Source organism: Coloeus monedula, assembly GCF_965178545.1.
Source record: "Coloeus monedula genome assembly, contig: HAP1_SCAFFOLD_555, whole genome shotgun sequence".
Taxonomy (NCBI): Eukaryota; Metazoa; Chordata; class Aves; order Passeriformes; family Corvidae; genus Coloeus; species Coloeus monedula.
The window spans coordinates 1-58,131 of record NW_028120408.1 but is presented as its reverse complement, the minus strand read 5'-3'; the positions used below and the strand labels follow the sequence as shown (position 1 = coordinate 58,131).

General features: G+C 48.8%; 1 pseudogene across 1 annotated transcript; it reads left to right on the top strand.

Annotated features, from left to right (window-relative positions):
• Positions 1-19,974: 19,974 nt before the first annotated feature.
• Positions 19,975-35,425, top strand: LOC309585839 (epidermal growth factor receptor kinase substrate 8-like protein 2; annotated as a pseudogene). Its single transcript has 10 exons — positions 19,975-20,049; positions 20,711-20,859; positions 21,005-21,131; positions 21,486-21,601; positions 31,222-31,333; positions 32,100-32,219; positions 33,070-33,217; positions 34,305-34,488; positions 34,895-35,027; positions 35,354-35,425. The product of its transcript is annotated as an epidermal growth factor receptor kinase substrate 8-like protein 2 (transcript).
• The last annotated feature ends 22,706 nt before the right edge of the window (positions 35,426-58,131 follow it).

Below are 58,131 nucleotides of genomic sequence, written 5' to 3'. Positions count from 1 at the left end.
CCCAAAATTTTCCTTAACTGTCCACAACTTATTACCTCATTTTTACCAAAAAAGATTCATTCTCAACCTTTAGATCATTTCAAGTTTGACCCCCCAAAATTCCCCTACCTGTCCACTACTGATTCCCTCATTCTTCCTTCAATATTTATTTCCTTTCTACCATGTAGCTTCTATCAAGATTTACCCCCAAAGTTTTCCATCTGTCTACTACTGCTTACCTCATTTTTACCTCAAAATGTTCTTTCTACAGCTTATTTAATATTATTTTTACACAAGTTTCCCTATCTGCCCACAACTGATTCCCTCATGTTACCTCAGTGTGTTCATGCTCTCCCCTAGAGATTAGCTCAGATTTAGCCCCCAAATTTTCCCCACATGCTCAGTACTCATCACCTCCTTTTTCCCTCCAAGTGTTCATTCTCTGCTCTTGAGACTTTGTCAAGTTTGGCCTCCAAAATGTTCCTTCTTTGTCTACTACTGAGTACCTCATTTTTGCTCCAAAATATTCATTCTGTCCCCTACAGATTACATCAAGTTTTACCCCCCAGTTTTTCCTTCCTGTACAATATTAACTCTTTTCTGCCCCAAAAATGTGCATTCTTTCCCCTAAACATCACCTCAGCTTTTCCCTCAAAAATGCCACCTTGCTCTGCTTGACATCACCTCCCATTTTCCTACACAAACAATTCTTGTGTCCCCTCTCAGTCACCCCAGGTTTTCAGCTGAAAATGTCTCCTCTGTCCCCTCAAAGTCATCCCAGGTTTTCCCAGTGAGGAGCTGCAAGGAATTCAGGCAGGGCCAATGACACCAGGGAACAGCTGTAAATTCAGAGGCAGAGAGAGATGATCTACCAGGAAAGGGGAAAGGTTCAGAAAACATTTCTGCAATTAATTAATAATTATTTCCAGTTCCCCACTGAGAAGAACACAACCTCACAGCTGTTAAGGCCTGACAGTTCCCTGCAGGGAGAGCTCAGCCCATGTGCCCAGAGGCAATCGCAGCATCTGCAAGAAAGAAAGAAGCAGCAAAAGGTGATTGCTTCTCTTTCAAAGTTATTTCAAGTGCTCACACCCAAACCCACCTTTGCTCTTGATTCTGGCCGGGTGCATGGTGAGCGCTGGGCACAGGTCATGTCATCCATGCTGGTGTGAGTGATGCTTTCTGGGGGAAAGCAGCTGATCTCCAAAGTTCCCTTCCTGCCCTGTGCCTGATCTGCACAGGAGAAAACCTCTTCCAGGAAGGGATTGTGCTCCCTCTAATGCCATTTGCCCAGTCTGTTCCATGGGGATATTGCCAGCCTGGGGCAGCAGAGGCACACGCAGCTCTCAGCACTCCCTGCTCCAAGCACAGCTCTGGGCTCCTTTGCAGACTGCCTCTGCCATGGGGTTTTCTCCAGGAGAAGCCAAGGAATTGCTCCTGGAAGGGTGCAGATTAAGTTATCCCAAAGGGAAGCAAAGAGTAAGTACTCCAGGAAGAGCCCTTGGGATCTGCTGGGCTGAGGTGGGAAGGGGACATTCATTCCCTGCAGGGCCAATACACAACAACCTCCAAGCCAAAGCACAGACTGGCAGGTGGGGTCTGACAGCAGCACTCTGACAAACCTCCTTGTCATTCTTCCCTGCAGTGACTTTTGCAAGCAAACTCTGAAGCTGACAAGCCCAGAAGCTCCATCCAGCCACTCTGGAAGGAAAGGATACTCCCAGGGATGAGGCACATTCCCAGCAAACTCTCCCAACACAGCCTGGAGGCAGCGCTGGAGCTCGGGTGTGGGGCTGGGAAGGGCTGCCAGGAGCATGCAGCCCCCAGGTGGGGTGGCAGCGGCAGCAGCAAATTCCCACAGGCTGATGGCACAGCAGAGAGACAAAGGCCAGCAGTGCCCACGGGAGGTGCAGGGTTAATTCTGCTCCCTGCCCTGCCCCATCCCTGCAGGAAATCTCCAAGGGGGAGAGAAACTCTCAGGGTGCCCAAAATGCAGCATCTGTCACCCTGATCCAGCTTCAACTCAGCGTGGGGGGCCAAACTCCCCCCACAGGTAAACACTGAGCTGACCTGGTCAGTCTCAAACACAGCCCCAGTTCTCACCTTCAGCCTGCTCCTGGGGCTGCTGCCACATTCCTGACAAGGAGCCCCTTTGGACAGGGCTCTCTCTGTGTCTCAGGTGCTGGGCACTGCAGGGACCAGGGCAGCCCCCTCTGGGGACAATTGGGGATTCATCCCACACCATGGGCAGGACCAGGGGCCCTCCAGTACAGGCTGGTGGGGCCAGAGCCCATTGGGTTTGGCTGCTCAAACACCAAAGCTTTTGGCAAAGATGGGACAAGTTAAGTGGGTTTTCCTGGCCTGAGAGAGAGAAGAAATTGTTGAAATTAAGCATGGCAATTAAGTCCACTGTGGAAGTCAAAGGCTCCTGGCTTTCCCATTCCTGTTCTGATTGCTCACTAGAGGGTTTTATCCATAAAAAAATGAGAGGTGGCACCAAATAAAAGAGCTCTTTTTCAACATTTTTCCCCTACTTACTTTCATACCTAAAAAGGATGTCCATTTTTTCTTAGTGCATTCTTTGCCTAATTTTAACAGAACTGTTTTCCTTCCAGGCCCCACTTGTGGGTTCTTCACTCCTTTGCCATTGGACTTTGGACAAAGGAAGAGAAGCATCTGCTCCAAACAGGTGTCATCCTATGGGGAACACCCCCTGTACCAGCCCCAGCCTGGGCCAAGCACGCTGCCTCACTCTCCCCATTCTGGATGCTGGCTCCAATCCAGTCTGAGTTTTCCCCTGTTTTCCATGTCTAAGGACAGGAACTTGTCCTGGTCAGGGTGTAAGGCCTTAAACTGCACCTTGATCTGGGGGGCTGGGACTGGGATTCCAGCAGGGAATTCATTGTTTTACAAATAAAAGTTATTCCAGGGAGCTGCTGCTTCACCACACAGTGTCAGCAAAAGAGAGAGAACACCAAAGGTGTATCCAAAAACAAGGATGGAATGATTCCTCCTGCTTTGAGTGGGATCAGGGCTTATGCTGCCCTGGAATGACAAAGAACTTCTCCCTCAGCCCCCTAGAGAGCCATCAAAAAGCCAAAGTGCAGCAGGGAAGGAAGGAAAGGCACCTGCTGGGGACAGCACAGCTCCAGCTGCTCATGGGGACTGGGACTGAGTCTGGAGCCAAAAGCCCCTTCCCAGGCTGGAGGGGCTTGCCTAAAGCACCACCTCTGGGAAGCAAAGGGCTATGGAAGAAATGGAGTGGGAATTTACAATAATAATCATAATGGATCGGGAAAGAGCAACAACAGAAGCAACAATCATTCCAAGGGAGCAGGAGGGATGCTGAGCTTTAAACAAGGTTTGAGTGAGGCAGCAGCTCCTGGCAGTTCTAACCCACAGCTCCAGCTCTGCGATTCCAGGAGCACTGCAAGCTCCTCCTGCCCAGTCCCTGGCTTTGCCTCCTGCCAGTACTCGGCACCTCGGGCATGGGTGGCTGCGAGTGCTCCAGTGCTGCTGCCCCGAGGGAGCGGGAAAATGGCCACTAAACCCCTTCCCACTGGGCTGGCTCTGAGCTCTGGCTGGGGAAAACATTTGGCACCCCTGGCATTTCAATGCAATCAGTTTCCATCACTTTGAAGATGCACTGAATAAACCCAGGGCACATAAGTAAACCTCTCCCCATAAGGAGAGCCCCAGGGAATACACAATTATTCCTATGCCTGGCCAAAGAAACCAGGAGCCAGGTTTTGGGGAAGAGACTCCAGACTCTTATCTCCTTCCCTGGCTGTAAACCACTTGCAGAGGCTTTGGAGTTCATACAAGCTTGTCAGGATTTGGCTACTTCATTTAAATTCTATTCAGATACTGGAATGGAAGTGTCCTAAAGGCACCTCACTCAGACTTTAAGCCCTCTACCACCAAAGAATTTAGATGCTCTTTTCTTAGGAACACCCCACCTCTGCTTCTTTAGGTGTCTCCATGTGGGACATCAATTAAATGCGGACAAATTTTAGAATGCAGCTTCCAAGTCAAGTTACCTGCTAGGAAATTACTCCAGCTCTCTGGCACCTTGGGCTGTTTTAAACACAGCCTGGCCCTTCATGGCTGAGGCTCTGAGCTACACAACTTGTGAGCTGGCAAGTAACAGCAGCTGAGGTCTCATCCCAGCTGTACACAAAAACAGGGAGTGGGGGCTGCACTTGGATACATGCAGGCAGGGTTGGGCCCCTTCTGAAAGGTTCAATCCCTGTTTTTCAGAGACTCAATCAGGGATAATGACATTTTCACAAAGCTCTCTTAAGGCACGTGAAAACCCGAGCAAGAAAATGGAATCAAAGCCTTTGTTCCACTGGCCTCACGCCCCAAATTCCAACGGGACAGACAAGTCCCTCTCCTCGCAAGGCAACGTCTCCTACCTGGATCTGTGCCTTCCCCAGCCTTTGGTGGCCGTTGTCTCCATCCTCCCACACCTCCTCATCTTCCTCCTCAGCAGGCCTGGCTTCCTCATCCTGCAGAGCAAGCACAGGGACACTCACCAGCCTGCTCATCCCAAACCTGGGCAGCAGGGATGGACTGCTGGGACCCCCTGGACAGTCACCCCTCTGCTGGCCACCATCCCTGCTCTGCAGTCCATTCCCGTTCCTGGCCTGGCATCTCCTTTGAACGGGATGTTAAACCACAACCACTTGCTCTGCTGGGTTTTGGGACATCAGAGACTCCTCCAAGGCAGTGGACAAAGCTCCTGTTCCCACAGCCTCTGCCTCCCAAAGCCCTGCTAGGGCCAGGCAGAGCAAGGGAAACCCCTCAGTTCCTGCTGGAAATTTCCTCTTGTGCCCGTAAACCCAGGGAAATCGTGGCTGCCCCATCCCTGGAAGTGTTCAAGGCCAGGCTGGCCGCAGCTTGGAGCACCCTGTGGATGGAATGAGGTGATCCTTAAGGTCCCTTCCCACCCAAATTATTCCGCCATTCCAGGATGATTCTGTGATCTCTCCCTGCATTTATTTTGCATCGTTTCCTCTCTAATCTGAATTCCCAAATCGAAATGATTTTTTAAAGAAATCATTTAAAATTATCCCAGGAATAAAAAGGGGTGCATCAAACATACAAGAATCATTCCTACCTCCATCAAATCATTGTTAATTGGAAGCCTATTTCCTCATCTCTGTCCTTAGTTTTCCTTTCCTAGGAAACCTTATGATCCCACAGTTTCTCCAAGAGATTTACTGGGATTGCAGAAAGGTTTGCTTTGTCAGGGAGGCAAGGGGGTTTACAACACTTGTTCCTCTGCATCTTTATCCTTTCACCAGCTTTCCCCTGGAACGGTGCTGCAAGAGAAGTTCAGAATTACTAGAAATGGATCAGGTTCACCTTTTTTCCTCATTCTTTTCCAACGACTTCCAAATTCTTGGAATTATCCTCAAATGAGGCCTAGCAAGCTACTGTGAAAATATCAATCAGAGGAACATCTTGAAAAGAGAAAACCACATCCAGCAGCAGCCAAAACAATGCCACTGCTATTCTTACCTGGTCTCCAGGTGCTCCAGCCAGAGCTCCCAACACCCACTGCCATTCCATGGGGGTGAGGAGGCAGTTTTGGACGTGTTCTTTGCCACGGGATGGGATAACAGAGCCCAGAGGGTCTTTGTGTCCCTTCCAAGCCACCCCATGATTCCATGATACCATCAGCACCTATACCAATTCCATTCTGGAAAGCCCAATTCCATTCCTCCCATCAACTCAGAATTTCTCCCTTCCTCTCTCTGCTCCACATCAGGCATGTGTTGCCACAGGCATGGGATGCCTCAGCACTGCCTGGGAATGCCACTCAAGGCTGCCCTGGTGGCCTCAGTGCTCCAAAATGCCCAGCTGGCTCCCGTTCCAGTCAGGAATGTCCCAAACAGCAGCGTGGGGTGTGCCCTCTGCCATCCCACCATTGGGGCAGCTCCCATAGAATGTGACCGACTTACTGGGTTTGGAATTCCTGGCTTAAAAGTCAGGTGGTGGAATATCCTCTCCTGGGAATATCCAGAAGACCAGAAGGCTCCCTGGAAGCCACAGGTCAGGGACAGAGTCAGATGAACGATCCTGAACTGGTTTTCAGGGGATGCATCCCCAGCCTGTGGCTGCAAAAACTCCAGAGCTGTTCCTTCCCCTTGGGACAGCCAGGGAAAACATCCCCAGCATGGATTTCTGACAGGAAAAACCTCACTGCTCCAGGCTACTTGGCTCCTCCCAAATCCAGGCCAGCACTCCAACAGGCTCTAAGGACAAAACAACAGCAAAGACCATCTCAGGGCACACGCCACGAGCTGGGCGTCACATTCCTCACTGGAACTGGGCTGTTCCCACATCCCTGGGACAGTCGGGAGCATCCCCCGTTCCTCACTCTTCCATTCAGGACAAAGAGACAACAGAGCTGTCAAACAGCCAGTGTCTTACCCCAACAATCCAGGGAAAACCACCTTGCTCTGGGGAGAAACATCATGCCCAGTTATGGAAAAAGCCAAAGAGCAGTACTGGAAACACTCCCGGGCATGGAGGCTCCCAGCTCCGGAAATGCAGCTCACAGGCTTCTTCCCATGGGAACCCCAATCTTGCCCGGGACTGGGCTCAGGGAGAAAGTGCTGCCCATTCCACCACTCTGGCACAGACACCCCAGGAAGGTGTCCCTGACCATGGCAAGGGGCTGAACAGGATGGTCTGTAAGGTTCTTGCCAGCACAGACCATTCCAGGAGTTTAAGGTGGATTTGAGCAGCTCCTGGGGACATGAACACCACCCACACCTCCCACCTGGCTCAGCCCAGAGTCCATCCAGCACTCACAGAGAGCTGCTGGGAGCTGAAATTCTCCCTGCTCCCCCTGCCTGGGAAACCCTGCCTCCAGCTCCTGGGAAAGAGGAGCTGCATCCTGCTGGGTGCCCCTGGCTCTGGGCAGCTGCCGCCTTCAGGCGGGGGGATGGCTCGGGCAGCTCTGGTGACTGTTCCACCTCAATGATTTTGTGTTTTCCTGCATTTCCCTGGGCTGGAGGGGAGCAGGGGGTGCGGTGGGAGTGCGGGAAGGCAGCGGCGGGGAGGGCAAGGAGTGGGGCCGGGCACCGCACGGCGCAGGGGGGGCTTCTGCTGGCAGTGGAGGGGCGCGACCGTACGGAGGCGTCCCCGCCGCTGCCGGCCACTGCCCACGGGGCTCCTGCCCGCCCCCGGCGCCACTGACCCCACACCCCGTGTCCCCACACTGGGAACCACCACGGAAAATCATGCTGGAACCTCTAATCCTGAGCCCAAGCCTTGACCTTTTATCCCCTGACCTTTGACCCCTTGACCCATTCCTTGACAACCCGAGCTTTGATCCCTTACCTTTGACCATCCAGCAAGTGGCCAAGATGCCCGCGGGTGGCTACGCCAGCGAGTAGGTGAAATGGAGACCGTGGCGATCGTGCCAGACCCGAAGGCGAGCTCCTCGGGCAAAAAGATCCACGATGATGTCGAGACTCAAAGGCCGATGACAGAGATGGGTGGGAACTGCCCTGCCCAGCAAAGGCTCGGGTGATGCTGAGGAGAAACCCTCTCCCTTTACTTCCAAGGGGCCCTCCCACAACAGCCCTCTCCTCTAAGCTAACTTCCAATTGCCTCCTGGAACTCCAAAGGCCTTTCCCTTCTCCCAACCACCGCTCCCAACACTTAGCTTTCTGAAGACAAATGGACAAAATCCATCCTTGGCAGAAAAAATGCATCAGCACCTCAGATGTCAACACGTTCCCCACGGTCCGCTTTGGCAGCTGCGAAAGATGGAGAACAAGGAGAAAATTCAGCCTCTGACAACACACGCCAAAAGAGACCCCTTCCGCAAGGCCCCCTCCCTCGAAACTGCCGAGGCTCAGCGCTTACCTGCTCTCTCCAAACTTCAGCTCCACACCTGCTCACGGTACCTAAGACAACAAAACAGAAAACGTCACTGTTGCCCTCCAGAAGAGCATCCCCGGGCTACTCCACACCACTGCCCCGGCTCACCTCAAATCCTGATCTGACTCTGGAGGTGGCCAGGACAAACCTGCACAATGAAAAGGGACACGCTCAGCACGCTGCCATAGACCACTGGCCTATCAGCCACCCCACCTAAATGCCAACTCACCTGCTCGCCTCTGGCCCTTGGCACGCCCAGGGCAGCAGCAGCACCTGCAGAGAAGCAAAGCAAAAACACACAAAACATGATGAGAGACTGTGAAACCACAGCCTCCCTGCTCCGACTGAAGTACACCACACCTATACCTTAGGCTTGCACGCTCCAGCATCCAGGGCCAGGACATCCTGCAAGTGGACCACCTAAAACACACAAACAACAACGGATGCTTAGAGCTGCTCCAAAAATTGAGACTGAGGCCGTAACAACTCATTCTGTCCACCGGTCACTGCTCACCTCGCTCCATCGCCCCTGACTGCCAATATCCGGCATTACTTCCAAAAAAAAAAAAAAGACATGGAACAATGCTGTAACATAGTAGCATGACATAGCCCAGCAGGACTGCAGAGAGGGGCAGAGAGGGAAAGCCGGCCAGGATCTCGTTCCCAGCCCTGAGCAGGGGCTTTACTGGCCTGACTGTCCTGTACTACCCGAGCTCTGGGGACAATGAACCAGGCTCAGTCCCTGCCTCACCACTGGCACCCTGAAATTCTGGCACTGCAAGAGTCAGGGGAGGCTTCAGCAGTGATTTCAGCAAGGTCAGAGCTGCTCCCAGCAAAAGCTGTTCTTAGACTACTCCTGGCAGAAGAACCCAGAGTACCTGCCACTGCAGGATGCTTGTGACTTCCAGGTGGAGGAGAAGGGTGGAAACAATCCAAGATGAAGACAGAATGATGAACACAGCAAAGAGGATTTCTGTATGCTCTGCACTGTTTTGTCACGTTTAGCCCTTCCTGGGCTGTTCTCTGCTTGTTGTTCTCAAGATCAACATCTCCGACTAAGGGCGGGTGATGTGAATTCCAAGGAAGTACAATTCAATTCTCCCCTAGATCTTTCCCTAAAGTACAAGATACTGATTCACCTCCCTTCCCACCAGAGTCAATCAAAGACTATCCAAAAACGTAAATGATGATAATGCGGAATCTGGTCTCCATTAGAAAAATTAATGTAGTATTTTTTATCAGAGCTTTGGTTAAATGTAACAACGCAGGAAGTGCCTGTGCTCAGGTTATTGGAGAGTGCGAGGTTTTCTCATCGCATCAGCCCTGTCAGCTGACAAATGTGGCTGTGCACTAAGGCACAAAGCACTGACGTTTGCACACTACAGCTGGAATCTGCTATCTCTGTGTGCAGACACAACCACTGCTCATCACAGATAAACCCACAAGGGCTGCTCCAGCACTGACTTACCTGGGGAAAAACCAGCACTAAGAGGAGCAAAATAAAAAGCATGGGAGTAGTAGTTTCACCCTGAGCAGCTCTGTGAGATGGGCAGGAATCAGAGAATCCCCTGAGTAACTCTGAACTTGCTTTTCCTGATCACCTTTCACAGAATCCATAGCAGCAACCCATGAACATCCCGTGTGTAGGTTTATTCCAAAACCCACTCACAGAAACATCAGGATATTGCACCTAAAGCTGCCTCTGCCAGAGGGAAGCAAGAGCTGGGGCTGGGAGAGGAAACAGGCAGGAACTTGCTCTCAGGAGAGGCAGCACGTGGGCTGCTGGCACTGCCAGCAGGAGGACGCAGGTGGGAGCAGGTAAAATTCCAATACAAAATGCAACTGGGGAATGTGACGGTGCAGAGGCTGTAGGTTGGCAGTCTAAGACTTTGGGGTTTATCACAGCTCTGCAAAAGCACCGAATTTTGCCAGCAGGTACCACTCATCCTCCTCAGGACAAGCTTCCAAGAGTTCATCTCTCAATTTGTGCCCCAGTGTGGGCCAAGTGCTGGTGGAGCCTGGGCTGGCACCCCGAGCTCTCACCCCAGCTGGCACCCCCAGGCCTTTCCAATGTGCCACTGCCACCCAAGCCACAATGGTGGGGCCTGAGGAAAGGAAGGAATGAGGAGGGACTTAGGACACAATCCTGCCCTTCAGACAGGCAGATTTACCTGTGCTCCAGTCTCAAGGGGGCTCTCAGTGGATAACTCAAGCATCCCGCGTGGGACACTGGGGCCAAGGAGCAGCTGGAGGCAGCTCTGTCACCTGGGCTACCTGTGTGTAGCCATATTTAGCAATAACTGAATTGATTGAAATAAAGGGTAAAAGCTTGACTCAGCCTGTAACTTTCACCTTTCTTTCAAGTGCAAAAAGAAGCAGAAAAATCCATTCATATTGATGCTTTCCAGCTATGTCTCTTTCAGATTCCCAGGTATTCATCCCCTCACAGAGTTTTAGCGGTGACACAGAAGAAAGTTCTTTGCGTGCTGCCAGAAAAACGAGACTTCTCCCATTTTTTATTTTCACACCTAAAGTATGAAAACATTATCATCACACAGAATAGTTCTGCACACTCTCCTCTGGGCAAGGGGAAGATTCCCTGATAGGCAGATTCCAACCCCTCCTGTCCATATTTACATCCCTAAGGCCTCAGACCCTCTGGAGGTAACCACGGGGTTCCCAGGTGAGAGGAGTCACTGTGAGAACAGAATTAAACCCCAAAGCACCTCTGAGGAGACAGCGCCTGACTCTGGGAGTGCCTCCCTCTCGCGTGGAAGGTGTGGCTTACTCAGGAGTTACTCCAGGAGTTCCTACTCTGCCCAGGCCAGGCCTGCTCCGGACACTCCCCATGCCCTCAGAGCCACAAACCCAGCTCAGGGCTGGGCTCAGAGCTCCAACACCACCAGGAATGAGCACTCCCTGAGCCCCCTGCCCTCCCAGCCCTGCTCTAGGCTGGGCAGGCACTGAGGGGCTCACTGACACCTCCAGGGTGGCTCTTTAAAGGTGGTGGCACAGGTGCTCCACAGCAGACCTGTGCCAGACCCAACTTCTCCACGGGCAAGGAAGAACCTCCCAAAGCAGGTGACACAAAAAGCTCTGGTGTGGCCCAGGGACTGCTCAAGGTCACAACCAAAATTAGTTCTGAGCTCAGGGTGGTGTCACTTCAGTTCCCTGCCACTGCTGCCACTTCCTGCCACCTTCAGCTTTTGCTCCAGGCACCAAAATATGATTTTTTCAAGGCCAGCCCATCTAAACTATCTGAAATTGCAGCCTGGCCGATCTCGGGAGCTCCCAGACTCACTCATGAGGATGAAGTGACAGACCAGCAGTGAGCACTTCTCCCTCTTCCAGCCAAGCTGTGAATTGCTCCTCCCTCAGCTTCAGCAACCACTTTTCGTGCCAGTTCCTGAAGAGAATCTCGTGCTGAACATCCATCACTTTTTCAGTGCAGAGCATTTGGCTTCATCCTCAAGCCCTAGAAACACTCAGCTAAACCAGCACTAAAACCTGATTAAACTTGCATCCTGCACAGCACAATGAACTTGGACTTGGGCAGGAATCAGAATATCTGGGAATGAAGAGAACCCAAGAGCTCGGAGAGGTTTGCTTTGCCCTTGTCCTGCCTTGGGCTCCTGGCTCTGCCACAGCAGTTACAAGAAGCAGAGCAGCGACCTCCCCTCCCCTCCTCATCAACACAAACCCCCAAAAGCAGAGTTTGTCTCTCTCAGACCCACCTTGAGCTGTGTCCGCAGCAACAACGAGGCTGTTGAAAGCAGCAACCCCACAGCTCGGCGTCTGCAGGGCTGCACCCTCTCCATCCTACAGCCTCTCCATCTCCCCACAGCTTGGAGTGATCTGTTCTCCCAGTTTAGAGAAGGTGACACCAACCTCACTTTGGTTTGGGTACAAACTCTGAGGCAGACACTGAAGGCAAAGGAAGACGAGGCCTTGGTGGGAAGGGACCTTAAAGCCCATCCAGTGCCACCCCTGCCAAGGGCAGGGACACCTTCCACTGTCCCAGGCTGCTCCAAGCCCCAGTGTCCAGCCTGGCCTTGGACACTGCCAGGGATCCAGGGGCAGCCACAGCTGCTCTGGGCACCCTGTGCCAGGGCCTGCCCACCCTCACACGGAAAGATTTCTTCCATGTATCTACTCTGAACTGAAGTTTAAGTATCTAAGCTCAAGTTTAGTTATTGCTGAGCCTCTGCTGAAGATAACTGAGACACCATAGTAGGAGAGAAAGGAAACAGGCCTGTAGAACAAACCACAGGCGAGTAACAAACCAAAATGATGTGGCCAAGAACAATTATTGCCACAGAAAAGAAACCTCAGTCACCAAAAACTCCAGTCTATTCCTACATCCTCACCCAGGGGGACTCCAAACACGACACTGCAACTCATGCTCCTCCCAGCTCCACACACACATTGCTGGGACCTCTTGCAAGCTGCTCGAGCTCTCTCCACATGCCAAATCTGCCCATGGCAGAGGTGCTGCTTTCCTGGCTCAGCTCCCAAGACTCAACTCTCAGTATTTCCGCCCTCAATACTGTAAATTTCTGGTGATCTGGAGCAAAGATTTCTGGCTTGCTGTGTGGCTTCTCACACAGAACCTGACCCCAGGGGCTCAGTCTCACTCTCTCCGTGTTTGACACAAGTCATAAAGCAAGAACTGCAAAGACATTTCGAGGCAGTATCAGGGGCCTGAGACAGCTTTTGAGATCAAAGTTGAAATCCACTGTTTTCTTTCATTGCTGTTAAACTGTACTGGAGTCCTGGGGGCACTTTTGGGCGCCACAGTATACAAAAGATACAAAGCTGACAGCATCCAAAGAAGGGACATGGGGATGGGGAAGGGTGTGGAAGGACCATGAAAGAGCTGCTGAGGGCACTGGGTTTGTTCTGGTAGAGAAGTGTGAGGTCAGAACACATCGGGGGCTACAGCTCTGATCTCCGCTCCCTGGGACACAGACAGGACCCAGGGAGCAGCTGGAGCTGGGCCAGGGCAGGCTCACGCTGAGATCAGGGAAAGGCTCTTCCCCCAGAGGCTGCTGGGCACTGCCCAGGCTCCCCAGGGAATGGGCACGGCCCCGAGGCTGCCAGAGCTCCAGGAGCGTTTGGACAGCGCTGCCAGGGATGCCCAGGCTGGGGCTGTTGGGGGGTCTGGGCAGGGACGGGGGTGGGACTGGGTGATCCCTGTGGGCCCCTTCCAGCTCAGGATATTCCAGGATTGTCTCACTCCCCAACAGGGGAGAGTCTGCTCTCACACAGAGCTGCACACACACTGTGCAGGAGGCAGCAAATGACAACAATTGACATTGATACATTAATAAAGCCAAGATATTAAGCAAGCCAAAAGATAAATTTTCCCTTTTGTTCCTGACCAACAAGACCTGTCCCAGTCCCAGTCCAGCCACTAAGCAACTCCAGTGTGACACAGGGACTGCCTCACACCTCGAGGCCGACACACAACAGCAGCACAGCACCGGGAGTTTAATCACGTTTCCCTCATTAGAGGAGACAATTAATGACCGCTCAGGTGCACAACCACTCCTGCAGAGCACTTCACTAGACCCCGTTTTGCAAGAACTCCCCCAGGCTGCAAAGCCCCATTTGCCAGGGACCTGAGAGAAGAATTCGGTAGTTTTAAAGGAATGTCAGGAACTAGGAATACACCTGAGTGTAGGAACCGAGAGTGCCGAGAATATTTCTCGGTTTCCATCTCGCCCGATCCATCTGTTACGGCGCAAGGCAGAGGCAGGTCCCTACCTCCCGAGCCTGGGGTCCTCCCATCAGATGAGCCATGCGCGCGGCCAGGGGCGGTCCCGGAGCTTCCATCGGGCCCTCCCGCTATCCCCATGCGGCCTGGGTTCGCGGCCGCTTCCGCGTTTGAACGGCGGCGCCTGCTGCTGACGTCATCACTCCCGCCGCTTCCATCCCGGCCTTACTTCCGCCTTCGGGAGCCCTCACTTCCACGCCTGCGCGGCGCGGCATCGGCCGCCCCTCCTCAGTGCCGGTTACCCCGGCAACGCCGCTCGCGGCTCGAGCCGCTCCTGGCCCGGCCCCGGCCCTGCCCGGGACGTCAGCCCCGGCCCCGCTGCCAGCCCAGCCCCGGCCCCGCTGCCAGCCCAGCCCCGCCCCCGCTTCCAGCCCAGCCCCGGCCCCGCTGCCAGCCCAGCCCCGGCCCCGCTGCCAGCCCAGCCCCGGCCCCGCTTCCAGCCCCGCCCCGGCCCCGCTTCCAGCCCCGCCCCCGCTGCCAGCCCAGCCCCGGCCCCGCTTCCAGCCCCGCCCCGGCCCCGCTTCCAGCCCAGCCCCGCCCCCGCTTCCAGCCCAGCCCCGGCCCCGCTTCCAGCCCAGCCCCGGCCCGCCCCCGCTTCCAGCCCAGCCCCGGCCCCGCTTCCAGCCCCGCCCCGCTCCCGCTGCCAGCCCAGCCCCGGCCCCGCTTCCAGCCCAGCCCCGCCCCGCCCCCGCTGCCAGCCCAGCCCCGGCCCCGCTGCCAGCCCCGCCCCCGCTGCCAGCCCAGCCCCGGCCCCGCTGCCAGCCCCGCCCCGGCCCCGCTGCCAGCCCAGCCCCGGCCCCGCTTCCAGCCCAGCCCCGGCCCCGCTGCCCGGCACCAGCGCTTCCCAGGCCAGCCCGGTCCCGCCCACGGTCCCGGCCGCCCGCCCGGCACCTCCAGCCGCACACGGACGCTTCAGCTGCCACGCCGATACGACCGATAAGCACAGCACCTCCAGCCAGCAGTGCAATTCTTTCGGCTACTGCAGTTCCATCCTAGGAGCTTTCGGCAGCTACACCTCCTACCAGCTCTGTGTCCACACAGCCCCCGTCTGCACCGCAGCCACAGCCGTGGACACACAGCAGAGACATTTCAACAGCTGCCGTGTCACCACGGCATGTACCCCCTATCATCACTCTGATAACACCACTCAGAGGATTATCACAACAATCACACGATGCTGAACCATGTTTCCCGTGCCATTTCAGCGAAACAAATACGATTTTATCTCCAGAACAGAAAGAGGACTTTCTCAACTATACGTGGACACCTCTTCCATCACAACAGGACCAAGCACGTGTTATTAATAGTGACGTCTCGCATCGAGACATTCCATTTCATGCACATTCTTCTCGAACTTCTCAGGGACATTCAGCTGATTTTATGGGACTTTTTCATCCTCAAATGCCTGCTCAACACTTCAGTGAGAAGGATATAGTGACCAGCACAGCTTCAGAAAGCATTCCTCTATCTTCCCAAGCTTCATCTCCTTTTTTTACAACAACCAATACAACTCCAACTTCTCATATGCCTTCTTCACAGCTTCGAAATCCACAACAGGCATCTGATCCCTCATTTTTCCACCGTCGCTTTCAGCTTTCGGATGACTTTGTTCGTCACCTTTATTTCCGACTCAGAGAACGTGCAGATTATCTGCCTCCAGAGGTTGCAGCACTGGGTCCCCACCCCTCACCCATCCCGCATGCTGGCAGTACCCTACCCAGATCCACTGCACCCTCTCCTCCAGTGTCCAGATCACAGCCACCTGCGATGGCAGGTTCAGCCACTCCTCGTTTATTTCCTTACAGTGCACAGCCGCAAATACCGACCCCTATTCCTCATCCAGGAGGGGGAGAAGAACATGGAATAATAATAAAATAAGAATTTTAAAGTTGTTTATTTTATATTAATTTTTTTTAATTTTATGAGAGAACTACATACCCCATGACATTTGAGTTTCAATTATTAATTCAGTTAAGGTTCTCTTTAAAGTTTGTTTCATCCTCTCTACCCGTCCTGAACTCTGTGGGTGCCATGGGATATGTAGTTCTCTCATAAAAAAAAAAAAAAAAAAAATAAATAAAATAAACAACTTTAAAATTCTTATCCCTTAGACCCTGTGTTTCCCACCCAGCATGAAGCATACTTGCTTTCTTCTGTGTTAATGAGTTCTTTTGAATTTATAAATACTTGTATTAGCGGTGATGGCGCCCGCCCGCGGAGTGATCCGCCGGAGGGACTATTTGTGATGCGCTCCTGCCCGCGGAGGGATCAGCGCTGATGCCGCCCCGCCCGCCCAGCTGCTCTCGCTGCCTTTTCCCGCTCTCCCCTCTGCTCCCAGCGCTTCTCCTGCAAAGGGCGCGGCTTTTCCTGGGCTCTTTTCCTGCCGGGCTGCAGCGAGCGCTCCCCTCAAGGAGCAGGGGCAGCTTTGCTCGCGGCGGCAGCGATTCAACAGAGCAGGCCCGGAACAATTCCTGCTTAGCCGGGCTTTGAGCACATTCCTGAGCCAGCACCAGCAGCAGCGAGTGAGGCAGCGGCACATGAAGGAGGCTGCGGCTCTGGCCAGGCTGGGGAGGGGTTCCTCTGTAAAAGAAGAACAGGGAGAGACAAACCAGAAAGGGCAGGAAAAAAAGAAAAAGCCAAGACAAACTAAACTTTTTTTAAAAAATAATCTGGATCCAGAGGGACTTTTGGCTGGAGAACTTCCTGGGGAGCAATCCTGCCCCTCTGGGAGGCAATGCCAGGGCAACTCCAGCTGAAACCTGCACACAAACACCACAAAGATTTCAGATATTTGCAGGAAGCATCCACTTAGCAACTGCTGCTTAATAATTTATTCCCTTTCCCATTAAATGGTACATTCAGTCCACAAGACTTCAACACCTTTCTGGTAGTTTTATTTACAGTCTGCAGCGTGTTCTGTAAAACACAGGAGTGCACACAGACACACACGCACAAACATTTAAAGAAGTACAGTTTATTCCAAAGGAAGTCTACGCACTACTTTTTCCATAAAAATTATTAAAAATACTTTAGTTACTGTATTCTACCTAAACCAAGATACTTGAGAATTCTTCCACAAGTGATGCCCCCTCCCCACAAAGGGCACTCCGACAAGAAGAAATTCAGGAGACTGCATCACCAAATAAAATCCTAATGGCAACTGCTTCAATGCACCAGAAGAACAACGAATTCCCACTCTGCATCCAGCAATCCCTGCTCTGCAGCCTGTCTGCATCTGCTTTTGTAGGGCTTGTGGGGCTTTTGCATTCACTTCCTTCTCCAGGGCAGTTCCCACAAACAAAGAATGACTGAATTTCTGCAGACTGTCACTCGGCAATCCTGCATTTCACACATGCAAAGGGAAACACTTTCCTTTGAGCCCTTTATTTCAAGGAGTCTCTTTTTTACTGAGCATCCAGTGAGAACAGTGCCCAGTTGTGGCTGTTATTATTTCTCTGCTTTTGCTGCGTGGCAATATTGTGCTGGAGCTCTGCAGAACACCCACTGCAGCCCTTGTCTCACTGGGGCACACCGAATTGACAAAAAAAAGGCACAAAGATGAAACTCCTAAAGCAGCAGCAGCCCCAAGTCACTGAGCTGCTGCTTCCCACCACCAACACTCTGTGTCTCAGCAAACACTTCCAACGCACGAGCCAAGGCCACAGGGGAGTGAAAAGCCCAGAGCCTGCGGGCAGGACAAGCACTCCATTGATCAGTAACAAACCAACACAGCTCAGCTGGATGGTGCACTTAAGACTGGACCTGGAAGCATCAGGAAAAGCCATTGGAACACAAGCTCAGCAGCACAGAATCCATTTGGCACCAGCTGATGAGATGGGAGGCTCTGTGTGGGACACGTTGTGCATTCAGCTTCAACAATGCCACAGCTCCACAGCAGCGCTGAAAAACTTCTGCTTTTAACAGTTGGAGAGGATTTTCTCAATGGAAGTGAAGCTGTCATTAACAGAGGAACAGCACACAATGCACAACATAACCTGCAATAAAAAGCTTCTGCTTTCCAGCATGTAAGCATCCAGGTTACTGGACTTCAGCTCATGGAAACGAATCTGATGATAGATTTTTTTTTTAATTTTTCTTGGAACTAAAAAAGTAAAATCTTCCATAAAAGGATAAAGCACAAAAATACTCTCTCAGTACATCTCAGGAAGCCATTTAATACCTTCCATGTCCTAGGAACAACTAGGCAAAACACTTGGAAAGTGTGAGCAGTAGAAATGTTGACCATTGAATGTTTGGCAGCCGTGTGCTCCAGCCCCTGGGAGGGGCTTGTCCCCCACTCCACACCAGTCCTGCAGCTCCCCAGCTATTTCTTCTTCTTCTTCTTTGGGGGCTCATCCTCAGAGCTGCTGCTGCTGCTGCTGCTGGAGGAGCTCGGATCCGAGTCGAAGTCGGAGGAGGAGGAAGAGCTGCTGGAGGAGGAGGAGGGGGAGGAGGAGGAGTGTTGGGTGGAGTCGCGGGAGACAAGCACTCAAGGCATCATGTTCAGCAAGTCTCGATTTATTTTTCAAAACTACACTTATAGTACCTTTAATTAGCTCATACATATTGCAAAAGTCGAGCTCCTCATTGGTGGGAGCTATTCCGTGGGATCTGTAAACACGGTGGTCTTATCTTCCTCTTCCATATGGTTTCTGTCTTCTTACTTATCTGAATGCACATTCTGTTATCTATGCAACCTCTTGCTCAAGGACTCAGTGTCTGCATCTTTACTAAGCCTGCTGTGTTATCATGACCTTTGCTTTTTAGCCATTCTTCAGAAAGACTCTCAACAGAGGAGGAGCTGTCCTCACTGTCACTGTCCTCGGAGGAGGTAGAGGAGTCCTGGCTGTCAGAGGAGTCGCTGGCTGAGCTGTCACTGCTGCTGCTGCTGCTGCTGCTGGAACTGGTCACACTTTTGGACCTGGGAGAGAACAAAGAGCTGAGCACAGCCCTGCCAGAGCCCATGGCACCGTGTTCTCTGCTCTGCTGTAATTATCCAAAGATCAATTTGTTGCCTTGAAAATTTCCAGGCCTCACCACCTAAGATGAATTCCTGTGCCCTCCCTCCCTTTCCCACTCCTGGATGAGTGGATTTTGGCCATTTGAGCAACGGCAGAGTGGCCCCAGGGCATGACATAGGCCAGCAGGACTGCAGAGAGGGGCAGAGAGGGAAAGCTGGCCAGGATCTCGTTCCCAGCCCTGAGCAGGGGCTTTACTGGCCTGACTGTCCTGTACTACCTGAGCTCTGGGGACAGTGAACCAGGCTCAGTCCCTGCCTCACCACTGCAGCAGGAATTCTGTCAGTTGTGACCAAACTTGTCCAGCGAACACATCCTACAAGCTCCTTCCTGGGCAGTTATTAATAAGGAAAACCAAGAGACTGTAAACAACCTTAAAGCAGGATACCAAGCTCCAGCCTTTTCTTTGAGAAGCAAATATGGCTAATTTGTGCCTGCTCAGAATCAGAAGGAGCAGCTGATCTCCTGGCAAGAGCCCAGGGTGGAGCACGCAGCAGAGCTGGGACACTGTGGTGGGGTCCTGCCACGTTCCTCACCATGGGGCTGCCGAGTCCCTGGGAAGTGCCCGTTCACTGGGTCACCCTGCTGCCAGCAGTTGTTTCGCACTTCCCACTCCACATTAATGTTTCATCTCCGGCATTTCAAATGCTTTGCATTTCGGTAGGAGCGGGGAGCCTGTCTCCCATGGCAACAGTGCCAGGAGTCCAGGACAGGAGAAGGAGCTGAATGGGAGCACAAACTGGAGAGGTTTCTCACCACAGCTCAGCTGATTGCTGTTACTGAAACCCAGTTCTTGCAGTAAATCAATCCCAAGTGTTTGCTCCTCCATTCTGCCACAGCTCATCTCAAATACCACTGGATTTGGAGCCTTTCAGTGGCCAGGGCAGCTCCGGGTGCCCCAGGCAAGACCTTGGTGGAGACTTTCCCTTGTCAGCAGTTTGCCAGGGGACCCTCAGAACACCTATCCTGTTGTTTTCATCCATGGAACTAGTGGGATTCTCAACCCTGCAAGAGGCAGAAGCACCAGCAATCCTGGTCCTTCCTCACTAGGACTTTCAAAATAAGCCAAGGTGTTCTGTGTCTGTTCAAATTAGCTTTAAAGGCACTGATTTAACAGAGAGGGTATTCCCCCCCGCCTGAAATTCACTGGGAATTAGAAATGGACACAAAATAAAAATGAATGATTCCTACTCCTCCATCCCTTACTCTTCTCATCAGTCCACAACACTCGCCCCATGTGACAGAAAAGAGAAGGCACACTCAGGTTAGGGTTAAACTGTGTTTACGTTCTCTTTTCAGGCCAAACTAAGGAAGCACATCCAAAACCCCCGTGCTTCAGAGTTGGTGCATTTCCTCTTCAGGCCGCTGGAACTGGTAAATCTTATTCCCAGGTCTCACTGGGAACTCCTTTTATTTCTAGTTCACACTTACAAGTAGATAGATTGTGCAACAGGGTTGGAAAACTGCTCATACCTGGCCACAGCTTTCTCAGGAACTTCCAGAAGTGATGCCGGTTGTTCCTGGCCTCTGATCCGGTTTGAAGCTTGAAGTAAATACAGGAATCCCAGCAAATATGAATCCTTCCACCGGGTCAATAAGGCATTACTGTGAACAAAAGGGGCAGCCAGCTGGAATCCCCACTGGGAATCTGTCTGGTCTCACCTTCAGGCAAATACGGCTCAGTATTTGCACTGAAAATGCTTGGAAGCAGAAATCCCAACTTGGAAAAGGAGCCACAAAGGAATAGCAAGATACTTTCCATTTTTTGAAGTGTCAGCTTCTGACACTTCACTCGTCTGTAACAACAGCTCATTTGTAGATCAGCTCTTCCTTTGACTCCAATCCAAAAAAATCTCATGTTCCCTTGAACTGTCCAGTCTCCTTCAAAGACTTAGGTTGATGTTTCTTGCAGTGACTGTGCTGATCCAAGGATCAGCTTTGTCTTCGCTTCCTGCTCATCTGTGTGTCCCTGGTTTGACATTTTGACCGTTTCCTGCAAGTTCTCTTCTCTTTGTGTGGTTTGTGTGTGACCCAGATCATCAACAGCTGCGGTGGCCCCGAGCTGGCCCCGTCTGTCCTCAGCCCACTGCTTTCTAAAGACACCACCGATTTCCTGAGAGGACACCTGACACCCAAAGAGATAAACCTCTGGGATTCCCTGGGGGAGACATGGACCAGATCCAGGTAAGGACAGAGCTGCCATCTCCCCAGGCTCCCCACGCAGACGGGATGCTTGGATTCCCTGATGCTCCTGCTTCTTCTTTCAGGGGATGCCCTGAAAGACACATTCTTCGTGAATGTCACCTCATATTCCCACTTTCTGTCCTAGAGCCGAGTGGCCCCGAGACACGAACATCCCCACCTACATCCCCAAATTCCACAACGGCTGGGAACCACCCACAGAAATCTTCCGTGGAGCTCCCTGGGAAATAGACATTGGACACTTGCAAGAGGAAGGTTAGTCCTGTGTCCCTGTCTCTTCACTCTCCCTCCCCCTTTTCCGGAGAAATGGAGCTGCAGGGGTAGTGGTGGCATGCAACAAGTAGTTGGCTCAAAACTCAGTTGGATCCGGTTGCCCCAGTTAAATACAGAAAGCAAATGAGGCTGGAAAAGGGCAGCAATAATGAGCCTCTCCCAATCCAAGGCAACAGCACCCTACAGCGTAACTGAGCTCCAGGGACACAGGCTTCCCTGGAGAACACCTTGACCAAAATCTGCCAGACCATGACTCATCTACCACTATCCCTCTCCTTTTCTCCGATCAGCTTTCCCCTTTCCTGGTAACACTGACTCCATGTCTGCCTTTCCAGCTCTCCTCAGCCAATGGATATCCTTACTGGAACTCCTCACTCAAGCGTGGCCAGACGGCTGAGCAGACACAGGTCGGGGATGCCTTCAAACAGAACATCACTCCACATGGAAATAGGTAATGGATCCGCACGCCCGGAGCTTTGGCTCCCGCCTCGGAACCTCATGAACGCACACGGACACGTACAGTGACACTGGGACGTTTGGGCATCCTGGAGACAACTCCCTGCCACTGTTAATAACCACCAAGGGAAGACAAAGATCAGCTGAGGGGTTATTCCCATAAGCACTGTCTGCTGTTTAACCCCCAGCAGCTCTGCAAGGAAAGGAATCGCAGGTGTTTTCCACCGCAGGAGGCAAAAATATTGACTGACTTCATCAGTCCATCCATAGGTCTTGTTTCCCAACATCAGCCCAGCAAAGTGACCTTAAGGATCAGGTGCCAAAGATGCTGCACTGCGCTTTGGCTCTCCATGTGTGTAGAGATGCTGGAATCATGGAATCACAGAAGGGATTGGGTGGGAAGGGACCTTAAAGATTATCCCGTTCCAACCCCCTGCCATGGCCAGAGACACCTTTCACTATCCCAGGTTGCTTCAAGCTCTGTCCAGCCTGGCCTTGGACACTGCCAGGGATCCAGGGGCAGCCACAGCTTCTCTGGGCAACCTGTGCCAGGGCCTCAGCACCTTCACAGGGAAGGATTTCTTCCCAATATCCCATCTAAACCCACCCTCTGGCAGCGGGAAGCCATTCCTCCTTGTCCTTTCACTCCAGGCTCTTCAAGTCCCTCTCCAGCTCTCTTGGGGCGCCTTTAGGCACTGGAAAAGGCTCTAAGGGCTCTCCAGAGCCTCCTCTTCTCCAGGCTGAACATTCCCAGCCCTCCCAGCCCATCTGTGTAATGCTCTAGCTCTTGGAGCACTTCCTGGCCCTTCCTGTCTGATATTGCGCTGGTTTATTAAAGGAAATTCTGACTCTTTCTGCTATCTCTGTGTATTTATCTCCAAAGGACTGTGAGTACGGAAGAGTCATCCCCTATGTTCCTCAGCTCTTCTTTGGGGAACTCACCTATAAATGGAACTGCAGAAATGGGGAGGGAGGAAAAGGAAACAGGATGTGAATCGAGCACCTGCATAGTGACCACAGATGTCCACTGCTAGACAGACACTGATGTCAGGCAGATCATGCCCTCCAAATAGTGCTCAGAAAGAGAACAAGTTTGGGATTTCTGAAACTGCTCTGAATTGGATTTGCTTAAACAGATGTCATTAGTAAAAGCAATCAAAGAAAGAGTTTTGATCCCTCTTCCAAGCTGATGCCACTTATCATGTATCTTCCCTGCATTCTTCTAGGGAAGCTGTTTTTGATGTTGTCCTGTCCTTCTTTTTATAAGGGAGCAAAAATACTTTATTAAGTATTACTCTTTCAGTTTTGTTTCCTCTCCTCTTCTGAGATACAGTAAAGTGAACATTCAGCAGAATAGTTTTGTATTTTTTGAACACAATTCTTCTTTTATCCAACTGAGGCCCTTCTGTGATCATGAAAAAACAGAAACTGTTGTGAACTACAGTTTACACTCATAAGAGGTTGACATGGGTCAGTTCTCCAAGGTTATTCTTAGTTCAACTGCTGTGTAAACTGTTGATGTCACTGACTGGAGGCTGCTCTTCAGGACATTATAGATATGATAATTATATGACAGAAAATGCAACATATAGTTGAATCTGACCTTCAAGTTCACTAGCTTAAAAAAGGAAAAAAATGTCTGTAAGAAATTTGCTGCTTTTCCCATTACTAAGATGTAATAAATGCCTTCAAGTTTATACTCAGTCGACAGCATATACACATGGACAGCAGTGCCCATCCATCCAAATGTACCCCAAGCTAGGGTACATTTTAAGTCTCAATGATCACTGCCTCCAGAAAGCATTTTTGAGACAAAACAGGCAAAGTCTTTTGCATATCTAGACAATCATCCAATACTAGGATCTTCACTCTCACATAAACACTTCATGTTTTTCCACAGAGGAATCTGAGATAGATTTTTCTGAGAAATAACAAACCACCAAAAATTAATAAATGACAAACAAGGGAAAAGCACCACTTCCTCACTCAGCACATTTTCCTTGATTTTCATTAAGCATTCAGATTTACAGATGCTGATATTGCCACAAGAGCAGTTTTTTTCTGGTTTAACTTCCTCTTCCAGTAGAGCAAGCACAGCTGCAAAATGCAAGCTCACTTCTAGGCTCTCTTACACATCACCAGTTTACCACATTCCAACCAGTCACAGCTGTGCAACACCCCGTCAGGGTACTGGGATTACTGCAGTGCCACAGACAGTTTAAGTGAGGCTCATGGAGCTGTACAATTTTAACTATGTTTTATATGTATAATTAAATGATGCATGACATGGAAATAAGCCAGCTGTACTGAAACTGAACAAACTAACTGCTCTGATGCAACAGTTAAGCATCTCATCAGTTCTAAAATGAAACAGGTTTAAAGCAAAAACAATATAGAGAACAGAATGCTTGACACTGTTAAATAGCATGGTCAAAGGATAATTTTTGAACATTAAGGAAATGCATTCACCCAGTCAAATTTTCAAAAGAATTCCTGGCACCAAAATGTTCTCTGTTTGCTTTTTCACCATGTTTTAAGAATGGATCACTCTGGGGGAAGAAAATCCTGTGCGCAAAACACTGCGTGAAACTAAGCAATCCTTAAACATGGCTAATTTCCATGTGGAGCTGATGATTTAGCACTGTCATCCTTCAGCAGAGGAGAAAGAACTACCTGTCTTTAGTTTATTTAGGTAAGATGAAAAAAGTGAGGAGCGTGAATTTGATCTTGCTTCAATTTACTTCAGTGGAAAAACTCTTGCCATGACTTCAGTGAGAATGAGACTGCATCTTAATTCATTCTATATGGAGAAAAACAAATCAGCTGAGAATAATGCTTTTGTTTATTAGATGTAAATTACTACCATAGTCGTTTTTAACAGTGCTAAGTAAATCCTGCTTTAAAAGCCAAATGTTGCCTTCAGTCCTGCTTATTCCTCTGTACTGTGTCACAATGCAGGATTCCTGGTCCTCTGACCAAGTCACCGCTGTCACAGTAAGCATGGCTTGCTCTGGGGAATGGCCACATTCCCAGTAAGCATGGCTTGCTCTGGGGAATGGCCACATTCCCACACGGGAATGATAGATGTTTGTGGATGTCACTGGTGACAATGTCCAAATCTGGGCTAGGGCATGCCCCCCAGCCAAGAAACTAGGGTGCACACTTTTGTAATATAAATGCATTCACTGAGAACACAGACTACACTTACTAAAATGTCCATGAAAAGCAGCCAAGTAAATCAAATCAATAGGGTTAAATTTGCAATTAGGATTCTCTCTTTCGGCAGAAAATTTTAGGATAGCCACAAATTGAGAAAAATTTGCTTTTTTTTCTTCTTTTTCTCAGAAGGCAATCAACCTTCTGGTCTGGCTATTCTTTACTTCTCCCTATGAAGTAAAATCTAAAAAGACACACACACGATATTTATGGAAGGACCTCCCAATGAATTAGGAAAAATTATTACTCAGAAGATCAAACAGAAACAAGACTGTCTACACTGTATGAATTAAACATACATGAATTAGGACACTGAGCCTTCCATTCTTTAGTAACAGAACTGATGCTGTCCTGAAAATGACATTAATGAATTAGACTGGTATATGAAAACCTTCTGCATCTGCTCTAGAGGTTGGAATGAGGATGTTAAATGAGGCAGCAGACAACAAGGACGTGCTGCTTAGGGAAGCTGAATATCACTTCTGTGCTTGTGGAGTTCTGCAGTTTGGATGAAGGTCACAGGTTATCTCCAGCTACATGAAAATGAGTGATAAATACACACTGTTGGTCTTAGACTGAAAGCAGTACTAGGCAAAGAGAGTCAAAATATGGAATATTACTCAAAATCATCCCCTGGTTTTCTAAAGATCATAATCTTCTATTAGAAGACAGTTTGTTACCTTCTCCTAATATTAAAGCTGTAATAGTAAAAGCACCTCAATCTTGTAGAAGTATCTAAGATACACTGAATAAGTAAGGTATATGCAGTGAGAGCACCCTAAAAACATCACAAGAGGAGTGACAATTTCTGGGATAGTAATGACATGAACGAGTATCTAAACGTTAAGTCTGAGTGAATAAGAGAATTTTTCAACTAATGGATCAGGGAAAATGTGAAAGGATGAGATATGTGATTAAAGATCATAGTGTATTCGGTTAACACAGGTGGAAAATATATGACTTTGATTCTGTACTACAACATATTTTAATTGATTTGTGTGTAGTTTTAGTTTTATACATGCACAATTTTTTAGAACACATCTTTAGACTGGGACAAACAATAAAGGAAATCCATTGTATGACTTTACATTGATCCCAACATCACTCACTGGAATATCTTAACATTTCCTGCACAGATTCCCATTCGTTAAGATGACAACCTTGAGAAGAAGGAAACCTATAACTGCCATTCAGAGAAGGTCTAAAATTTCAATTGCTGTTTGAACACAAAGGAGCTTTGACATGCTGTGGTTTATTGAAGCACTCCTGCAGTTATAGACACATCTTTAACCACCCTACCCTCTCCCTCTTCCTCCATCCAGCACTGATTGATGCAACTGGGAGATTCAGTAACTGCAGAGCAAAGTCCCGCTTACTTCCAGCTCTCCTGCCCCAGCAAATGCTCAGCTCTTCTGGGAAGATGGAGCTATGCCATAAGCACATTGCACCTGAAAGGAGATGAAACCTTCCCTTCAAAGACACATGTGACCAGGTTTTTGGAACTGCCTGATGTGGCCAGTTCTCATCTGTTTTCCATAAAGAAGGAAAAGAGCCCTGTATTCTCCTCTTCATGATAGTTCAAGTATGAATTCCAAAGAACAGAGATGCCAGGACTTGTCAGTGACATGACTAACAATTTTATGAGAACTGGCAAAACAGTTCATTTCTCCTACATCTTATTCTCAGAAACCTTGGAATTGTTTTGTCTGAAAGATTTGGGGGGAGGAAGGTGGGCTTAATTCTCACAACTATATGAAATATTCAGTACATCTGATATTCTGTTGTCAACATGCAAAATATAGTTTAATTATGATAAGCTATACTGGAATCATTTACAATACATAAATGTGAAAAAACAGCATTAAATTATTTCTTGTTCCATGTGGAAAAATATACACCTTCCAACCCCCCAAGAAAGTAAGACAAGGCACAATAAATTCTGGTAATTCTCTTTCTTCTGACTTTTCAGTTCCATCACAGCTCTCAAAACTAAGATTTACGTGCTGTTTTGCATCTGTATCTGTTGTTGATTTTCCCCCCCTACAGGGATATAGGTGAATAAGTTTGGACAGGAAACGGTATCCCTCAAGCCAAACTGAAAGGTTTATAAAGTTGCTAAGAAAAGTTTGGGTCAGGGCCTAAATATCAATCATCTGCTCACTGTCTTTTTAAACGAGCTCAGGCATTTTCCCAACTGTTCCCAGCAGGTCTCTGCCACTATTTTAAACTAAGATTTCAGCCATTTTTTTTCCCCTGTGTTGACCTCACTAATTTTTCTTTCTCCCCCTCTTTACCTGCCAAAGGCATCCATCAGGATTTTGCCAAAGGCTATCTGCTTTTGAAGTTGAGAGGGATTCACTAATCGTGAGTGTCAAATCCACAGTAAATGCCATGGCCATATGGTATATGCTGCTTTTGGGAATTAGCTCAAAAGGCCTAGCTGTGAGAAGGCTGGCTGTATGTCAGGAGGGTTTTACTGCTAACTTTCATAACTCATGTCAGCTCTTTCAGTTTCTGTATGCATTGGCTTCAGGGAGTGCAACTGTTCCCTGAATGTATAAAAATGTTGTCAAGATCCCTTGATCTTGCTTCCTCTGTCTCTCTCGCACAAACACATCCAAACACATTTATATACACAGTGGAATAGCATGCACAGTGGCATGCAAATCTAGCAAAAGAGAAGCTTGTAAATAAATAGCATGTCATTCTGCTTACTCAATACATTTCTCTGGGTGTTAAACTCATGATAAACATATCATAAGCCCCGATGAAGGCTCTACAGCCTGTCCCATCACACCATCCTGAGTGTAACTCTGCAATGCATAGGAAGACATAAGTTTGAAAAACAGAGCAGAAATAGCTCCCCTAAGGGCAAGGGGCTGACATAGCTGAAACATAACTAACTGGAGAGCATTTGTTTTCACTAAAGAAGGAAGTGTCAGTGACACATCTCTGTGCCTGTGGAGGTGTACTGTACATGCAAAGCAAAAAGAAATCCACCTTCTTTAAAAAATTGGCCATTAATACATAAATATGTCTGTGTTGAAATCCCTCAGACGGTACCATTCTTAACAAGAACTACACACAAGACTAAGAAATTCTGCAGAGAATCACGCTTTTGTGATCCAAAGAGGCAAGGAGAAAGAAAACCACATATGAAGAGTTTAACATACCCACTTAGTGATAGAAAAAGAATTATTACAAAAATAAATGTCAGTCCCCTTGAAACACTTGAGTCAGCGCTCTCAACTTTCTCTGATGCTGTAGGAAGGTGTGAATGTCCTCCATGTGTCACATCATCCGCACCAGCCACACAGGAATGTCTCCAATGCACCTCAGAGCCTTTCAAGGACCACTCCCCTCTAATTTATGTATAGTCTGTTAACATCCTCTTGGAGCAAACAGAAATAATACTTTTAAAAGACATTTATACTTCAGAAACATGTGCCCCGACACAACAAAAAACCCAGATTTTAATACTGCCCCGAGGCAGAATTCATCCATCTTTAAGGCTTCTATTATGTATTTCCTGGTTAGTAATACAAAAAGAACTGCTGGCAGTATCACATCGAAACCAAAGTGGCAGAATCAGAAAAACTACTGAAAAGTTTACCTTTATAGGAAAGCTTCAGTCTTGGGATATTTTGTTTTGACGTTCCAGTGACTGGAAGGAACAGCATCGCTAAAGACAGCAGGCTGCAGGCATGTGGCACTTGCAAAGCTCTCATTCTGCTCTCCTCTTCTGTATCTTCTTTTGTACTATGGTGAAATATCTCCCCACTTTTCAAACAATCCAAGTTTTATCTGGAAGAAAAAAAGAAAACATCTGTAGATCTGCTTTACTGCATAAGCAACAATTCTGTAAGCAAGCCAGACCTATTTCTAAAGAGCACCTCAGTTAATTTCTTTGCTACGAAAGTATTTTTCCTCTAGTACAAGTAAATATGTTTTGTTTCTTTAATACTAAATTTACACATTTTGACATTGGAAAAATATGTAAACTTTTCAGACACCAATGTCTAGCCTAGCTAACGTTTAAGCACAAATTAAATTAATGCAGTATCCATAAAAAGAACATTTGACATTCAAAAGTGACCATGCAACTTGATAGTTAATACCAGTCCATTGGATATCTTACATGTTTTATAACTCTTTTTGTCTCAGTACAACAGCTATTGTGTGTTTATGCTATGACTAGAATGAACTGTAATGTCTCAGATGCCATGGGGGTACAAGCTGAGTTAACAGTGAGTACTTACCCATCAAAAACTAAACTAAGAAAACTGGAAAGAGCAAGCAGTTGTGTTTAGTTTTAATAGAGAAAAAAGTCAAAGCGGATGATGGATTTAAAAGTGCTTTCAGTATGATATTTCCAGCAGAACAACTGCCTCAACTCATCCACCAAAATGTCCCATAAACTTTAATGAGTGTTTCAGGCTGGGGTCAATAGGCTGATATGGGATTTTGTTAGCACAGTGTGCAACTAAGCCAGCTTTGCAACACTTTTCACTTAGTAAGAATCATTCATATTCCATAAATCTTGAAGTGTTTTACAACTGAAAGCAATTATCACTGCCCTTATTTTCCCTATGCAAAAACGGAACCATAAAGCTGCAGTGAACCTATTTCCTCAAGGTCACACAGCAAGCACAGTAGTTGAAAAGAAAACAGCAACAGCAGTCCTGCTGTCCTTTGTACCCAGCTATCAAGGATCCCTTTTGCCCAATAACTCGACTTTTGCACATGAAATTATTTGAAATGGCATCTTGAGTTCTGAAGGCAAAACTTCATGGTTAATAAATCACAGAGATCAGAGTATGAAAATATTTGTGAGACCAGATCCTTCCCCCTGCAAGTGCCTGATGCTAGAGGTCAAGGGAGATGGCTGGTGAAATGACAAATGTCAGTGTTTGAGTAATGCTGTAAAACCAAGGAGTAAGGAAATGTTATGGTTAGTCAAGAGATTAATGGCTCATGATGTGCCATGAAAATTCTTTTCTGAAAGGTACTGGAGCTGCCTGATTAAAAGAGCAATCCTAGTGCCCACATCAGCCAGCACTTGCACAGACACCAAAGGAGAGGTTCCTTGCAAGTCCATGAGAGATGCAGCACAGCTTGTGGCCCCTGAGCCTTTCCACTGGTCTGTTATTTGAACTCCTGCAGCACTGGGTCTTGCAATTCTGTGAGCTACAGCAGCACCCAGAACCAATTCGGCACCTCCTGATACAGGCAGTTCATCCTTCCTGGCATGAAAGGATGGAAACAGAATCCCTTCCGTTCTCTCTGACACAGGAAATCTTTCTCAGATGAAACTTGGGCTTTCTGAGCCTCCAGACTTTCGCTCAATAGCAAAAGACAAGGAAGTGTGCAAGAAGAGCATGATGGTGAAAAAGAGGGAAACAATTCGTAAAATCCCCAAAGCATAATTCCTATTGCAGAACACTAAGCTTCTTCCTTCTCAGTCCCCTCTTCAATACTCATATTCAGTGTCTGAATGCACTACTCTTGGCCAAGTGTGAGTACATGTTCACGAAATGACATGGAGAGAAAACAGACAAACATGAAATGCCTGTTTCATCTTTCTCTTCCCTTTATTACAGTATCAGATCCTAAGAGAACACCCTTACTTCTTCTGTGCCAACACATCTATCTGAGGGTGGACCACGAAGGACTAAAGTGGATTAGACTATCCCAGGGTTAAATCGCCTTGAAGAAATTTATTTAGAGGTGAAAAAGGGGAAAAGAAGGAGAGGGGACGAGGGGGAAGAATATATGAAGATGAGACACCAGCCCTGTTCATCTTCAGCAGGATGATAGTGACAAACCATACTTCAAAAAGAAGCAATTAAGAGGGAGCCAGTCTCACTGCAAGTATGTTGAGAAGTCACGGCCCGAAGGTCTGGGCCTCAGCCAACAGGGAACTCACCAAAGGATATGGGGCTCATTTTCTTGAGGCAAATTACTGTGAAGAATCAGGACTAAATTTGACTAAAAAAACAGTTGCATCAATGCACTGTCATTTGCTGAATTGATTGAGAATCAGCACCAAACTCCGCCCTTCGGCCATAGCTCACAACCTCACTTTTTCATGTAGGCTTTTTTTGCTAATGGGAACCTTCCTTTTTTCTTGGTTGGGTTTTTTTTCCCCTTTCCCCTTTTATTTGAATAATGTCTGTGAAAAACCATTTGCTTTCACGAGGCGGTTAGTTTACACTGGAGGCAGCAGCTCTGTGAGCTCGAGCCAACCCTGTCCTGTCTTTAGATTCATTGCAATCTGGCCACATTGTCACATATATTTTTAGTTTATGATGATCCTCTAATACAATTCCAGCTTCCACACAGAGTCCTTCCAACAGTCTAGCTCAGGTTAATGAACTTCAGGCCACTTCTCTTCTGCAGGAATTTCGAGGCCCAGGGGGTGGCTGTGCCCAAGAGATTTGCCAAAATCCGCTACGATTTCACCGCGCGAAACGCCAATGAGCTCTCGGTGCTGAAGGATGAAATCCTGGAGGTACGTGACCGTTCCTGGAAAAGGTGTGTCCCCCAGGGGCAGGAGAGAGCTCGGGATAGCAACAAGCACCAACTCCATTTTCCCTGGTGGTATCTCAGCAGTGACACAAAGCTTTGCTCAAACCCAAAGCTGGAGCAGGCTGCCTGTGCTGTGTTGTGTCATTTCCTCAGCTCAAAGACATCGGTCCCATTTTAACCACAGTGAGGAGGGAGGACAACAACTCGCTCTAGAGCCCTGCTCATCCCCCGCTGGGTCGGTTCCTTATCACCACTTCCTCCTCCACGAGGATTTGTTTTCTCTGAAAAGCACCTTTCTCATAACCTTTCTCTTACTGCAGCACTGTTGGCAGCTGGACAAGGTGGGACGTGACTTGGGCTGACACTGATCTGTGACCTGAGGAAAAGGTTTCTCTGCAAAATGTGGCTTTTTATTTATTTAATTATTTATTTTAATGCAAAAAGACATCAGAAACTCAGTCATTAGGAAAAAAAGGTCTGGAGAAACAGGGACATTATGTAGGAACTATGAGTTCTTCAGCACGCAGAGGTGCTCTCCTGTTCATCCTTACGATAAATTCTGATGCTTTCCAGGAAAAGTTTCAGTCCTGGATTGCATCTGAGAGCAACAGATCTGATTAGAGCTCCTGGCCTCAGTGATGTCCTTCTGGCAACTTCACCTTTCGGATGGTTCGGCCCCGCTATATCCTGGTTGTTTATGCCTGAAATCCCATTTTCCCACAGCAGATTTATTTTTGTCCCTCTCTCAGGTGTTGGAAGATAATAAGCAGTGGTGGAAGTTGCTCAACCGGAGTGGGCAGGCCGGTTATGTTCCATACAATATCCTGGATGTGGTGAAACTGGAAGAGCTCAAACAGGTCTGTAGTCAGGTAATACCTGACTGGTATCAGCTGCAGGGCACAATCTGCCTCTGGGAATAATGTTGTCATTAGACCTCCCTGATTTCTTAGGATACTATGCACCAATCAGGACAGACCTTCAGAAGTAGACAAAGCCAGGAGATTCCTGAGTCTCCTATGATAAAACTCACATTTTGCTACGATCGTCTTCCCAAATAAGGCCTATCCTTCCTATTTGTGCACCAGCCTCCTGCTTTCCATATTTTTCCACATCAAGATTTTTCTTGGGGGTTAAATTAAAGATGGACACTTCCCTCAGCCAGTTCAGTTCAGCACCAGGAACACGTTACTGGAGTGGAGGCAGATGGAAACACCATCTAAGTGAGAATTAACTGAATACTGCAACTTGCACTGCAGAAATGTGGAGCTGGAGTGTTCTAAACACCCTAGGGAAGCATGGAATTGCTTCCCCATTTTGGTATTGCAGCGTTTGGGCAAAGCCTAAGGCGGCCCAGCAGGCTTCTGGATAAATCCCTGCTAGTTTAATCAAAACGTCAAAAAACTTTCCAGTCCGCTCCAGGCCCTTGGCAGTGGTCCCGCTTCACATCCCAGCTACGGAGCAGTGAGGCTCTGCCTTCCAATGAGATCGAACACGTTTGGCACAACTAGGAATTCCCTTGCGCAAACTTCAGACTTTGCTTTGGGTTCTTCATTCCCAGAAATTAACTTCTTCCATGCAGCTCCACCTGAGGTCTCCCCAGCCCCACATCAGCACAAGGAGAACACGGCAGTTTGTCCCTCCGTGGGTGTGAGGCAGAAAGCTTAAGAAAATTAAAAACGACCAAAAAAAATTCTTACTTTTCTTTCCCTTTCTAACCAGTCTAACCAGAGGTACAAAGGAGACCTGAGCCCCAGGGGCTATGGCCCATCCAGCCCAACCCACAAGCTGCCTGCCAGCTACGCCGGGGATAAGTGGGGCAGTGAGATGTTGTCGCGCCACTCTGCACAGGACGCCAAAGAACGCACGTGTGTGTCCCACTCTGGGCTCCCCTGGGTTTGGGCGCTCGGGGGACCAGACCTGCCCAAGGGGCTCCCCTGCACCTTTTACTGATCACAGCAATGGAGCAGCACTGTGTCTGGAGGCCATTCCAGGCAGGACAAGAGCCAAGAGAGCAGCCCTGGGGCTTGTGACACCGCCGGGGCTCTCGGGCGGCCCGGGCCGAGCAGGGCAATAAGTGATCACCCCATGCCTCCTTCCTCCAGTTCTAACTTCCTCCTCCTCCTCCCAAGGAGAGAGTTTCCTTTCTCTTCCAAAATGTTTAAGTGTGTCTAAGGAACAGCTCAGGTCAATCCCTTTCTCTCACTTCCTTTTGCTCATCTCCCGGCACACACACAGTGCCCGCCTGGCCGCTTCCTTCATGTGGTTCCACAGAGTTCCCGGCCAAACAGGAGATCCGCATCACTCCCTCACCCTGCACATGCTGTGGGGCTCACAGAGCAGGAGAGAGATCAGGGGCCCTGCTCACCTCACCCCTTATCCCACCCTGTCCACTCCTGGAAGCAGGAGCCCTTCTGGGACGACAGGAAGCCCCACAATACAAGGACACAAATCTGTTCGTATCACTGAGTTATTCTCCACAGTCTTCAGGAGTTTCATGGGGAAAGCGATACTGGATGAAGAGTCACTGGAGTTTTCACAGAAGCACAGGATGCCCTGGGCTGGAAGGGACCTTCAAGCTCATCCCATCATGAGTGTGTTGCTCATTCCCAGTTTGTGCTTCCTGCCGCTTCTGTTCTGTTGCGGAGCAAAACCTGGAGCTCTGCGATCAGCAAATTAGTGACTAGAAGCAGCAGAGAGGACTGAAAAGGTCTCAATTCCAAACCTCCAATTGTAGATTCTCACAGAACTGTGCTTCCACATCAGGCAACAGCCAAGGGGTGATGGGAGCAAAATAAATGGCAACACAGGGGCACAGGAAAATGGGAATCACTTTTCTGGGCTGAATTTAAATAAGAATGTTGAGCCACATCCCCATTTGCCTTACAGTTTCCCCACAAACATTTAATGGCATTTTTGACTGAAGACTTGCTTTCATTCCCTACTTGTTTCTACAGAACTTATTCACCAAACGGATGAGCTGAACGACGAGCTGCTAAAGAAGATCACAAACAATAAAATTCAGCCTCCCCACAGGAATTTCAAAGTGGAAAAGCCTCAGCAAGTTTTCGTGCCCCTCACCTTTGAATCCAGCACTGAAGAAGTCAAAGCCTGGCTGGAGGCCAAGTCATTCAGCAAAGAGTAAGATTTGCCCTATTGCCACGTGCAATGCTCGTCCTTCCCTGGAGAAGGAGCGGGGGAGGCCACCGGCACCATCTCACCTGGGACAAGCCACTTGGATTTACTTACAGAGCCTGTGTTGCAAATTAGATTTCAACCCTGTTCAATCCAGGCTCTATAACCAGAATGTTCAGAGCCCAAAGTCACTCCCTTTCTCTGGTATAAATATTTTCTTGGAGATAAACAGTTAACTAACTAAATCCAAGGCCTGAAATGCTACTGGAATTGCAGCTGCCACCTTGGAACAGCCCCAGGGCCCCGTGATATGGTCCCACTGCAGCTCCTGGCCTCCCATCTCCAACTCCTCACCTCTGGCACGAGGCCACGTGCAGCACAATCGTCACCTCCCTACTTTGTGTCTCCCCAGGACCGTGGAACACCTGGGCATCCTCACTGGAGCTCAGCTCTTCTCCCTCAACAGAGAGGAGCTGAAGAAGGTGTGCGGTGATGAGGGAAATAGAGTCTACAGCAAGATCACAGTGGAGAAAAACCAGCTGGAGGTAAGCATTTTTCTGGATAATTCCTGCTGGAATGGGGGCTGTACCAGCAGCGTCAGATAGCTCATTAAACAGGCATTTTAAAAAATACAATTGTGGGGAAAAAAAATGCAACCAAACCTACACCAGCAATAAAACACACGTAAAAATTCCGAAGTGTCTTTTGAGCAAATCTGTAAGATCCCCCTGTTTCCACTAATTAATCTGCTTTTTACTGATATCACTTATCTCTGTGAAACTAGCTCTACTTTTACAGCATTAATTAAATACTGTCACTTAACTGCAGCTTGAAGTTCAAATCCAAACTGCCTGTTTTGTTTCCATTCCAGAAAAGCAGAGGGGAGTCGGAGCTCCAAGAAATCACGAAGCGCCGCCAGGAAAGGATTGATTCTGCAAATTAAAGTCTCTCTGCTTTATTTCAGCTCTTAGCCCTAAGTAGTGCAGAAAAAAAGGGAATGAAAGCAATGATTCCTGGCCCAGGCCAGATGCAGCAGAGCTCCCCTTGGGGTCCAGCTGCCATCAGAGTGACAATTCCTTGAACACTGTTGGGAAGGGTTGACAATAAGACCATGTCCCACTGGGAAAGGTGTTTTAATTTTGCATGAAGTATTTTTTTTATAACTATATATTTTATACTGAAATTTTCCGTGCATGCGATCAGAGCAGGATTCACACGGGGCTGGATGTACAAGGGCTGGCTTCAAGCAAAAAAAGACCCCCAAAGCTTTTCTCCGAGGGCTGTCCCCTGCTCCCCACTCTCCCCTGGCAGAGCAGGCGTGGCACACAGCACAAGAGAGGCCAGCCTCAAGGCTTGGAGCCTGGACCAGAGGAATAAGGCTTTAGAACCCTGCAATGGTTTGGGTTTAAGGAAAGGACATTAAAGCTCATCCCATTCCACCCCCCTGCCATGGGCAGGAATGCCTGTCACAAGCCCAAGTTGTTCCAAATCTTGTCCAACCTGGCCTCGGACACTTCCAGGAATGGTGAGTCATGACCTCTCTGGGCAACCTAACCCTTTCTATTTCCATTTCCATTTCCTCCTCAGTGCAGGTGTCCCCTGCAGCCCACGAGCACAGGGCCGGTGACAACTGCCTGTCCTTGTCCTGTCCCCCTGTGCCCCCTCGTTGGACAAGGCTAGAATGGCAACACACATTCCCAAAGTCTGGCTGCTTCCTTAAATCCATGGACCAGCTAGTGCTATCTCTGAACAGCTGAAATGAGCTTTCAGTGCCTAGAAATGAGCAGGAGTGACAAACAAAGGGATTTGAATCTGGAAATAGGTGAGTTCCACCCGCCCACCGCTGCTGATGCAGAGGCTGGGGCTCGGGGCAGCTGTGCAGCCCTTCCCTGGGGCACGGATCCTGCACTGGAATGTTGTGGTGGTGTTGCCAAACCGGGCCTCAAACCAGGAGAAGATAAGCCCTGACCGTTTGCTCCCGACCCAGGCACACCCACAGCCCTTCCCAGGGTGTTGGTCACTTGTCCCCATCTTCACATTTTCACTGCAAAAAGTCAGCTGAAATGATTCCCAAATAGCTGAAACCCCAAAGCACACTGGGAAAGGCAGGTTTAACACAAATTAAATGGCCACAAGAAAAAAACCCCTCTAATTTAGCACAGGGTGTTGCTCTTTACTTCCCGTTTTCCTTCATAAAGTTATGTGCATTTGTATATAGCAATCTGTAAATAGGGGTGAGGAAAATCCCTCTCCCTAGAAGCAGAATTAAGTGATTATGCTTCCAAAATTTACTCACCATTTCAAAACTCAAGCAAGCAGCGTAGTTCCTGTCCACAGCAAGTTTGGCACATTGCATTTCTAGCTCTGTTTGACTGACAGACCAATCTGATTGCAAAGCAGTGAAGCACACAGAGCTCCAGAGCTGCCCACAGCCCAGGGACAGCTGGGTTTTCTCTCTCAGCACATGCTGAGTCTTGGTCCAAATTTGTGCCTGTCATTGCACATTTAATGGAAAAAGCTTTAAAACAGCATCTGGGGAGCTCATGTCTAAAACTGAGAACACCAGTGCACCTTAGTTTTGGCTTCATTCTTAAGCGTCTCCAATGGATAATCTGTTTTCTTCATTTGAAACAGGACACTGCTCTCACCAGCAGAATTAGGGTGCAGGCAGGGGAGGATCCTGGGTTTAGTCACAGCCCTGCTAGGATCTGAGAAGGGCACTCACCTTGTCAGGGAGGGATGAAGAGGACAATCCTCCTGAGAAGCCCTGGCTCCGGATTAGGGTGGAGATGGGAGGCAGGATGGCAAGCACGGGAGGCGAAAAAGTTTCTAAAATGAAAATAAAAACGAATGTTGAGCTAGGAAACACACCATCTTCTAGTCCTGGGGTGTAGAGGAAAGCAAATCACAGGGAATTACAGTTATCTGGGATTTTAACAGGAGTGTACATGACAGCTCTGTAAAGCCGGGAGCCACAGGAGCACTTCCTAAAACAAATAGCTCAGTAGACCTTATTGCAGAGGCCACTTTTACAAATTTCCACGCGACTGAGCTGTGCATCTGTTCTGTTTGTACTGCCTGCAGACACTGCTATAAAGTACTGTACATTGATGTAACTGAGCGAAGGAGACAATGATATAACCATGCACTGTACAAGATTTATTAAAATAGTCAAGTTATAACTCCATCTCCGTCTCTTTCACTGGGTTTTCATAATGGTTTGTCACTGAGAGTCTCAGAAACTCAGCAGAATGTCTGAAACCACACATTTCCTTTTGGGTTTGGGGACTGACATTCAACAGGAAGGATGTTACGGCCTGGATAGCTGTGTCTTAAGAATAGGGGCAAAGCATGAGAAGGCTGCACAAAAGCACATTCTTGCCTCTCTGGAAGGGGAACGACTGTGGCAGCTGTCCCAAGTGGAACCATACAGAAAGAGGGAACAGCATAACCCCATGACTAGGAGCCTGTTACACGGATTCTCCAACATTTCCAGCCAAGAGCCATCCTGTTTCCAGAAGCAAAAGTTTGTCTTCTCTTTTCCTTAACAATTAAATTACCCAGCTGAAATAACTGGTAATTCCTTCTGTAGATGTTTTGGAGAGTACAATTTCCAAGTGGGCCCACACTAACAAGATCACCTCTTTTACAGCCTAAATAAAGTTCAGGCGAACCACGAGCCCAAAACACCTGCCTTACTGGGCCGAGGGCTCTCTCAGCGCCTGGAGCTGCACTCGATAAGCCATTTCGAACCTTGCCACAACGGCGGGGAAGGGAGCCCAGAGCGCTCAGCTCCTGCAGCGGGGCACCACCGACGCGGCCCCGAGCCTTCCCTCACGGCCGCCTCCCTCAGGGGCTGCCCGCCGCCACCTTGCGGCACCGGCCGCGCCCGGGCCCCGCGCGGCCACGAGGGACGGGTGGCTCAGGGGCGGGTCGGGCGCCGTACCGGCCGCGGGGAAGACTGCCGGGGGTTCTGGCGACACGGAGACTCCGGGGACAGGAGGTTCCGGGCCCGAGAGATCTCGGGGCCAGGAGACTCCCCCGATACGCTCCGTCGGGGACGATGGCGGCGTCACGGTCGCCAAGGCGAACCCCCGCCCGGCCCTCACGAACCAGCCAATCAGAATCGCTCTCCCTCCCGCTGCCCCGCCTCGGCTCCTCCCGCGGCCTCGTCCGTCTCCTGTCCGCGCTCCTGATTGGCCGCTGCCGCCCAGCCAGGCTGGGATTGGCGGCGGGCGGCGGGAGCGCGCGGGCCGGTGCCCTTCGGGCACGTACCGTCCCTCCTGGGCGCGCGAGTCCCCCGGAGCCGCGGACGTGTCGGTGTCCCCCGTGAAGCGGCAGAAGGTGGAGTCGGCGCTGGACCAGCTCAAGCACCACACCACGGTGGTGGCCGACACCGGGGACTTCAACGGTGAGAAGCGGCATGAGGGGATCCTGTCTCCGCAGCTTCTGCTTAGCCCCCTCTCCCGCCCCTCTTCACGGAGAGTGGGCGAGCCCGGCCGAAGGGGCGCGCGCTGCGGGGACCGACCCACCCTGGGGCCGGAGGGGGGGCGAGCGGGACGGCGCTGGGTCTCCATCCCAGGGCAGACCCCGCCGTGATTTCTCCCAGTTTGCCCTCGAGTGTGCCCTGACCACTCCGTCCAGCTCTGCGTGCTGTCAAGGAGAAGTGCCAGACTGAAGCCAGGCTCTGCTGTTCTAATTAATTTTGGGTTTTCTTCCAGTGGGCTGTCTAGATCTGGGACTTGTTTGGGGTTTTTCAGACTCACGCTTGGACGGGGCTTGGAGCAGCCTGGCCCAGTGGAAGCGAGTGGAACTGGATGAGCTTCAAGACTCCTTCCAACCCAAACCATTCCAGGATTCCATGATATGCTTAAAAACTGATTTGGGGTTGGAGAGAAAGAAGGGAAATGATGCTTTTTATTTGTTTCACTTGAGCTGTACATTGATCTTTTCCCTTTTTGCATTTCCAGGATGCAGAAAGTGAGAAGGAACTTGAGGAGATGTGCTCGGTCCAAGAGAAATAATTTTGAAAAAACTCATCTCACTGGATACTGCAGCAACAGTAAAATCCCAAATGGATTTCATGATCCTGACAATTCTGAGTGCACTTCAGGGATAAGGCACAAGATCTTACAGAAAAACAGACACAGCAGCACACATCCAGGAAAACATCTTGGAATTAATGGCATAAAATCATGGTTTATTTTCCTGCATCTGTTTGATTTTAGGATCCCTAAAAATGTTACATTCCTAGCATCAGGGGTCAGGGGGTAATTTAGAGGTTTTGGTTATATGTAGGGCAGATATTTATGCCTTACATAACTCTGTAATATAAATATGTATTATATATTAGGGCATATAGCTATCTATTTATATATAACCTATTTTTTATGTGTGCCCAGATATAGTTTATATCAGACACTGTGCCTGTCTGAAGGCCTTGCTACTGCGCTCCTAACTCATTCCTGAGGAAAACATCAGGCAAAAGTTGTTAGGTTTAACTGGTTCCTCTTTTTCTTAATAATTATTTTACTCAGTTGGAATAACTGATAACAGCTGTTAGAGATGTGCAGTTCCCAGGGGGACCAAGGCACTTTTTTGCACAACGCAGAGTGGCGCTTAAGGTATTCAGTAGTCAGAGAAGTGAGGATTAGGATTTTGAATGCTCTTGGGCAACAAGGCTGGCCAGAGATCCCTCCTAACTCACTGTGGGACAGCAAAAACCCCACAGCCAAGGGTAACCAGGGATTGTGGGGATGGAGAATTTAATGGCATCAGGTGGCAGCAGTGCCAGTTCAACTGATAAAAAAGTAAATCCACGACTGCTCTAGAGGAGTATTGTTCCTGGACGTGTGTAAATACAGGGACACCTCTTTACTCTCAACTGAGGGAGGTTTGTGGTTGTGGTGCCAGTTTACCCTTGAGAGTTCCAGGCTTTAGTTCAGCTCCCCTAGCCGGGCCTGATGTGCGGCAGTGGCGCGAGGGCCGGAGCCGTTCGCTGGCTCTGGGAACGCAGATGCCATCATGGCCCAGTGGGGGGGGGGGGGGGAGCTTAGGCTGTGGTGGCAACCTTGGAAAGGGATCAGATGGCTCCTGGAACTGCCCAGAGTGCAGGAAGGGAGGGGGAACTGAACTGCTCCCACAGACCCCTGCTGGGCTATGGTTCTGGGCCAGGCCCATCAGAAAAGTGGCAGCATCAGTGGCACCTCAGTTGTTACTGTCCTTGGAGCTCTCAGGATCAGGATGAAATCATGTTCATGCACTACTGGGAAAGCAGGGAGCAGGATCAGTGCTCTAACTCTCTACACTCTCTCTCCAGGAGTGCCTTGGGTCATGGCAATTTAATGTGTGGAATAGTTTCCTGTGTCTGCCTGGGCAGCTGCAGTTATTGCACAGGCATTCAGGGCTGACAGTTCCCTGCAGGGAGAGCTCAGCACATGTGCCCAGAGGCAATCGCAGCATCTGCAAGAAAGAAAGAAGCAGCAAAAGGTGATTGCTTCTCTTTCAAAGTTATTTCAAGTGCTCACACCCAAACCCACCTTTGCTCTTGATTCTGGCCAGGTGCATGGTAAGCGCTGGGCACAGGTCATGTCATCCATGCTGGCGTGAGTGATGCTTTCTGGGGGAAAGCAGCTGATCTCCAAAGTTCCCTTCCTGCCCTGTGCCTGATCTGCACAGGAGAAAACCTCTTCCAGGAAGGGATTGTGCTTCCTCTAATGCCATTTGCCCAGTCTGTTCCATGGGGATATTGCCAGCCTGGGGCAGCAGAGGCACACGCAGCTCTCAGCACTCTCTGCTCCAAGCACAGCTCTGGGCTCCTTTGCACACTGCCTCTGCCATGGGGGTTTTCTCCAGGAGAAGCCAAGGAATTGCTCATGGAAGGGTGCAGATTAAGTTATCCCAAAGGGAAGCAAAGAATAAATATCTCATTTTTCCATCAAAATGCTCATGCTCTTTCCTACAGATTATTTCAAGTTTTTCCCACAAGCTTTGCCCTACCCATCATCCCATTTTTACCCCAAAAAGTAATTTTCTCTGTCCTCCAGAATGTCTCAGTGTCTATCCCCAAAATTTTCACTGTGTCTCTGCAAGTGACTACCTCAGTTTACCTCATGCTGTTCATTCTCTTCCCTGGGGATTGCTTCAGATTTTCCCTCCAAGCTGTCCCTGTCTGTGCACTTCTGATTTCTTCTTTTTTACAAGAAAGTATTCATTCACTACTCTGGAGATTAGCTCCAGTTTTACCCCCCCCAAAATTGCCCTAACATTCACTAGTCATTGCCTGATTTTTACCTCACTATGTTCATTCTCTCCCCCTAGAGATAACCTCAGGTTTTACCCCCAGTATTTTCCCTACCTGCCCACTAACTATTTACTCTTTTTGACCTATAAATATTCTCTTTCTATCCTGGAGATTTCATCAAGTTTTACCCTGAAATATTTCACTATCTTTCCAGTACTGTCTCACTTTACCTCAGGATGTACGCTCTCCCTGCCACACATCACCCCAGCTTTCACCTCCAAAATTATTGCTACTTGTCCACTACTTATTACCTGATATTCACCTCAGTATGTCCATTCTCTGCCCAACAGGTCATTTTAATTTCTACCCCCCAAAACTTTGCCAACCTGTCACCTAGTGACTGCCTCAGTTTACCTCAAAAATGTTGTCTCCCCTAGAGATTACCTCAGACTTGACCCCCACATTTTTTCCCTGTCTGCAAGTTACTACCTCCATTTAACTTCAGTATGTTCATTCTCTGGACTACAGACTCAAGTTTACTCTCAATCTCCCTGCCTCTCCAACACTGATTACTTCCTTTTTACCTCAAAAGATTGATTTATTTTCTACCATGGAGGTTACATCAAGTTTCACCCCCAGAATTTACTAATACTTCCACAACTGATTCACTCAGTTTACCTCAACAAGTGTTCATTCCCTCACCTAGAGGTGACCTTGTATTTTACCCCCAAAGGTTTCCCTACCTGTGCACAACTGATTGCTATAGTTTACTTCAAAATCTTCATGCTCTCCATTACAGGTCACCTCAAGTTCACTTCAAAAGTTTTCCCTACCATTTCCATTAGTGATTATCTCAATTTTTACCTCCAATAAGTCATTCTCTACCTACAGACACTGGATAGTAAATCATACAAAGATCTAAAACACTGCACAAGAAACAGCAGAAAGTTTTCCATGAATAACACAAGTTCCTTTTTTCCCCTCCTCTGCCTAGGACTGCTACCAGGAGACAGGAGAGCTGCTATCAACACTCAAACCTCCCAAGCGTTGTTATTGCTCAGAGAGCTGCGCTGGCACTGAGCTACTCCCATGCGCCTGCAGGGCTCTGGGGAGGGGGAAGACAACCTCCCACTCCTGCCTGGAGAAATGTCAATGCCCTAAAAAGTCATTTCCCTTCTCTCTCTCTGAGCCACGGCCAAAGCAGCTGTGTAGAACAACATGGACTACTCATGGAAGGGATGATTCAGTTGTGGGAAAAACACTAAAGAAGGCCTATCACCCCAAATTTCAGGGTGAAAACACACTGCTTGTTAACAGGAGCACACAAACTCATTTAAACCAGAGAGGAAACTGCACACCAGGAAAAGAGCTGAAAGATAGGCCCTGCCTTGATTGATAATTCCAAAGGAAATTCCCCACAGATCATAGGCAATTACCTATAATTTTACCTCCCTAATCACTGGATTTCTGACTTGGGTTGCTGTGGAAGTGTTTCACAGATGCCTTGAGGGGTCAGGGGCTTGGCTGGATTCTTTGTGGTTAGTCCTGACAGGCCCAGGCCAAACCCACCCACCTGCATTGCTGCTCCACCCCAAATTTGCATGAAATACTGAGAACAGGTTATAAATACTCCCCTTCTCTGTCCTTCCTGACACATCCATGGAGCAAATGTACTCTATCCATTGTTCCCAAGAGCACCTCTCCAGCCCAAATCCCAGTTTTCACCAACACAAACCAAACAGACCTAAGACAATTATTCCATCAGTGCCTGCAATTCTGAGCTCCCTGTTCCCTGCCACTCACACAGCAATCTCACCTCAGCCCAGAGACTCCCTGTCCCCAAAGGGAAACACAACCTGATAGGGCACAGCTCTGGCACCACATTTCCCCTTGTTCCTGAAAAGCCCTAGGTAAATCCAGTCCCTCAGACCTTGCATTCCTGAACACCAGGAGAGCTGGTGTTTTACCCAGATCCCAGCGCCCTGCACAGCTGCGCTGACACGAGCACAGGCCGATCGCTCTGCCCAGCACCATCCCTCATTTTCCTCCCATTGCTCCCCAAGTGTCCCCAAACCACCTCGTGTCCGTGCCGGGGCCAGGGCCTGCCCCGACCAGAGGCTGTCACCCAGCCTTGCACCTGCTCCCACCCCTGGGAGAGCTGGGAATGCACTGAGAGCTCGGCTCCCCAGTCCTCAGACACACAAATAATGCCCAACCTGCCCCTCTGGGCACAGCCAAACACCACAACTCCATCATCCCCAAGGAACTCTGGCAGTCGCCTCTTCACCTCTGCCCTTTTCCAAAGGACACAGGTAGGACTGGGCTGTCAGAAATGGTATTCCCTAGGCAGTTCATCCCAGCAGAAAGGAGAAGAGGAACCCTGTGTCCCTCTGACTGACCCCACAGCATGGGCAGGACCAGCTGGGTTCTTCGTATTCTAAATTTTAAAATGAACTGAAGAACCTGAAAGGCAAAAAACAACACACATATAAGGTTAGAGCCAGTCAACACACACAGACAGACACACTCTCAGACACCCCTTCTTCAGTTTACACGCTGACTGCAGCCCTTACTAGAAACACTCCCCCCTAAAGAAGATGCTTTAACATCTTCTTCCATTTGCTGCTCCTTGATGTGGAACAGTAGATCCTGGGAAAATTGGTAGCATCAGTGACCATAGGGATCAAAATTTGCCTCAGGGACCTGCAAGACAGCATGAGGCAGTCTGCAAGTAGCTGACACCTAGGAGTTATCCCCACACCAGCCCCATAAACTTTCTACCCAAAAGCCCATAGACAGGAGAGGAGAGTTCTAAAACTGTTCAAACTAGCCAGGACTGAATGTGCCAGGGCAGGGCAGCTCCAAGCATAAGTGGCACATGGACACACAGTGCATCAAATATAAGCAAAGATGACATGAAGACTTGAGATAACACTTCAGAAGATAAATTTTTGAGACCAGGATGCTTTGAGGCGACAGAAGCTACAAAACTACTGCAGTGAGGAGGGTCTAGTACACTTCATACAGAAGTCCAAGGGAACGGCACATGAAAAAAAAGATACTACCAAAACTGAGAAGGAAGATGGATAGGAACACCTTGTGTACTTCTTCTGGTCTCAAAAAGCAAAACCATTAAAGATGCCAGAATAAGCCCGATCCAGGAAAGTATGCAAGTGCTCCTGCTGCCAATATGGCCCATAACGATGCCTGTAAAGCATTGAGACATCACAAAGCCCTATGACACTGAAGACAACGGACACAGACCACATAACATAGACACAAACTGAAACTGCCCAGCAGTTTTACCTGATGGACCCAAGATTGCTAGTGCAAGATGAGCCAGAGGCTGATGACGCCAAAGGAAAGAAGGCTCTACGGCAGTAGTACGTGACAGTGAAAGGTAAACTCCTTATGAGAAGTTAGTGCCAAAGCTGGTAGGAGGATGCTCAAGAAGTGCAGTAGGCCTAGAGAAGGAGGCAACGACTGCCAGCTGATACAAAGGGATCCCTAGAGAAGGATTCTGCTGCCAAAGGCTGAAGTGACATCACAAAACATGACCGACCCACAAATGGCCAAGATGCAAGATGTCCACGTGCTTGCTATGCTCAAAAGTGCTCAAAAGCATGGCTACACTGAAGAGTAGGCAAACTTTAGACCATGGCAATCGTGCCAGACCCGAAGGCAGGCTCCTCAGGTGAAAAGATGGACAATGACATCGAGACTCAAAATCCAATGATGCAAAGCTCACGAGAACATGGAGATGGGTTGGAACTGCCCGGCCCGGCAAAGGCTCGAGTGATGCTGAAGAGAAACCCTCTCTCCCTTAACCTCCAAGGGGCCTGGCCCACTACAGCCCTCTCCTCTCAGTTAACTTCAAATTGCCTCCTGTGATTCCAAAGGTTTTTGCCTTCTCCCAACCAACAGTCCCCACACTTAGCTCTCTGAAGACCAGCAGACGAAATCCATCCTCAACAGAAAAGAATGCTTCAGCACCGTGGATGTCAATACATGGCCCACAGCCCACTTGGGTGGCTGCAAAAGATGGAGAATAATGACAAAATTCAGACTGTGATGACACGTCCCAGAAGTGACCCCTTGCACAATGCCTCTCTCCCTCATAACTGCTGAGGCTCATCGCTCACCAGCCGTTTCCAAACTTAGGCTCTGCACCTGCTTGTAGTACCTAAGACAACAAAACAGAAACTGCGACTATTGCCCTCCAGAAGAATAAATGCACGGGCTGGGCTCCCTCTGCACCACTGGCCCAGGCTCACCTCAAATCTCCATCCGACTCCGGAGGTGGCCCGGACGATACCCGCAAAGCGAAAAGGGACACGCTTCGCATGCTGCCACGTACCTCTCACCTATCAGTCGCCCCACCTAAATGCCAACTCACCTGCTCGCCTCTGTCCCTTGGCATGCCCAGGGCAGCAGCAGCACCTGCAGAGAAGCAAAGCAAAAAAACATGCTGAGAGACTGAAACCACAGCCTCCCCGCTCCAACTCAAGTACACCACACCTATAGCTTAAGCTTGCACCCACCTGGCCTCCAGCATCCCAGGGCCAGGACACCTTCCCAGTGGACCACCTAAAATGCACAAACAAAAACGGATGCTTAGAGCTGCACCAGAAACTGATACCCAAGCAGTAACAACTCATTCTGGCCACCAGTCACCGCTCACCTTGCTCCATCGACCTTGACCACTGATCTTCAGCATTACTTCCTACAAATAAAGATGAAGAACAAAGCTGTAACATAGTCACCATTTACACTTGCCCTGCAAAGACAAACGGTGACTGACCTTCCTGTGGGAACCACCTCACCTGGTATGGGGCACTCTGCCACAGATTCAATCCATCTGCATCTGAAAGAAAGTTATGACAAAAGTCAAAGTACTGCATCGTAACTTAGCAGCTCCAGACATTTTGTGTTAATCTAGAAATACCATCTTGAGTCCAACTAATCCCTACATTACAAATGTCAAGTCCCTAGGACTTAGCCTATTACACCTACACCCAGACTATGTAGCAGGGCAAAGCAGCCCCAGGCCAAACACACAGACACCTGTGACACAGGAGATGACAAACAAGGGGATGCAACAAGGAGAGGAAAGTGTCAGCAAGAAGAATTACCAATGACATGACCTAGATGAGGCCGATGAAGCTCAAAGAACTCTGGCAGAAAAAGACCCTAACAGAAGGACTTATGCCAAGCACTGCAAAGATGGATGCCCGAGAATCGTACGGTTGGAATCCTCTACCTATCCTCACATTCTCCCAAGTCCTAATCTGTTATAAGGGATCGTTGCGGTGCACAGCTGTCAATACAGCTCAGAACAAGACTGTAAAAGGTGTCTGACTCAATAGTGCTAAAGAGAGATGCGATTCCGATGCATGTCCGAGCTTGCAAGTCAAAGGTTCAAGGGTACCAGCGTCGGGCCAAGGAACGCAAAGGAGCTGCTGAGGATGATGCCCAGCATTTCTGATAAGCCCCTCAAAGGGGTAAGGCAAAAGACATGTGACACAAGATGCCCACAATAGACACACAGAACACACAATAGACAAGTGACACAACACGCACCAGGACTGCTCTGCCGTGCACACCTCAGCATTGCGATCAACAGTGAGACTTTGCCTTTACGTGGCCTAAGGGCCCCTCTCGTGGACATCCCCATCTCCAAAGCTAATTCAAAGATCCCTCCCACCAAGTCCTGACCCAGCACCCCACTCTCATCCCCCTCCCTGAGGTGTAGCCCTCGACTTAGCTCTCAGATATCCAGGGATGCAAATCCTCATCAGGTGCAAAACAAGGCCACCTCATCATCTGGGAAGTTCCTGCCCTCAGAGGGCTGTTCTCTCTCAGTCTACTACAATAAAGAAAACCAAACATCAGTGCCTGAACTCAGCAGCACATCAGCCAAAACCCAACAATTCCACTACTCACCGGCTCCTGAGAACGCCCCGGTCCTTGGCTCATACTCTGTGGCCACACTCCGAGGCCGACGTCGCAGGGTATCCCTGGGTTAAGGGGAGACAAGGTGATGTGGCATTGCTGAAACTTGAGGGGACCCTCGCTCCTCCCTCCCTCCCCGACTCGCCACAACTCCTCAGCCATTGCCAAAGGCTGCCCAGATGGCACCTTCAAACAGAAAAGGTACAGGCTTCATTGCAGAGCCCTGTAATACTTCTGGAAGGCTCACAGGGACAGGCAGCTCAAGGGTGATAAACTGGCTCCATCAGCTGGTCCATGAGGGGGGTTCAGCCCCTGTAGGCATAATACAAGTGGGCCACCTAAAACACACAAATGGATGCTCAGACAATGCATGCTTTGAGCTGCCCCAGAATTTGGCACCCAAGCAATAACTGGTTGCGTCCACTGGTCACTGCTTACCTCACTCACTTGACCTTGACTGCTGATATCCAGGTTTACTTCCTAAAAACAAAGACAAAGAACAGCCCTGCAACATAACCAAAATGAAACACCACCCCTGAAAAGCTGAATGATGACCAACCTTCCCAGGGGAGAAGGGGCAAAACAAAATGGAAAGGCACATGCCCATGTAGTGTCCAAAAGGGTTGCATTGCCGAGATAGGTTCCACCTGAAAGTGCTTGACTGTGACCTCTTTCTGCAAGGGTGTCTGTCATGTTGGAGTAGCAATTTGAATGCTGCAGACCACCTGTAAAACACAAAAAAAAAAAATCAAAGGCTACTTATAGTTTCATCACTAATACAACAACTCCAGTAGCATCCAGTTCTGTGCTGGAATCAATACTCATCCAGCTCATGGTCCCCCCAGTGCCAATACCCTGCTGTGCCAAGTGCTTCGCATCTTCAAAATGAAAATCCCAACAGTGAGGTAAACATAGAGCCCAAAGTCAGGCCGTAGCTTGGACTTCAGGCACTGACCCACCTCGCTGCTGTGCTCCTCTGGTCTCCTCCATTCATATCAGGTTTACATGCTCTCCCTCTGCAAAAGAATTATTTGTCAAAAGTTACCCAGACAGACAGGGAAAGCTTAGCCTTTCCCAAGTTCTCATTCCTCAAAGCAAACTGCCTAGGATCCCACAGTAGTCGGCCTTAGGACAAACTACTATGAAACTGCAAGACACCACTGCACCACTCCCACATCTCCACTGAACACCACACAGACTGGCCACAGTCACTCCATCCGAGGCGTGGCTCAGGTGGCTGAGCAAAGCAAAAGGCTCCCTATAAAGTCTCCTTTCTTCTCCACCTAACCCCCCCCCCCCCCCCCCAGGACTACTCTACAGAGCAGAGCAATTCCAGGCTAGACACAAACTCAAACAACACATTATACTACAAGCAGTGTGACATGAGGATGATAAAAAAAGCTCTCGGCAAGAAGAACGATAGCAAGGACAGGGACGACGCCAAAAAAGATAACTGATGGTATGGCAATGGTGGATGAAAGAGGCTCTAAGAAGCAGAAGAAAAGACTGGAACAGTGACCTGTTCTAAGAACTGTCAGTCACAATGATCAAGATGGCTGTGAGAGACAAGGCCACATTTAGAATGCTCCCATATCCTGACAATCTTACAAGCCCCAGGACATTACAGCTCATGGCTGGAAAGGATGGATGGCAGTACAGCCGGGAACAAGGCCTCCAAAGAGATCTAACTCAATGCTTTCAAGATGTGATTCCAAGATGTGGCCAAGCCCACTGGTAAAAGAACAAGTGATATTGGCATCCTACCGAGAAGTACAAAAGTTCAAGAAGCTAGAGATGATGGCCAATGCTTATGATGAGCCCCTTAAGGGTAAAAGGCAGAGAGATCTGATCCAAGGGAAGCCAAAGACACAGAACACACACCGGACAAGACAACACACACTGGAACTGCTCTGCACTGCACACCCTACAGTTGCAGTCAAAAGTAGGGCTACTCCCTTTAGCTTACCTAAGAAGCCCCTTGGAGAGCATCCCTTTCCCCTACACTACTTTTTAAATCTCTCCCAGCAATTTCCAACCCACTATCCTGCTATCATCCCTTCTCCGGGCCCCAGCCCCCAACTTAGCTTTCAGATGACCAGTGATGAGAATCCACACTGGATGCAAAGGAGTCCACCTCAGCCATCTCCAAAGGCACTGGGATCACCAGGTTGGCCTCTTAGTCAGCTATGACAAAGAAAACCAAAATCAATGCACCGGTGTAGTGGCATACAAGCCAAATCCTAACAAGTCAGCTACTAACTGGGACCCTGCTCCCGCTCCCACTCATACTTGCAGTCTTTAACTTACCTATCAGAAGCCTCCATCTCCGATGTCATCTCTGACCCAGGGTAGCTCCCTCTTGCAGCACAATGAACCTGCTGAAAAATTTGGAGTGTAATACTGACACAATCTGGAATTTCAGGAAATTGCAGTGCTTCTAAGAAAAACAAGGCAAAGAAAAAAAAAATACAAAAAGCACCAAGCACCTTAACAACCTTGAACACTCGATCCAAAAATCATGAACTATGCACTCAATGCTATCTTCTTCACAGTGTCTTCAAAGCCTCTATTGCTTTAGATGCCAAAAGCACCTGTTGAAAGAAAGCTGAGAAAACCTGAATGACCCCCCCCTTCATGGAAATAAAAAGACACCCTCAACCCCACTAACCCCACAGAAAGAATGGGCCTCTTTTTACCCAGGGCTGGGGTTAATATACCCCTGGCCGGGCCCGCCTCTCGTTCCCACAATGCCCGGGAAAAGGGAGGAGGCAATTTTACCAGAAGGGATAAAAGCACTGGGAGGAGGTGCAGCTGTTTGGCTGCTCTGCCTTAAATTCCAGGTGACTAAAGGGCTCTGTAGATGCCTTCTGTTTTACTACAGCTGCATCCACTGAAAGGGTAAAAAAGCTTCTTGTTTTGGCAGCGTAGACACATGAGTTGCACGATTCCTTGTTAAGTTCTGTAATTGTTCATTGGTGGCTATTGAGTCACAGGACTATGGAGGGTGGAGAAGAATAGTAGTAATATACATGGTGTAACTCCTGTTGGGGTCTCTAATTAGGGATGTATTCATTATAAATAAAACTGAAAAAATAATGGGCTCTCTGGCAGCAGGAAGGTTTTGTGAGTGCTGGGCTTGCTCCCTTGTGAGAGATTAGGTGCCAGTACACAGCTAGAAGTGCCCTGAAGTACAGATTTAAATTCTTAAAATGCTGAAAAAGGGGGAGCTTCCTTCAATTGGACCCCTTAAAATGAGAGACTAGGGAGTGTTTGTCTCTACTTAAATAGATGCCATAGCAATAAATGGGTTCTCTCCTCTGAATCCCCTAAAATACTGGAAAAAGAGGGGTTTTCCTTGCTTCAGGTCTCTCCAGTGATGGAAAAAGGGGGATTTCTCCCTCAATTCAAACCCTTATAAAGGAGGGACAACCGGGCTTTCCCCTCAATTTAAACCTTGGGATGATGAAAATGGGGGAGTTATGCTCAATTCCAATCAATAAAATAGCATTGTCAAGGTTTTCCCCTTCTATTTAAACTGGCGAATAATGGAAAATGGGGATTCCCTGTCAAGTGATACCCCTAAGAGCATGGAAAAGGCAGGGTTTTCTTCAACTGATGCCCTTAAAATTGCAGAGGAAGGGGATTCCCCCTCAATTTAAACACAGACAATTATGGAAAAGGAAGTTTTTTTCCCTCCGTTTAAATCCCTTTTCTCCTCATAACCCCCCTTTTTTTCTGGGGGCACTGGGGAAGGGCTGCCAAGATGAAAGGGGAAAGTGGAATGTTTCCCTGGGACCCCACATGCTGCCCTGCCTGCTCAGGTGCTGCCCCTTGGCACGAGGGGTTTTCCCTGGGCATTTTCTGGGAGCAGTGCTCTGTGCCCAGGTGCCTCCGGCTGCTCCCCAGCTCCTGCCGGATGCTCTGACCATTGTCCCTGGAGGGACACTCGGGATGCCCCCATTGCCCCTCTGGACCAGCAGCTCCCTGCACAGGTGTGCCCGGGGAACCCTCGGAGAACGGCCTCTGGCAGGAGCCGCCCCCTCCTCATCCTGGCCGCTCACACCTGGGGCTGCTGCGGGCTGTGGGGTCAGCGGCGTCGGGGGCGGGCGGGAGGCGCGTGGGCGCCGGCCAGCAGGCATCGGCGGGGACACCTCCGTGCCGCGCGCGCCGCGCCTCTCCCACGAGAGGTCCCCGCGCCCCGCGGTGCCGTGCCGGGCTCTCGTTCCCCCCCCCCCCCCGCGCCGCCGCCGCCGCCTCGCCGCGCCCCCGCCGCCCCCCGCTCCCTCCGGCCCGGGGAGCTGCAGGAAAACGCAAAAGCATCGAGGAAGAGCGGGCACCGGAGCTGCCCGAGCCATCGGCTTGCCCGAAGGGCGGCGGCTGCCCGCAGCCGGGAGCAGCCACCAAGGATGGAGCTGCTGTTTGCCGGGAGGTGAGAGCTGGGGGCAGCCGGAGCCGGAGGCAGGCTTTCCCCGGCAGGAGGGGCCGGGAGGATTTCAGCTCGCAGCGGCTCTCGGTGGGTGCTGGATGGAGCCCGGGCTGAGCCAGGTGGCCGGTGCGGGTGCTGTTCCTGTCCCCAGGCGCCGATGAAATGGCAGCTCGGAGCAGCCTCGTGTGTCTGTGTGGAAGCAGCTCCGATGCTGGCAGCCAAATCAAATCAAATTGCTGTCAGATTTGTATTAAATGTGGTGTTTAAATCTGGAACTGCTCAGCTCCCCAGGTGGGAAAGTGCTTGGAGTAGCCAAGCTGAGCCGTTGTTGAGAATTCCAAGCATTGTGTCTTTACTCTCCTTAATACAGCGTTTAAATAATTGATACTTGATGGAGACAGTATCAGGGGGATTTGTTAGAGGGGCAGGGATGTTTTTTCACCTTGCAGTGTGTTGGGATAGTCAAGACTCCTTATGTCAAAATTAATTGATCTTCCTTCTTTTCCTTTTTTTTCCTTTCTGGGTTGTGGCTGAGTGGGAAGAATATTTCGGATAAAGAAATGAAATGCACGAGGGAAGCTTCGTGTTCCCGTGGAGATGCTTTAGGCGCGTGCAGCTTCTGAGCTGCACCGAAACTTGAGGCTCCCACAGAAGCTTCCTGGTAAGCCTGAGTGGGTTTACTGCATGGGGGTTCCAGTCACTGCTGGACATACTCTGAAGTCCTGGGAAAACATGGAACAATAGCTCTGAGTGGAAAAAATATATGCTCAGCATTCTCTAGGGAAAATTATAGTTGGCCTGTAAGTGTACCCCCACACCTGCATTGGTTAAAAAGTCAGTCCCACACACTTTCCTGGCTGGTGTGAAGTTGTATAGTTCATCAGATCTGATCCAGTGTGTAAAGAAATGTTTACTGTGGACTTTCAGGAGATTATCAGCAGTCCTGGGGAGGCTGCTGAACTTGATCTCCCTGGATTGACAGAATGAATCCACATAGGATGCAGAGCAGGATGTGGTTTCTCAAACAGAATAGTGACATTCTCGAAGGAGGCTACAAGCAAAGGGAATCTTAATTTTAGTTATTGAACACAGAAACATTTATATCTGCTTATGCAACTCTTAGAAGGGAAGAAGAACATGGCCATTCTGTGCAGTCCTATGTGGAAGTGTACTGACTCAAATTGTCTTTCAAACAGCCAAGTGGCACCGGGTGTCACCTGGAAAAATTAAGTACTGGGGACACTTTACACTCATAAATGGCCTGACCTTGTGTACATGGAAATCAAGGGACTTCTGTAATGTTAGAATGGGTCTCAAATGATGGGTTTTTGCAGATTAGCAATCTATCCAAGGAATGATATCATAAAATTTTGTCTAGCAAAAACTGCTGCCAACATTTAAAAATATCTACCAAATGCTATTCCCGTTAAAACAGTCTTGTTAAAATTGTCTGTTCCAAACAGAACAAGATTTTACTGTTCTTGGTGATGTCGTTTTCCTCCTCAGATTTCTGTGAAAGCATGTGTTTCACAAGGCATATCAAAGTTGTCTCATGGGCAAAAACATGTAAACATCAAGCGTGTCATTTTCTTGAAATCCCCTGTAAAATGGCTCGCCACGCTGCCTTTAACCATTCAGAAGCATAAGAGGAAAAAAGGAATTTGCAGGCACTCCAAGGCTGGGTCTGTGGGAGATCTGAGATGAGCCTGTGGCTCTGCAGTCACCCATCAAGAAGTCACCCAAATGTGCTTTTTATCTTGCAGTTTCCACATTTGGGAGGCAACTACTGCGTAAAGGATCTGGGTTCTGCTAATGAAAAATATATCACAAGGTCCGTGTGTGGCTGGGTTGGTTCCATAGTTCCAGCCATACCTGCTGTTGTGATACATAATCCCAGTTCATACTCCTGGGAAGAGTTTCCTGCAGCAGTGCAGGTGGGAAGTTTCTCTCTTGCACTGGCTCCACATTGAGCTCTTTCTTCTTAATGCAGCCAGTGCACTGAAGGAGAACAAGCTCGCTTCTTCCTTGCCTGGTTGTTCAGGGTGAATCATTAACCAAGCACTTGAGTGACAAACCAAAATTGTTTGTTGAGTGCCTTCTGCAGTCTGCACGGACAGTTTGCCTTCTGCAGGAGGTACGGTTTTCTTCTCTCACGGAATGAAAGCGCCACAGACCCCCTCTGCTCGCCGCTGTGCTTTAACCAGACCTGAAGTATGTACATAATAATACATAGATCTATATCTATCTACGTACATATATGTACTGAAGTATATAATCTATCTATCTATAGAACTTCTTTATATGTATCGAAGTTCTGTGTTGCATGAGGAAAGGGCATACATATGTTTGCATGAGGAAAGGGCATACATATAATGAAGAAAGAAGTTAACTTTTCCTTGTACTCTTCCTTTGTAGCCTGTTGAGGCTTTTGGTGAGAGGAATTATATCTTTTTCCTAGCAGCACTTAATGAACTGAAATCATTCTCCAGGATGATGATGACATGCCAGTTCTCGGTATATGGATATGAGTCCTGAGATCCCACACACGGATACACAGAAGGACTGCATAATGTGCTGAAGATGGGGGAGAAGGTATGCTTGGGTGAAAGGTGGGACTGTTTCTTCTAATGGCTGCTTACATCCAACAGCAAATACTGATTTCTCCCTTTTTAATGCAAGAGCATTTATCTGCCAGTGTTCAAACTGCATTTCCATGACATAAGAAGAGTTGTCTGGATAATTAACTAATACAGTTAAAACACATCAGTTTGAGCAGATGTTCTTGTCTGTGCTTTTAACGTGAATGGCCTTGATTTTGCAGCAAAGTCCGAGAGATGGCACCTGAATGCAAGGGTTTGGGTTTGTGAAGCTTTGCAGAATGATGGCCTACATTTATATTTCTTTCAGAGACTCCCCATAGGCTGCACACAAACCTCGTTTAGAGAGTTTTACTGAGACAGCAGATTCAAGCCTTCGTTATTAGGGGACATCTGCAATGCCATTGTCTGCTTGACATTAATTCTTCCAGCTGTGCATCGATGTATTGTAATGGCCCTGGTTTTTTTGGTCGCAGTTTGTTTCCTGCAGTGCCCTCGTGCCTGCGCAGCACTCGTGATGCTGACGTTGACCCTGGGCTGTGTGGCAGATGGGGCTGTCCCGTATCCGAAAGTTACGGGAATGTATGTAGATGTCAGATGGAATGCTGGTCTCTCCGCTCACCCTTGGCTCTGTAATTTCGTCATCCAGCCATGGAGGACCTGTGCAGCCATAACTGGCCAAGGCAGTGGGTGAGCACAAGCTGCAGCTCTGCAGGAGATCAGGAACCTCTTGCCCACAGCAGAAACAGCAAGTAACTGCAGTTCTCAGAACTCGTTACCGTGCCCTTAACTGCAGTATTTCCCTGCTCTGTAATCTGGCCAAAGGTAGGTAGGTTTTGATAGGGATACTCACATTTCTACCACAAAGGTCACCTCTCTGCCAGATTTCAAAATTTCCCTTCCGAAGCTAGAGATCCTCATATAAAAGGTTGCCTGAATTTAGGTAGCGTGTGCCAAGCAGTATATTTTTCCTTTAATAATATTCCTGGAAATAGCGGAACTGTTTTGGCTAAAGCAGATGCTGAACTGTTCAGAATGAAATTCTCAGAGCTGAAATCTGGCGAAGCAGAGTAACGTGCCCTTTTGTTAACCCTGGGGAAGGCTGAGCACCGTGGCAGCAGGGAGGGGAGGTGGCACTGCTGGTCGGCAAACCAAGGAAACCAAGGAGCGCTGCTTTTAGCAAACTGCCAGCTTGAAGCCAGTGAGGAACATCCTTGGGCTCCTGCACTCTGTGTTTTTATGTTCACCTTAAATAATGAACAGAGAAACCCAGAGGCACCAGTGCTGCTTCCAGCTACCTTGAACTGCTTAAATAGGTAGTTTTAATCACCCAGGCTCCGTTCTCTCCACCTGTATTGCTCCTGGGCTTAAGGCTGGATGTATCTATGGAATCTCTAGTTATGTATTGGAGTTTGGCCTGAAGTAATTTGTGTTGCCGACTTGGTACTCTTTCCCCACCCTGGAAGTCTATCTGCAGAACCCCTCTGTGCCAGGCAAGAGAGTCCCCCATAGATGTTTCACTATACAGTTACATCTTTTGGGTTAGAGCCTTACAGGGCTATCATGTGAATGAGGACAAAGCTCTGTTTTTCTTCTTTGCTCTCTGCCCTGTCTTCTTTCTCTGTATTTTAGGACCCAAGTAACAGGGACATATAGCTCCTGTTCTGCTTCCTGGTTGTGTCACTGAAACTGCAGGAAAAACAAAAAGCCCTCCAACAACATTTTTAATGTTAGAGAGTCAAGGCACTACTTTCTTCTCTGGCCAGGATGTACCACAGAAATCATCTCATCCGCACATAGCCCGGGTGTGCGGAGAATCATTCCATGACACATGATCTTTACTAGAATTTTCAGATCTTTTTTGCAGTCAAAACTCACAGAAACGAATTGGGTCAGTGTTCATTGGTCTCAAGTTGTGTAGTTCCTAGTATCTGCTCTCCTATTAGATCCGGATTTCTTCGCTTCTGATGTTAATTAGATCTTCATTGCTTGAATTTCTTATCAGTCTTTGCCGGAGGCAGAGTCTGGGGTAGATGTTCCTAGATGGCCACTGACGTTCCGTTGGTTCTGTTGATGTTCCATCGATGGCTTTATCTTGTTGGGGCTACTCCCAGTCTGTTGAAATGCTAAGCCCATCAGGCCTCACCTAGAGAAACAATGCCCTGGAAAGAAGCTTCAGTTCCCTTCCCCTGGAGCAAAGATGAGCAAACCTGGCTAAAGTCATAGATAAAAGATTTTTAAACTGGTATGTTTTCCAACAGTTGTATATAATGCTTTATTACATAAACGGGCTGGGAAAAGCTCTGGTACCCCTGACCAAGCTGGTTTTGTCTCAGACAGTGCTGTTATTTTGGGGCTAGACATGAAGCTGCTGTCTCTGGACTTGAAAATGAATATAGGAATGACTGAACAAACAAACGTGGTACACTCTTAAAAAATTGTGTGCCCATTGACCAAGCTGGATTACCATGCTCTTTCCAAATTCTTGCCGTGCAAGTTCTTCCATGCCCTCACTTGCAACTCAAACTTTTTTTTGTTTTGTTTTGTTTTAAATAATACTGGTACCAGAGCACGGGCACAGCACTTCTATGAGCTGCAGAGCTATGAATATCTCTTTTTATGGATACAGTGTGTGCATGCTGTGGCTTTGGGCACAGGGTATGTCAGTGCTAGTGCGAGACTGATAATAGCCTCTAAAGATCATTTGAGAAGTTGCTTACCTTTCCCCAGGGAACAGGACACGTCTTTGTATTTCCACCTTCAGATACACAACCCACTTGTGGGCTTGACTGCATAGCAAATAGTGTGAGAGTCATCCTTGCTTATGTGTATTTTTTTTTCCCCCCTCTCCTTTATGTTTTGCTTTGCCCTCTCGTTTGCTTTCTGCCTGTTTTCTCTGAGGCTAGTGATTTCTTGGCAATTTATTGTTCATAATCAAAGAAAGGTAGTGGGCAAGCAGCAACTGCTGTCTTAGGTAGCCCAAGCTGACCCTGCCACTGCTTTGGCAGGAGAAAGAAGCTTCTTTGGGAGGAGCACAGCTGTCCTGGGCTTTGTGCACACAAGGGCTGCTCAGAGCAGCCCCTTGACCCCATGCTGGCTCTGTGAGCTCTGCCACTGACTGGTAACAGTGATGGCAGTTTGTGTTGAGGCTTTGTTCTCTGCTCCCCAGAGAGAAACATTCAACTGCAGAGTGACTAAGTGGCTTTTCAAAGGCTACATGATGATTCAGTGAATGAACAACAACCCCCAGCAGCTCCAGGCCCCCTTCTCTCTGCAGAACAATGCCTTTCTCCCTGTATGAAGATGCGCACGTAGGATAGGTTGCATACAGAGTTATGTATTTCAAAAGAAATTTGAATATTAATCTTTATATTGTAGTGATGCCACTGTCCTCTAGGCTCTGTAAATAGCAGCACCACAACAATGTGAAT